General features: G+C 36.9%; 5 protein-coding genes across 8 annotated transcripts; 3 read left to right on the forward strand and 2 right to left on the reverse strand.

Moving 5' to 3' along the window:
- The first annotated feature begins 3,498 nt into the window (after nucleotides 1–3,498).
- On the forward strand, nucleotides 3,499–5,863 carry LOC111906477 (uncharacterized). The gene is made up of 7 exons (XM_023902235.3): nucleotides 3,499–3,874; nucleotides 4,375–4,460; nucleotides 4,563–4,709; nucleotides 4,791–4,899; nucleotides 4,976–5,099; nucleotides 5,177–5,447; nucleotides 5,563–5,863. Exons 1-7 carry the CDS (start codon nucleotides 3,751–3,753, stop codon nucleotides 5,668–5,670), a joined length of 969 nt encoding a protein of 322 aa, XP_023758003.1. The 5' UTR covers nucleotides 3,499–3,750; the 3' UTR covers nucleotides 5,671–5,863.
- Nucleotides 5,864–27,132: 21,269 nt separating this feature from the next.
- On the forward strand, nucleotides 27,133–28,482 carry LOC111906476 (short-chain dehydrogenase ptmH). Its single transcript, XM_023902234.3, has 3 exons — nucleotides 27,133–27,573; nucleotides 27,778–27,937; nucleotides 28,024–28,482. The coding sequence occupies exons 1-3, from the start codon at nucleotides 27,234–27,236 to the stop codon at nucleotides 28,361–28,363; spliced, it is 840 nt and encodes a 279-aa protein (XP_023758002.1). The 5' UTR covers nucleotides 27,133–27,233; the 3' UTR covers nucleotides 28,364–28,482.
- A 10,739-nt stretch (nucleotides 28,483–39,221) lies between these two features.
- LOC111906475 (short-chain dehydrogenase ptmH) lies at nucleotides 39,222–40,607 on the forward strand. Its single transcript, XM_023902233.3, has 3 exons — nucleotides 39,222–39,692; nucleotides 39,916–40,075; nucleotides 40,162–40,607. The coding sequence occupies exons 1-3, from the start codon at nucleotides 39,353–39,355 to the stop codon at nucleotides 40,496–40,498; spliced, it is 837 nt and encodes a 278-aa protein (XP_023758001.1). The 5' UTR covers nucleotides 39,222–39,352; the 3' UTR covers nucleotides 40,499–40,607.
- A 1,831-nt stretch (nucleotides 40,608–42,438) lies between these two features.
- On the reverse strand, nucleotides 42,439–45,902 carry LOC111906474 (formin-like protein 5). Its single transcript, XM_023902231.3, has 5 exons — nucleotides 45,421–45,902; nucleotides 43,918–45,185; nucleotides 43,644–43,820; nucleotides 43,394–43,545; nucleotides 42,439–43,315 (listed from the first exon to the last, which is right to left on the reverse strand). Exons 2-5 carry the CDS (start codon nucleotides 45,167–45,169, stop codon nucleotides 42,833–42,835), a joined length of 2,064 nt encoding a protein of 687 aa, XP_023757999.1. The 5' UTR covers nucleotides 45,170–45,185; nucleotides 45,421–45,902; the 3' UTR covers nucleotides 42,439–42,832.
- Nucleotides 45,903–50,973: 5,071 nt separating this feature from the next.
- Nucleotides 50,974–56,030, reverse strand: LOC111906473 (uncharacterized). 4 transcript variants are annotated; one of them, XM_042899218.2, is made up of 12 exons: nucleotides 55,762–56,030; nucleotides 55,626–55,654; nucleotides 55,460–55,512; nucleotides 55,053–55,118; nucleotides 54,931–54,971; nucleotides 54,707–54,843; nucleotides 54,436–54,526; nucleotides 53,822–53,893; nucleotides 53,377–53,492; nucleotides 53,128–53,232; nucleotides 52,060–52,124; nucleotides 50,974–51,333 (listed from the first exon to the last, which is right to left on the reverse strand). In XM_042899218.2, exons 1-12 carry the CDS (start codon nucleotides 55,836–55,838, stop codon nucleotides 51,244–51,246), a joined length of 942 nt encoding a protein of 313 aa, XP_042755152.1. In that variant the 5' UTR covers nucleotides 55,839–56,030; the 3' UTR covers nucleotides 50,974–51,243. The 4 variants fall into 4 exon arrangements, with proteins under 4 accessions (XP_042755152.1, XP_042755153.1, XP_042755151.1 ...); XM_042899219.2 differs by having other exon boundaries at nucleotides 50,974–51,325; nucleotides 55,762–56,028; XM_042899217.2 differs by having other exon boundaries at nucleotides 50,974–52,124.
- Between the last annotated feature and the right edge of the window lie 3,899 nt (nucleotides 56,031–59,929).

Here is a 59,929-nt window from a genome sequence, read left to right on the forward strand (position 1 = left end):
TAACTCCCATTATTCAGAGTCCCACAAAGCACGAAGCAAGCAACATTCAGACAAGGGTAACAATCTCAATCAACTCTATCTGCTTACAGGAACTGTACTAGCATACAATGCTAAGTTCATACTATCAGGCATAACCTAATCAGGCTATCCTACTTGTTGTCTACTCAATACTAGCATGCAATTCTCATACAGCTGAAACATATAAAGCAGACACATAAGGCATCACTCCTAGATCCTTAGTCCTATTCTAGCATGCTGTTCCACCAAAAGCTGATAAACATAACATAAACTTGTATGGGTACTTTGGGGAATACTTACTTGAGCTCGGTCGGTCGCGCACATCACACACTTCGTTCTTTCTCAAAACTCTTTTCTCAATTTTTAGAAAACATTTTCTTTTTGGAAAATCTTTTAATCCCTCGATTTGAGTTCAGACACCCCCGAAGGTGTGTCCGAATCCCTCAAACCAGGGCTCTGATACCAACTTGTAACATCCCAAAAAAATACTTGTTAAAAATTTCATTTTTAATTTAGATTAATACGTAGAAACATCATTACAAAACATTCATAACAATAACCCATGTCTGAAAACCGGTAATATCATAGTAATAATTCAGAGTACATCCCAGAAATCCATAGTGCGGAAAACAAGAGTGTGTGTGATATGCCGCTACCGTGCCGGCTCCTTTCCCCTAGCTGAAGAGGTACCTGAAACAACTAAAAAACGTAAGCACAAAGCTTAGTGAGTTCCCCCCCCCTCGTACCACATACCATACAAACACATAACATACATACTGTCAGGCTATTTCTGGGGTGCCTGACTACCCGGTACGGCCATTCTGGGGTGCCGACTACCCGTGCGGCCATTCTGGGGTGCCGTCTACCCGTGTCAAGCTATTCTGGGGTGCTGACTACCCGTCGGTCCTGACAACCGATCCTCGGGGACTCGCCGAGTTTTTTAGCCAACTCGTCGAGTCTAGGACCATCTTCATAGAACTCGCAGAGTTCCCCTTTGGGACTCGCCGAGTCCCTCGACCCATTTCCCATATGAGCCAAATCTGAGACATGCAACTCTTCAAAACCATAGATCTATGATCCTAGGGCATGCTTAACACGTAAAGTTGCAAACTTTACGTGCATGCATGGCCCTATAAGCTCAAAAGTGCAATTCCAAGCTCTTTAAGAGGTCATGCACTCCATGGGGGTCCTCAATCACTTCGACCACAACAACTTTATGCTTCTAACACGTCCATAAAGTCTATATTTGAAGTCCTTTCGGATTATTAAGCACAAACACATGGAGTTTGGTGTTTTAGGGCTTGAAAACCACCAAATTGGGACAAAATGGGATCTAATGAACTAAAGATCAAGGTAGAGACTTTACTACCTTAATGGAAGCTTCTCCCAAAGTAGATTTCGGATCTGCTCCCTCTCTTGCACTCTTCAAACTCTTCTTTTCTCCTTCTAAGCTCCAATGTGCCCCAAAAATCCTTCACAAGGCAACAAATCACTCAAACTTACAAATGGAGGTTAGGGTTTCGACAAGTAACACTCTAAGGATGATAGAGGCTGAGATGGGGCTATAAGGACATTTAAATAGGGTACAAACCCTAAGGATTCAGGTCTCCTCCTGATTGGCCTACTCGTCGAGTCCAGGCGTGGACTCGCCGAGTAGATCACTTAAAACCTGCACCCATCTCAACATCTACTCGGCGAGTTAGGGCTACAACTCGCCGAGTAGCTCTTCCAAAAAGAACCTTTAATCAAAACAAATACGTACCAGGAAATGGGCGTTACAGAAAATTTGTCACATGATTCACATATGCCCTTGTTGTTCTTTGTTCCTCTTTGCCTCTGCCATATTGAGGTATATATATGGCATAACGTTATATTGTATCTATTATTGAAATCACTAAGCGTCACCGCTTACCCTCTCAATGTTTAACAAATTGCAGGAGATAAGCATCCAGTATAGTTATATACTGGTAGAAGATTTTTGAATAGTTTGAACTATTGTATTGATAGAAGCTTATGAATAGTTTGAAACTATTGTATTTTGCACTCCCATATGTATAAAACTATAGAATCCTGGGAAGTTATGTAATATATAACACTTTAAAATAGTCGGTTTGTATCTAGTAGTTTGTAACCTCTTTATCAATGTAAAATATTACTTTTATGAATATGCAAGTAACATGTTTTGGAGTAACTATACTGTCAAGTATGAAAGTTTGGGTCTTTCAGAAATACGAAAGTTTGGGTCTTTCATATAGCCTTACGTCCTTTTGATCGTTGACCTTTATTTAGATCACATATAAATTTATGTCACACATTTTTAGTTATTCTAAAGGATTCTAGGTAGAGTTGGAAAATATGTCGAAATCTCTTACCCAAACTCGCTAATTTTGTATTGGGTTGTGGTGTTGTGTCAGGTTTTTCCCATTCTAATCCTAGGTCTAGTTACCATGGCTCCCTTATGTACACTTTACTTATGTGTAAGACCAATACCAATAATTTGTTTTGCGATATGTATGTCGAGCCTGATAACACCTTGTAATCGATGCATTCCTTATGATCTTTATTTCACACTATAAGGTAATTAATTTGGGTACATTGCCCCTCACTTTGGAAAGGTGATCACATATGTATCCCTCTTTTTAAAAAGAGTTTGAGACTACCAAATTGTACATAATAACAAACTCAAACAGGGAGTGTCCCTCTTCATTCCTAGTACCAAAATCAAAACCTCGAACACGCCACCATACTCGTCGATTTCTCTTCCTATATGACCATTAAAGTCCCCCCTAATGTCATTCGTTTATCCTATTACTACATCTCCTATATTGTATCTATGCTCCGGAGACATTTAGATTCCCACATCATTTCTCGCATTCTCAAGGCTCGAATACCACAACTTATGCCCATTACTCTCTCTAACTTACACCCCTTTCCACTCATTCTCTTGTATGCATGTAATATCTACATTTTGTTTCCCCATAGCCATTGTGAGTGAATGATCCTATGTTCATAGTACATACTCTAAGGCTGATATCATACACACCCCTACGCTGCCCCTTAAGAACCCTAGATATGCTAGTAGTTGGACACACTTTAAGAACCCTCACATCAACAATCTTATACGTAGAGTATTTAGAGTACATACTCTAAGTCTGGTGATGGTAATTGGTGAGGACTTAATTATTCAATTGGTGATCAGTAAGAACTTTATCTTCAATTGATGATTTGTGAGAATTTATTATTTTTAATTGTGATAATCCCTATTATTATTATTATTATTATTATTATTATTATTATTATTATTATTATTTTCAAATTTGTTAAGCCATTTTTAAATTGCTTTAAAAATTGTAATTTCAACAAGCTTGTATGAGTCATGTTTAAATTGTTATCAATATAGGTTTTTTATATTGTAATAATCCATATGAACCAATGGTAGGTTTTTGAGGCACCATGAGAACCAGGGCCAAGATTCTGTTGGTGTAACCCCAAAATTTTAGTTGACCAAGTATATTACTATTTGCAATACTTGGTGACCAATGTGTGCATCAATCAACAAAGAGTGCTCCATGATCCAAATTCATGGTTTGATGCCCCTATGCAGACACCCCCATTCATCTCCTTCATCACCACTGTTTTCTAGCGAAATCCAACAACAAAACTTGTTTCTTCTCAAATTCACGAGGGAGGAGCCCTGAGACTCTGCAAATTCATCTCCGTCTCTCGAACTCTATGGCTGATCGCGCCGATCCTTCTCCTTTGGTTGCACCTTCTCTGATCACTGAACCGACCGAGATCGACTTAGAAGCCGGTCCCGGGGAACAAATTCAGTGCCGAATTTGTCTCGAAACCGATGGTAGGTCGTATTTGATTTCTTGCTTATAATTCATTTCTAGGTTTTGGTTAATTTGCGGGTTTTTGATAATTCTCAGTCTTCATCTGTTCTCTTTGCTTTCATAGCTCGAAAGAGGCAAAGTTATGCTTCAGATTGACGCAACCTCTACACACAATTTAGTTTTCTTTAGCAGTATCGGCCAATGAGACTAATTAAATTAGGCGATTCCTCTTTTACATTTCACTGTTACGATGTTAGGGTTCGCATTCGAAAGGCATTGTATTAGGCACTTGAAATGAATGAGATTATGTTGGATTTTAGCAACTTGGAAGGCTTCTTTACATATGTTGATTTACTCATCATCATTCTTCTTCAGATAAACATGATACGTTGTAATGATTTATACTTTCAACTTCATTTGTTATAGAGGGTTATTTAGAAACTTCGATCTCAAATTCTCAACTGCTTATGCGATTTGATAATCCTTTTGGTAATCTTTATCTTCCAATTTTTTGCATCAGGCAGAGATTTTATTGCACCCTGCAAGTGCAGAGGGACATCAAAGTACGTTCATCGGGAGTGCCTTGATCATTGGCGTGCTGTGAGGGTAAACTTTCCATCTTTGATCTCTTTTTCTGTAACTTTACTAAAACTGATTTCCAATTTTACTCCCACCTTTAAGCTTTAATCCATTTCCAATTTCCTGCAGGAAGGGTTTGCATTTGCTCATTGCACAACATGCAAGGCTCCATATCATTTAAGAGTCCACGTTCTTGCTGACAGAAAATGGAGAACCATGAAGTTCCGTTTCTTTGTTACCAGAGACATTTTGTTCATCTTTCTTTCTGTACAGCTTGTAAGTTCCATCTTTTTCTTTTTCTTTTTCCAAATTCTTTCTCACAACAAATATCATCCTACATATCCTTCTTTTTCACAGGTGATTTCTTTATTGGCATATCTGGTGTATCTAATCGATGGACACCATAAGTTTTGGCTTCGCCTTGCCTGGGGTTTCGATAGTGAAACCAGCTTCTACTACATATGTGGTAAACTTTCATAAACCCCCCTCAACTTTCAGAATATGACAACAACGTCCCATCTTATTCCTATTTTTTTCTTCAGGTGCGTTGTTATTTTTCGCACTACTTGGTCTATCGGGATGTTTTATAACATGTTATGATCGAAGAGTCCGTAATGATCTCGCTCAGCCTTGTAGAGAATTATGTCTTTGTTGCTGTCAACCAGGGTAAATAAATAATTTTTCAACTTTTTATTTATTTATTTATTTTTATTATTAATGGGTTTTTTTTTTTGTTGCAAAAGAGTTTGTGCAGATTGTCATCTACCTGGGACACTGTGTATGTGGACGGATTGTACAACGTGCTTTGAGAGTTGTGCAAGTGCAGCTGGAGAATGTGGTTGTTTAGGGGGTGCAGGTGAAGCTGGATTGCCGTTAATATTTATAATGGCGTTAGTGGTGCTTGGACTTTTTACTGTGATTGGAATATTCTACAGTGTGCTTGTGGCTACAATGGTGGGACAAAGGATTTGGCAAAGACATTATCATATTTTAGCTAAAAGAATGCTAACAAAGGTAAAATAAAAACATCTCTGACGTGTCTATTACTGAGTCTGGTAATAACAGTCTGACTCGATTAGATTCAGACTGTTTGATATCATACTGACTGGCCTTATACTATTTTGTATAGGAATATGTGGTGGAGGATGTGGACGGTGAAATAACAGGAAATGATTGGTCTCCGCCACCTTTGCCGCCAGAGCACATCCAACAGCTGAAGACTCTTGGCCTCCTTTGACTATGATGGGTTTTTGAATCTTGACTTGAGAATGACACAACATTTTATTGATTAAAACAAAGGAGTGGATTATGATTTGATTGAGTGAATGTAATGTAATGGTTTCATATTTGAATTCTTATTTTTCTTGCTAAATTTAGTGCAACATATATACAACTTGCAAGTTATAATGCATGAGATACATGTTCTTATATAGTTTGATGGTTTTTTATGTAGAGATTGTAGTGTTAGAGATATGAGTAGGGAATTATAAATTTGCATTTATAAAATTTTAATATGAAGCAACTTAAATATGTAAATTGTGAAGATTGGAATTTATAGTAGTAGCTTTTCAATTGGATCTGGCTGTTTAAATAAAACGTTGAGTTGCAGCTTGCAACTTGTAAACATAAGGATAAATAAATTTATTGTTTAACGAAAAAAACGTCAACGTTAACTTAAAGACTTGTTGTCCTGGAAAATAATATTTTCATTGATTATGTTTATTGATTCATCCCGTCTGTTGAGGTTTTTTGTATTCGAACAGTAAATGAAACTAAGGTGGTGTTTGGATTACTTATTTAAAAAAAAAAAAAAAAAAAAAAAAAAACCCTTATGTTTATGTTCTTTTTTTAATCTTTTTTTTATATAGATTTGGTTATTAGTTTATATGGTACAAAAATAGCGTTTAATAAATAGTCTTAAGATTAGATTATGTGGTATCTGAATTTCAAAGCTAAGGCTAGTATGTGTTATTATTACTAGAACCCTCAACCAAAGGCTAACACCTTCCTAGCAACTCCTAATATAAGCCTTTTAGTTTGAAGGTTATATATTGGTTGGTCCTATAAAGTATTTTTTTTTAAATAGAAATTAATAACATTTTAAATTTTAAAATAGTAATAGACTAATAGTAAATATTCGAACAAAACTGGATTTTTATTTATTACTAACTAGTTTATAACCTATGGGAACCACGGGTTATAAAACTAATTAAACTTTCATAATAAAAATTTATAATTATTAATCAATTATTTTAAATAAATTATTAATTAAAAGATATATCAAATTTATAAATTTGAATTTTGAAATGAGTTACCAAATATATCTACATGACACATGACATAATATTAATAATAAATTATATTAGAGTGACACTTGATAAAAGAAAATTAGAACTATTCATTTATTAAAATAAGAATTTACATAACAATGTTTTAAGATTTTACTCTTTTTACTGATTATACATGCATAAATTGTCAATGTTTAGCAACCACTTGAAACATGATTGTATAACTTCATTATAAAAACATTTAATTATAAAAAAATGTTAAAAGAGTAAAACACACTCTATTTTCATATTTGTTTTATATCAACTTTTTTGTATCTATTCTTTTCTATCTTTTCAACCCACTACACAATAAAAACTCATCCTTCTCGATTCAACCCATTAAATTAAAAAGATACAAAACTACCTAGGATACAAATAAAATGGTCAATGGGTATCTAAAAAGTGTCTTATTAGCATCCTTCTTTATTTAGGCGTATCACACACTTGATTTGTATCTTCATCTAACTTTAGGGGAACGCGAAATATCCTTTTCATAGTCATATAAGTGTACATTTAGCCCATGATCGTATAAATGCTCCTTTACATTCCCGGCTCATACACAAAACCAAATTTTTTTGGCAGCATTTGTGACATTTGCCTAACTAATTTTTAGACATGCCTAACTGGCCCATCTTTTGAAGGGTATAATGGACCACTAAAACCAATCTAAGGAAAACAACAAAAAACAAACTCTTTCGTGACTTTTTTTTAAAAAAAAATTGAATATTGATTAATTTCATCACCGAATCATTTATTCGCTTTTACACGTTAAAATCGATGTCTTTTAGATCTATAACTTTAGAATAAACATGTGTTTGGATTTAGTTGTTTAGTTTTGTTGAATTCATTCTAAGGGAAGAAGGTATCATCAAAAAGTTTATGGGAGGTTCGGAAGGTACCTCCATACCTTCCTTGATGAGTTACCATTTGTGGGTACGGCTTCATTAACCTGATTCTTACATTTTCAACTCTTGCATAAATCATTTGTACATTATGCATAAATCATTTCTATCAAAATAATTTTGTATGTTTTTTTATTAGTTTCTAAATTAATTTGTATATTTTAAACTTATGTAAATGAGTTTTGTATGATTTTTATTAATTTGTGTTTATTTTAAGGGTTTAGGTTATTTTTGATCACTTAACTTTTGGTTTTGTGTTCATTTGGTCACTTAACTTTTTTTAAGTTTTAAAATGTCATCAAACTTTTGATTTTGTGCTCATTTAGTCACTTAACTTTTAGATTTGTGCTCATTTAGTCACCTAACTTTTAAAATTGTGTTCATTTAGTCATTAAACTTTTGAAAAAATTTAAAAATTTAGTGACTAAATGAGCACAATTTTAAAAGTTAGGCGACTAAATATGACCAAACCAAAAGTTAAGTGACTAAATGAACACAAAGCCAAAAGTTTGATGACCTTTTAAAACTTAAAAAGAGTTAAGTGACCAAATAAACACAAAACCAAAAGTTAAGTGACAAAAACAACCTAAATCTTTCGTTTAAAATAAAAAATTGATAAGGTTGTAAAGATAAAGTTATCATGGAAAGATAAAAGAGAGAGGAGAGAGAAAAACTAATATGAAGCTAATATGACAAAGGATTAAATGAGTTAGAAGGAAATATGAAAGTCTAATGATTTTTTGTAATTAATTTATTAAAAACAAACTAATGAGAAAAAAAATCTAGACAAATTCTTAACATTGTTCTAGAAAATAGACAAAGTTTGAGTAAATAACTTCAATAGCCAATAATTTCACAAGGGTTCAAGCCAAATTACGAAAAATATTCCAAAATCATAAAACGACCTTTTGAGGTATTTTCGCAGTACTTTTTGAGTTTTGAGGTCCCATATTTTTGTCCGTATAAAAACCCAAAATTTCATATTTTTATTTCATCTTTAAAAAATTCAAACATAAAATTCTTTCAAGACATGATCAAAAACATAAAATTCTTTCAAGACATGATCAAAAACTTGGATGTATACAAACATAGATTTAGGTTCAACATTCATATTTAAAAATATTGATTTAAGTTCATATGTTTTAACACGAATTTTGGTCAAAATACGACAATTTAGCAAAGAACTCTTGCCAAAATGTAAAATTTTCATTTCTACCAAAATATCACATTTTTGCAATGGGTTCAGTCAAAATGTCATATTTTCGCAGTAGTTTCTGCTCAACTTATCAAAATATCTTAAAATGACATTATTTTGTGATTTGTTGGTACTTTTCTTAATAGATGGAAACTCTTATAAAATTACTTAATTACCCGCTATTGAGGTTTTAGTTTTAAAAAAAATCTGGAATAAAATTCAATTTTTCGTCTAGATTTGTTTTTTTTGTATATATTATTTTAAATTTACATTTATTAATTAGAAAATAAGGAAATTGACATTGTTTTCACATAAGACTGCTTGGTACGGAGTTGTTAAGGGCTATTATTGCCGAGGTGGACAATGTATAACGTCGTTACCATGGACGAACACCGTCCCCACCAGGTGTTATGGTGAGGCGCGTTACGACGAGAACAGGTAGCAACGACTTTTCCGTTTGAACGGTCAAATGGCCGTTGTGGATCAGTCAAAAAATAAATAAAGAAATTATTTTTTTTACATATTTAATGTTCACATATAAATACACACATATATACACAATTTTTTACATACACCATTCTTATCTTTCTCTTATTTTATTTACAAAAATCAATCCCATTTGTAACCAAATTATGGAGCAAAACTCATACACCCCTCCACCAAACACGAACACACCTGCTTAGATGGGTTTCACACCATATGAAAGTTATATAAATCCTTTCAAAACTCAAAACTCACCACAAATACCATTTTAAGAAAACTATTTTAATCCCACCCCAACCCAATGCAATTTCCAACATCGTTGTAACATTCCAACTCTCAGGTATAATATTTATATATTTATTCATGAGTTGTTTGAGCAACTCGACGAGTTGGACGCCCCAACTCGTCAAGTACAGGCAGATTGACCACGTGGGTATTATGACCAACTCGACGAGTCGGAGAGACCAACTCGGCGAGTTGTCACTGTGTGAGGAAACCTTAAATCTTCGGGGTTGGGTCCTATTTAAAGGACCTTAAGCCCTCATTTCCGCCTCACCAGCCACCTTACTCCCCTGTGTGAAACCCTAATATTCTATAGTGAGCTAAGAGAGAAAGCGAGCTAATCTTTGGGCATTTTAGTGCACCTTTTGAAGAGAAGAGAGGGTATCAAGGCAAGGAACGACAAGAGGCTGTTGGATTTGGTGTTATTTCATCTATAGCTTCTATTGAAGGTAAAAAGTCTTCACCTTGCTCATTGTTGTGATTAGATCTCATTTTCATGGAGTTTTAGGGCTTATTCCATCTTTCCTTGAGGCTTTAAGTGTGTTGAGCATATCAAGTGATTGAGACTTCAGATCTGGACCTTGTGAGGTCCTTAGAGTCCAAAGGTCCCAACTTTATCCAGCTAATAGAAGAGCTTTCATTATTAAGACCCTTAATGGAAGTTGTTTGGCATTTCAAGCTCTAAGTGTCATGCATGGACGTAAAGCTTGCAACTTTACGTGATATATTAGCCTTGGAGGCTAGATCTAGAGTTTGGGATTGTAAATCTGCCTTAAAACGTCTAAATGAAAAAAGGATCTGGAGGGACTCGATGAGTCGGTTAGGGTTTTCCCCGATGAGTTTGGACATGAGTGACTCAGTGAGTTGATGAGACAACTTGACAAGTTGAGATGGGTTTTCGCGACTTTTCTGAAGGAACGAGGGGACTCGACGAGTCACATAGATGCACTCGACGAGTCTGGTCAACATGGACTGTTGACTCGAGTGTTGACTTCAGTTGACTTTAGGGTTTAGTCAAGACAGAGATTATGGAGGCGATGGAGAGGTAGAATGGTCTTTTAACCATTCCAAGAGTTAGAGAGAGAGAGAGAGAGAGAGAATAGCCTCTGATTTATTTAGAGTTATGATTGGAGTGTTAATTAGAGATAATTATCATATGTGTTAGGCTGAGGCTAGATCGGCAATTCATGTTCGAGGTTTATTTACTTTCTTACAAGGTGAGTCTTCTCACTATACTTACCTAGAGTGGTAATCTTTGTGTGACCGTATGGTCTTATGTGCTTATAGTGAGTATTGTGATATCCTACATTATCTCTTTGTGATTTATGTTGTGTATTATTCTGAGCTTACTGAGTTAGGACCGAAGGGTCCACCCGAGTTGTGGGACCGGAGGGTTCTACTAAGACACATTGACCGGAGGGTCTTATTTAAGTATGGCCACGAGAGGCTAATGAGATGTGTGTGGTATTTTGGGGAACTCACTAAGCTTCGTGCATACCGTGTTATGTGTTATGTGTTTCAGGTACTTCTCAGGATCACGAAAAGGCACCGGCTTGATTGTATACACGAGGCGGAGTTATGTTTTGAGGATCCTGGATTGTGTTTAAACAATTTATCAACATGTGTTTTTGATAAATTGTCATTTTGGAGATTTGTGAACTATGTTTATGAGAATTATGTGATTTTTAAAAATGAAAATTTTGTTTGAAAATTTACGGCTTTACAATCGTCCTACATGTAACAAAACTCAAACCTACAACAAAACATTTTCAATACCTTTGCTTCTATGCCACAAACAACCACACAGCCACTACCCACACAACTAACGCAAGATATTATTGCCAAAACACAACCGGGAGGTAGTCGGAGAGGTAGAGGAAAAGGGAAATGTAACACTTGATATGTCAGGTAAATTCTTTATCTATTTGTTTCTTTTTATTTTTGGTTTAAGGACCTCGTACGCTAAGAGTACATAAGGTAAGTTGGGCGTACACTGAAGGATGCTTGACACGAGATTAACCTCCCTCGTACGTTGGCAATACCTCTAGGTACGTTGGGCGTACGTGAGTCAGGACAACTCTAATTTTTAGGGTTTGCATTCTATTTAATCACCTTATGTCCCAAGGCTCTCTCCTTATCAGTCTCCATTGCCCCTTTTGAGCACTATCTCAAAACCCTAACCTATTTCTCAAGCGATTTGACCCTTGTGTGTGTTTTAGTGTGTGTGTGGTGCATCTTGAAGAAGAAGAAGCCTTGTAGAGGAGCATTGAACAATTTGGAACTTGTAGATCCAAGGTTTATTCACTTTTTCCAACTTATTGGAGGTATAAAGTCTTAATCTTGTTTATCCTATGTCTAGATCTAGAATTGGTTGAGATTTTAGCATACTTTGGTTCTATGAATGAATCCTTGTGAGTAAATGTTACTAAATAAGTTATGAGATGTTTCTTTTGATGTTTATAAGGTTCTTAGTCCATAAAGTTTGCATCTTGATGTTTGTAGATCAACCATGCATGAGTTAGTGATCATTTGATGGAAGTAGAATGCTAAATCTGGGGTCCGATTCTCCTTGGGCCATGCAAAGGTATCAAGTTGGTAACTTTATTGTTTAAGACATCCCACAAGAGCTAGATCTAAAAAATGTATGTTGGACTCAAAGCATTAAGTGCTTAATGAAGCCTTGGCTAGATGAAGCAATACGTCAGATGTACGTAAGTGGTACGTTGAGCGTCTTCACCAAGGACCATTTTTGAAGGCTTTAGGCCATTATTGGGCTTAGGCTTTGGGCCATTGTTGGGCCTTAGGAATTTTGGACTCGGGCCATGGATTGAGAGGCCTACTAGGAGGAGGGGAAATATGGTCTTGTACCCATTGGCATGAAAGAGGGTAATCTAGACCATTCATGGGTTATTACCCTGAGTATTAATTAAGGTTAATTGAAATTTTCAGTGTGAGGAGCCATAGCAACAACAGCCCTGGAGTGTGATTTGTCTCTCTTCCGACTAAGGTGACTTCCTTCACTGTACTCGTGGGTCGAAGGAATCAATGTTGACCCACTAGGTTATGTTGTACGATGATAGTTGTCTTCATGACAATTATTGTTATGCTTGTATGTGCTTTGTTATCTCTGTGACTCTTGCTTATATGATCGTACTGATACCGGCTGAAAGAAACCGGAAGGGGTGAAATAGACCCAATACCGGTTAAAAGAGGCCGAAGAGGGTAAAATAGATCTAGTACCGGTTAAAAGAGACCGAAGGGAGTGAAATAGACCCATTACCGGTTGAAAGAGACCGAAGGGGTGAAATAGACCCAGTTACGTTTTTTACTATTATGTATGTATGGTATGGGGTATTTTTAGGAAACTCACTAAGCGTTGTGCTTACAGTTTATGTTTATGGTTTTGGGTACTTCCAGCTTGAATGGGAAGGGCTCGACATGATCACACCGCATCCGCCCATGTTTCTCGCATTTTGTGATTTTGGGATTTTGTACCCTGATGATTATTTACTATGAAATACTCTTGGTTTATTTTATATGAATATTTGATGTTTTGGAATGGATTAAAAATGAAAGTTTTATCTGAAATTTTGGGATGTTACAAGTTGGTATCAGAGCCTTGGTTTGAGGGATTCGGGCACACTCTCAGGTGTGTCTAAACTTAAACTGAGGAATTGGTAACCTTTGGAAAGGAAATAAATTTTTTAAAAGAATTTTATAAAGAAATAAGGGGACGTGATGTGTGCAATTGGCTAGGCTCAAGAAAGTCTTCCCAAAATATCCATACATGTTATATGTTTCACACTATGATGTGAGAACTGCATGCTAGATTAGGGCTAAGGATCTGCTCAAGGTTGCATTATAGAATGCTAGGAGAGATGCCTTTATGTGCCTATTGTATGACCTTACAGGTCTACATGCTAGTATTGGATCAGTTATTTGATAGGATAGCATATTTAGGTTATGTTCTGATTCGGATTACTCAATGCTTAAATGTTGCTTGCTTTGTGCTTTTAGGAATTCTCATTAATACCAGCTAACTAGTAGACGAATATGCTTGGTTACATATTATTGAGATTGGATCATTTTAGAATGTTAGGTTTAATTCTATTGTGCAGCTCTTGTTTTAGTCCAACCGTTGTAGTGTGAGACCTTTCATTCGAAGAATTATCTAGTACCAATAATATGTAATTGTAATCATGTAGTAGTTATATGATATTAGAGGGAGTTCCTTCTACAACTGATAACGGAGAGTGATGAGGAAAGGAAACCTATGGAAAACCTAGGATATGTATTGGAGCATAGATCGCTCTATAGTATGATAGAAAGGAAGTGACTTGGAGGATTCGAGAAAGTCATTGGGGAGGATATAGATAGGTGTGGAAGGTAGTAGTGGATCGTACTACTAGAAGCACACGATTTATACCTAATACAAGGAAAGCCTTGATGAATTCGATAAACTTCGAGAGTGTGAACCTCTTTGTGTGTATATTGATTGTAATGTATTATGTTTCAGCATGGTGATGACACGTGGTGAGGCAGGAGGTTCAGGATCTGGATCTGGTTCAAGATCAGGCACCAGACCAATTGATGAGGGTTTGCGCGAGTTCATCGCGTCTGAGATTCTGAGAAGTATTTTTCATGCCACCCCGGTGATGTTTGGGTCGATCAAAGAGGGTATCATCGGGTTTATGGAGGATCGTCTCCGGATCTTTAGGGCCGATCTGGCTGCTAGTCAACACAGAGCCCACACTCTTTCCTTTAAGGATTTCAGGGGGATATGGGGTGCCGAAATTATTTAGGACGAAGGACCCCATTGCCACCAGACGATGGATAACAAATATTGAGTGTGCTCAGATGACTAACTTCTGCCCCCGAGGGCTCGAAGGTGGTTCGTTGTAGGCTGTCTGAGGGAGCGAGCTCGGCATTAATGGGAGGAGGTTGGCTATGCTCTAGGAGCCCCATCCATTGAGGCAATGACATTGTCGGATTTTGTGACCCGGTTCCAAGCGGAGTTTTCACCAGCTGTTGAGGTGCAACAACTGGCGAGGGAGTTTCTAGATATGCGACAGACAACTAAGACAGTGGAAAAGATCACTGCCAAGTTTCAAGAGAGAGCTTTATTGCTACCCAGTACGCTGCAGACGAGTAGATGAGGAAGACCCGGTACCATGACATGTTGAGATCAGATATTAGGGATTTTGTTAGTTTTTCCTCTTGTCCGACACTAGATGACTTGATATCTAGGGTCTGGGAACGGGAAATTGATTTGGAGCATATAGGGAAGAGGAAGGCAGATCACAGGTAGACGATTGGGGTTTCAACGAAGAAACGCAAGGGTTTCGATTCTATATCAAGGGGCCAGTAGGGTTGGGCCATTGTGGCAAGTGCGACAACATACATGACGGACTCTGCAGGGTGGGTGGTTCAAACTGCTATAAGTGTGACACGACAGGGCACTTTTGCAAGGATTATACCGCCACTACCACCACCTAGGTATCTGATCTAATTTGTTTCCATTGCAATCAGAAGGGCCATAAGAAGGCTAACTGCTCGAGTTTAGTAGCGGTAGGACCAATAGCAGCACCTGCTCTGGTGACTCTAAGGATCATTGATGGCTGCCAGGGTAAGGAGGAGGTGACATTTGTGAGGAGCAGAGCATATCAGCTGACAACTTAGGAGGACCATGCAGCACCTGATATAGTTACGGGCATGTATCTTCTCCTTATTTTTATTCATGTTATTTATCATGCTTTTATTTATGTGTTACTGTTTAGGTTCATTCCTTGTGAATGGTATTTCTACATTGATTTTGTTCGATTCGGGTGCTCCCCGATCCTTTGTATCTCTTGTGCTTAGCAAGAGGTTTGATGATGTTCCGGGGATCTGGATTATCAGTTAGAGGTGGAGATTGTTGACAACTGTCCGATACAAGTGGCAAGGGTTCATCAGGGATGTACTTTGGAGTTATTCATCGAGCAATATATGACTAATTTGGTTTATATTCCTCTGCATGAGAGCAAGGTCATTGTGGGGATGGATTGGTTGAGCCCCCAATGGGGGATGATTGACTATGGGCTTCAGTTGGTACGTGTTCGGACCCCAAGTGGGGGAGAGTTGGTGATACACAGTGAGGGTGTTCAACGTGGGCCAACTCTCTGTTCAGCAGCAAGGGCCAAGCGTTATCTTTAGCAAGGATGTTCAGGGTGTGTTTTCTATGTGATGGATACTTAGAAGAAGGATATGGTGATTGTGGATGATGTGTGGATTGTTCAGGAATACCCAAACGTTTTTTGGAGGATATTCTTGGAGTGCCTCCGGAGAGGCAGGTGGAGTTTCGGATTGACTTGGTTCTAGGTGCGCTATGATAGCCAAAGCACCTTACCGGTTAGCACCTCTAGAGATGTAAGAGTTTTCCATTAGCTACAGGAGATGTTGGGAAAAAGGTCCATTCATCCGAGTAGTTCACCACGCCGATCTTATTTGTGGAGAAGAAGGATAGGTCACATTGGATGTGTATTGACTACCGGGAGCTGAATAAGTTAATGGTGAAGAACCATTATCCACTCCCGAGGATCGACGATTTGTTTGATCAGCTTTCGGGCGCATCTTGATTCTCCAAGATTGACTTGCATTCAGATTATCATCAAATAAGGGTTAGAGAGGAGGATATGCAAAAGACGGCCTTCCAAACTCGTTATAATCATTACTAGTTCGTGGTGATACCCTTCGGGCACACCAATGCTCCAGCAGCGTTCATGGGTCTCATAAACCGCATATATAGGCATATGCTGGATTGGTCAGTGATTGTGTTTATTGATGACATCTTGGTCTATTCCAAGACTCAAGAATAACACGAGGATCATCTGAGATAGGTGTTGGAGACCTTGAAGAGGGAGAAGTTGTATGTAAAGTTCTCAAAGTGTGAGTTTTGGTTGTGTGAGGTGCAATTTCTAGGACACCTTGTCATCCAGAGCGACATCTTGGTCGATCCAGCCAAGTTTGGGGCAGTGATGAGGTGGGAGGTTTCGAGGTCTCCATCTGAGATTCATAGTTTCCTTGGGTTGGCAGGTTACTATCGGAGATTTATTCAGGATTTCTTCAAGATAGCGGTCCCTTTGACCTGGTTGACGAAGAAAATTGTCACCTTTTGTTGGAGGCCTGAGCAGCAGGCAACTTTTGACACTCTGAGATAGAGGCTATGTGAGGCATCGATTCTAACCCTGCCAGAGGGTGTTGAGGACTTTGTGGTATGCTGTGATGCGTCGATCATGGGTTTGGGTGTAGTCTTGATGCATCGGGGTCATGTGATTACATACGCTTCGAGGCAGTTGAAGCCTCATGAGGCGAACTATCCTACACATGATTTGGAGTTGGGGTGTGGTTTTCGCCCTTAAGATTTGGCGACATTATCTCTAAGGGGCCAGTTGTACAATTTACACGGATCATAAGAGTTTGAGGTACCTGATGGACCAGTTGAATATGAACATGAAGTTGCGTAGGTGGATGGATGTGGTGAAAGATTATGATTATGAGATCCTTTACCACCCGAGGAAGGACAATATAGTGGTCGATGCTCTCAGCCACAAGGCAGCTACCGCCCCGATTAGGGATATGTGTTTGAGGATGACTGTGATTACCCACTCTTAGAGCAGATTTGAGAGGCTCGGGTTGAGGCTAAGAAGGAGTAACATTGGAAGAATGAGCACATTATGGTCCAGGTGGATTCCGTTGACTATGATAGTCGGGGATTGTTGACATTTCATCGTAGAGTCTGGGTTATGTATTGTAGGGGTGTGTAGCAGATCTTGATAGAAGAAGCTCACAAATAAAGATATTCCATTCATCCGGGTGAAACAAACATGTACATAGATCTCCGATTTGACTATTGGTGGCCCTGCATGAAGCGGGATGTGGCCTGGTATGTGGAGAGGTGTAACGACCAAAAATTTCAACCAAATTAAAACATTTTATTTTATTCAAAAACCATTACGTTCATGCATCTTGTTTTCAAAATAGTTTAAACATCAGAGTATCCCCCATAACCATATCACATAAATCATAAAACATGAGGAGCGATACGATCAAGCCTTCGCCTTGTCACGATCTCCTTAAGCACCTGAAACAATAAACCACAATTGTAAGCCCGAAAGCTTAGTGAGTTCCCCCAAAGTACCCATACACACATAAACATATGCATACAGCAAAGAACAACATACGACGGGTCCAATCAACCTTCCGGTTGGAATACCCCTGGCTCTCAACCATTGGGTTGGAATGCCTACAATACACGAACCCAATCATCCTATCGGGATGGAATACTCTCGGCCCACAACCATCGGGTTTGAATGCCCAAACACATATATGTACAACAATAACTACTATGGGTCCAGTCATCTCATAAGATGGAATACCCTAGGCCCCTCAACCATCGGGTTGGAATGCCAACCTACTATGAGTCCAATCATCCTACCGGGATGGAATACTCCTGGCCCACAACCATCGGGTTGGAATGCCCCACTCCCTATACATACAGTAACTACTGCTACTACTATGGGTCCAATCATCTTGCAAGATGGAATACCCCAGGCCCACAACCATCGGGTTGGAATGCCAACATACTATGAGTCCAATCATCCTACCGGGATGGAATACTCCCGGCCCACAACCATCGGGTTGGAATGCCCCACACTAGCAAACATGCACACATAACAGGAAACCGCATAATACTCTACAAAACCAACATACTAGGGCCCTATCATCCTACCGGGATGGAATACCCTCTGCTACTGGTCAACATACATAACCCGCGGGTAACCTCCTACCAGTGTACATAAGGCAAGACCAACTACAGTTCTATACTCATAACTGCTACCCAACTACCAGGGTGCTGATCCAACAGAACTAGTCATCTCTTAACTATCCATTCCTCTAGGATACTAAGCTAACAAGGCATATCCTCATATCATTATCCTATATACCAGGATACTAGCAAGCATAACATCACACAACATAACAAGCTCTAAACAACAATTCAAAGGGCCGGCCTTGGTGCCTTAGACCCTTGAGTACAGTGAGGATAACTCACCTTGCAACTGCCAAAATCCTACAAATTTTTGACTGCTGACTCACTAGAAATCCCAACTATCACATGCAATTTAGCACATTAGAATCCAACATGACTTTCTAGGCCAAATGCCCACAACACCCATTAAGTCCATTATCCTCTTATTGGGCCAAGACTCAAAACCAAATCCTCATGTAAAGCCCAATATTGGCCCAATTTAATAAATTGGGCCCACCTTTCCAAACGGGCCTAGATCCAAGGTCCATAATAATTATTGGGTCCAATTTACTCCATCCATATTGTTCAGTCACGGCCCAAGCCCAGCTAGCCCAAATACTCAAGGCCCAAAAATTGAAAACCCAACAGAGGGTGTACGTTGGGCGTACTCCTCTGGTACGCGGGGAGTACGTTCGTCTGTACCAAAAATCCTTCCAAGTGCTTAATGGCTTAAGCACTTAAGCCCATATGCTAGATCCAGCGACCAGAAAGGCCTAGGACTCATAAAGTCTCAATCTGCCTGATGTCCCTCTTTAGCATACTCACCTCTGCGTGGATACAAACTGCCTGATGTCCCTCTTAAGCATACTCAGATATCGAGACATCTGAGCCTGCTCCGAAGAAAAATCCGGGCAAAACATCACCCTCTCAGTGAACATCATGGTGATCTCCATCACCGACTCTGAGCCCTGCTTCAGTTCCAGGAACTCCTGAGCCAACCTTTCTCTCTCAACCTGCAGAACATAACGAGTATTGAACATTTCCCGGAACTGATCCCACGAAACCGCAGCCTGCTGCGCATCAGAATAAGATCTTGTGGTCAACCTCCACCAATCCTTCGCCCCGATCCTCAAAAGGTTCAGAGCACACCTCACCCTCTGATCCGCAGGGGCATGAACACGTGAAGAAGCAACCCTCCACGTCTGACAACCATCTCATAGCAACGATCAGATCCTGAACTCCATCAAAAGTAGGGGGCTTCGTATTGTCGAAATCCCGATACTGAAAGTCCCGACTGGCTCCTCCCCCTGTCGTTGCCACAGCCGCTGCGGATGCAGCGGCCACTGTCTCTGCAAGAGCCGCATAGCGCTCATCAAAATACTCAACCATGGCGGTCTTGATCGACCCAAACAGTTCTGGCAACTCAACCTGGAACATAGCAGCAACCTCATCATGTAGGATGTCATGAATCCTAGCATCCAACTCATTCGTACTCATCTAACCAATAACATCGGGTGGTGCTGATCCATCCTGACCACCCTCTCCTGATCCCGATCCCGAACTGGGTCCTGACTCGAAACGTCTCGCATCCACCATACTGAAATGAACCATAAGAACCTCAGATACCTCGCATAACCGCCAAGAACTAACCTCTAACCAACAACCTAGGGGTTGTGACTTCCTTGACACACGTATGGTCCTGTGCTTTCAGTAGTACGGGCCCATACTACCTTCCACACCTACCCATATTTGTCTCAAGTATCACCACAATGCCCTAAGCACAAACATACATAGCAAGCACTCAATCCTCACCCCAAGAGGAATACTGAATATCTCATAACAAGAAAACCCTAGGCTAGCAGGTATCACAAATCAGGGAATTCTATCATGCAATTCCTAAAGATCCCTTGCCTAGTACTAGCATGCTGTTAAACGTATCTCAAAAACAAATAACTTGTATGGTATTTTGAGGTAACTTACTGGCTCCGGATGATCGTACCCTCTGCATCCTCCTCTACTTATTTTGAAAAACCTTTTGAAAACCATTTTTTGAAAACCTTGCCTTGATTTCAGACTGGATTCACACGAATGTTCCTCTAATTCACTCAAACCAAGACTCTGATACCAACTTGTAATGACCAAAATCTTCAACCAAATTAAAACATGAGGAGCGGTACGATCACGCCTTCGCCTTGCCTCGATCTCCTGAAGCACCTGAAACAATAAACCACAACTGTAAGCCCGAAAGCTTAGTGAGTTTCCCCAAAGTACCCACGCTCACATAAACATACGCATACAGCAAAGAACAACATACTACGGGTCCAATCAACCTTCCGGTTGGAATACCCCTGGCTCTCAACCATCAGGTTGGAATGCCTACAATACACGAGCCCAATCATCCTACCGGGATGGAATACTCTCGACCCACAACCATCGGGTTGGAATGCCCAAACACATATACGTACAACAATAACTATTATGTGTCCAGTCATCTCATAAGATAGAATACCCTAGGCCCCTCAACCATCGGGTTGGAATGCCAACCTACTATGAGTCCAATCATCCTACCGGGATGGAATACTCCTGGCCCACAACCATCGGGTTGGAATGCCCCACTCCCTATACATACAGTAACTACTGCTACTACTATGGGTCCAATCATCTTGCAAGATGGAATACCCCAGGCCCACAACCATCGGGTTGGAATGCCAACATACTATGAGTCCAATCATCCTACCGGGATGGAATACTCCTGGCCCACAACCATTGGGTTGGAATGCCCCACACTAGCAAACATGCACACATAACAGGAAACCACATAATACTCTACAAAACCAACATACTAGGGCCCTATCATCCTACCGGGATGGAATACCCTCTGCTACTGGTCAACATACATAACCCGCGGGTAACCTCCTACCAGCGTACATAAGGCAAGACCAACTACAGGTCTATACTCATAACTGCTACCCAACTACCAGGGTGCTGATCCAACAGAACTAGCCATCTCTTAACTATCCATTCCTCTAGGATACTAAGCTAACAAGGCATATCCTCATATCATTATCCTATATACCAGGATACTAGCAAGCATAACATCACACAACATAACAAGCTCTAAACAACAATTCAAAGGGCCGGCCTTGGTGCCTTAGACCCTTGAGTACAGTGAGGATAACTCACCTTGCAACTGCCAAAATCCTACAAATTTTTGACTGCTGACTCACTAGAAATCCCAACTATCACATGCAATTTAGCACATTAGAATGCAACATGACTTTCTAGGCCAAATGCCCACAACACCCATTAAGTCCATTATCCTCTTATTGGGCCAAGACTCAAAACCAAATCCTCATGTAAAGCCCAATATTGGCCCAATTTAATAAATTGGGCCCACCTTTCCAAACGGGCCTAGATCCAAGGTCCATAATAATTATTGGGTCCAATTTACTCCATCCATATTGTTCAGTCATGGCCCAAGCCCAGCTAGCCCAATTACTCAAGGCCCAAAAATTGAAAACCCAACAGAGGGCGTACGCTGGGCGTACTCCTCTGGTACGCGGGGAGTACGTTCGTCTGTACCAAAAATCCTTCCAAGTGCTTAATGGCTTAAACACTTAAGCCCATATGCTAGATCCAGCGACCAGAAAGGCCTAGGACTCATAAAGTCTCAATCTTTATCCTTTTGGACGTCCATAAAGCTCTTAAGTCAAGGTCTTAACCCATTAAGACCTTCCTACTTCTTACATGGGACAACCAAAGCCATTGGGACCTCATTTTTCTTACTCAAGACCTCTCCAATGGTCTGAAAGGACAGCTCAACTTAACCAAAACACATCATGCATCAAAATGGGGGGGTTTTGGGACAAACCATACATAGATCTACACAAAATAGATGTCAAGCAAGAAGCTTTATACCTTTAGGAGCTCTTGAACCACCAGAAAACTTCGGATCTACACGTTGGACTTCTTCCTCTACTCACTAGATGCAACACATTCTTCTCAAAACACTCCAAATTCACTTCAAAAGCTCACACACTCAAGAAGTTGGATAAGGTTTGGGGAAAACGACTCTAAACAGTGGAGGATAGGTTTTGGGAGGGTTATGAGCTCTTAAAGTTGTTTAAATAGCCTCCATACCTGAAATATTAGGGTTTCTAAATGATAGACGTACGTTGGGCGTATATCCAGTATGTTGGGCGTACGTCGAGGGACTCTACGTTCATTTACTCCATTACGTTGGGCGTACCCACGTGTGTCCTAAAGCATGCATGGCCTTTCTTTGACAAATTTTTCCATTAAGTGTCATAAGTGTCAATATCTTCAAAGTGTCATAACTCCTTTATTCTAAGTCCGTTTTCGACGAACTTTATATCCACGAAAAAGTGGCGAGAAGCCCTACGCTTCTAGCAACACACCCCGACCCGAAGCCTTCTCGAATAAAACCCATTGCCCATAAAAGACCGAAACACCCTTACTCTTGATCTCGGGGATCCATAAATAATTAATTACTTTTAGAACGGGGAGTTACAAGAGGTGCTTGACTTGCAAGAAAGTCAAGGTCGAGCACCACCGACCTCACGAAAAAAATGGAACTATTAGGTATTCTTGTTTGGAAATGGGAAGAGATCACGATGGACTTTTTTGCGAAGTTACCACAGATGATGCACATAATGGATTCGATTTGGGTTATCGTAGATCGATTGACCCAGAGCGAACATTTTATCCTGATGCAAGAGAGTACTATATGGAGAAGCTGACAGACATTTACATCTGGGAGGTTGTGGCACAACATGGGGTGTCAGTTTAGTTGTTTTATATAGGGATGTTCGGTTTACTTTCAGGTTTTGGAAGAGATTTCATAAGGATCTGGGTACTCATCTGCATTTCAGCATGACTTTCCACCCGCAGACTGATGGTCAGAGTAAGCAGACTTTTCAGACCTTGGAGGACATGCTTCGGGCATGTGTATTGGATTTTGGTGGGAGTTGGTATGCATATCTTCCTTTCGCAGAGTTTTCATATAACAATAGTTATTACACCAGTATTGATCGACCTCCTTTCGAGATGCTCTATGGGAGGAAGTGTAGGACTCCGATATGTTTGGGTGAGGTTGGCCAGCGGGTGATGGGGAGTACGAAAGTGGTACTCAAGACGACGGAACTGATTCAGTTGGTCTGCGGCATACTTCAAATATCCCATAGTTCATAAAAGAGCTATGCCGATAGGCGCTGGTCGAACTTAGAGTTCCAAGTTGGGGACATGGTGGTACTAAAGGTGTAACCTTGGAAAGGTGTCATCTGATTAAGGAAGCGGGGCAAGCTGGGCCCAAGATATATTGGTCCTTTCAGGGTTGCGTATCATTTGGATATGCCTGAGGAGCTTAGTCAAATTCACAACACATTTCATGTCTCCCAGCTGCAGCAATGTCTGGTCGACGATACCACGATGGTTCCATTGGGGGATATTTAGATGGACGAGCGCTTAAATTATATAGAGAAGCTTATGGTGATCCTCAATAGGAAGACGAAGACTCTCCGAATCAAGGTTGTGGAATTGGTAAAGGTGAAATGGTAGATTCGGAAAGGATCAAGATGAACATGGGAGCCTGAGGAGGATATGAGAGAGCATTACCTAAAGTTGTTTGCGGAGGCGGACTTCAAGGAAAAAGTTTGATTCAAGTGGGGGAGATTTGTAACGCCTGATATGTCAAGTAAATTCTTTATCTATTTATTTCTTTATATTTTTGGCTTGAGGACCTCATACGTTGGGCATACATAATGTACGTTGGGTGTACGTTGAAGGGTTCTTAAAATGAGATTAACCTCTTTGGTACGTTGGCCATACCTCTAGGTATGATGGGTGCACGTGAGTCAAGGGCAACCCTAATTTTTAGGGTTTGCACTCTATTTAATCACCTTATGTCCCAAGTCTCTCTCCTTATCAGCCTCCATTGCCCCTTTTGAGCACTATCTCGAAACCCTAACCCATTTCTCAAGAGATTTGACCCTTGTGTGTGTTTTAGTGTGTGTTGTGCATCTTGAAGAAGAAGAAGCCTTGTAGAGGAGCATTGAACAAGTTGGAGCTTATAGATCCCGGGTTTATTCACTCTTTCCAACTTATTGGAGGTATAAAGTCTTGATCTTGTTTATCCTATGTCTAGATCTAGAATTGGTTGAGATTTTAGCATACTTTGGTTCTATGAATGAATCCTCATGAGTAAATGTTACTCAATAAGTTATGAGATGTTTCTTTTGATATTTCTGAGGATCTTAGTCCATAAAGTTTGCATCTTGATGGTTGTAGATCAACCATTCATGAGTTAGTGATCATTTGATGGAAGTAGAATGCTAAATCTAGGGTCCGAGTCTCCTTGGGCAATGCAAATGTATCAAGTTGGTAACTTTATTGTTTAAGACATCCCACAAGAGTTAGATCTGAAAACGGACATTAGACTCAAAGCATTAAGTGCTTAATGAAGCCCTGGCTAGATGAAGTAGTACGTCGTGTGTACATAGGTGGTACGCTGAGCGTACTCATCAGGGATCATTTTGAAGGCTTTGGGCCATTATTGGGCCTTAGGCTTTAGGACATTGTTGGGCCTTAGGACTTTGAACTACGACCATAGATTGAAAGGCCCACTACGGGAAGGGGTAAAATGGTCTTTTACCCCTTGGCATGAAAGAGGGTAATCCGGACCATTCTTGGGTTATTACTCTGAGTATTGATTAAGGTTAATTGGAATGTTCAATGCGAGGATCCATAGTAGCACTATCCCGGGAGTGTGATTTGTCTATCTTCAGACTAAGGTGAGTTCCTTCATTGTAGTCGTGGGTCGAAGACACCAATTTCGGCCCACTAGGTTTTGTTGTAGGATGAAAGTTGTCTTCGTGACAATTATTGTTATGCATGTATGTGCTTGTTGTCTCTATGACTCTTGTTGATATGATTGTATGATAGTTATAGGGGTGAAATAGACCCGATACCGATTGAAGGAGACCGAAGGGGATGAAATAGACCCAATACCGGTTGAAAGAGACCGAAGGGGCATGAAATAGACCCAATACTAGTCGAAAGAGACCGAAGGGGGGTGAAATAGACCCATTACAGGTTGAAAGAGACCGAAGGGGGTTGAAATAGACCCAATTATGTTTTTGACTGTTATGTATGTATAATATGGGGTATTTGGAGGAAACTCACTAAGCGTTGTGCTTACAATTTATGCTTATGGTTTTATATACTTCCAGCTTGAAAGGGAAGGGTCCGACATGATCGCATTGCATCTACCCATGTTTCCGTATTTTATGATTTTGAGATTTTGTACTCTGGTGATTATTTACTATGACATACTCTTGGTTGATTTGATATGAATATTTGATGTTTTGGAATGGATTAAAAATGAAAGTTTTATCTAAAATTTTGGAATGTTACAGGAAAAATAAAGAGAAAGAATATGGGAAATTGTAAGAAAAGATCCAAAATGGATTAAAACGCCAACATCGTCGGAGGTACAATAAAAACCATATCACAACTCAAGTTTGTTTAACGTTCCGACGCATGAATTAACACATTGACACCGATGACGTCCCCGACGACATCAAAGAGATCTTCCCACCCCATGACGACCGATCGGATGCGACAAAGCGAAGGCGTTCAACGACATGCGGATGAAGCTGAAAGAAGGGCACAAGAGTTGGTGGAAATGAAAGAAAAGTTTGACACACACAATTTAATAGCAAAAGAAAGAGTTGGCGTACAACACCAACACTTAGAATTCCTTCGTCGTAGAGCAGAGGAAGATCAAATGACGAATGATTTGGCAATTATTCGCACTAGCTAGAAAAATATGACGCCACGAGATTTTGAAGGGCTTCAAAAGATGAAGTAGAAATCCAAAAAAATATTTGGACTACGACTATCGTACCGTTTTTATGTTTTTAAATTAGAACTATCGTATTTTTTGTGCTCAATGTTATTATTATTATGTTTTTGTGTAATGTTATTTTTTAGTTTTTAAATGTTATGTTTAATTTAGGATTTAGTTAAATAGGATGTCTTATTAATTTATTTATTTTTAATAAATATTGTAACATAAAATAAAAAACAATCGAAAAAATTGAAAAAAAAAATGAATCGAAAAAATAAAAAAGAAATGATGATATGAAAATTAGTGGGTGTTACAACATGTTGTCAAGGTTGTTAAAATCTTGATTTTTATGTCATGATCTTATGATTTTAAGATCGTATATGTGAAAAACGATCTCGATCACACTACAATCCCAATTTTACCTCTTTAGTTTTATTATACAACCAAGTATAAAAAAAAAATCATATATTAAACATGAAATCGAGTGTCACAAGTTCCATGAAGTCTTCTATAACATCACCATTTTATCAATTCATATCGAGTTCGGTAGAATATACCCATAATAATTTCTTTGTGATCTTATACATGATCAAAATGATCTCATTTCATCCCGAGTTAAGTAGATCACACCCATAGCTGATTTTCATGTTTATAGTTTGTAGCAACAAAAATATATTGATGATGCTTAAAAAGTTAAAGTTGATTACACATATTTTTTTTCAGCAAATTTGAATATTACGATCATTGATGTGCAAAACATAAAACGGTGTCAGGTAATATGTCAACGTTATATTGTCTATTTCTCGGTTGGCTTGTTATAAATATTTATCAACCTGGTTGCCTTATTGCGGGCCCCACCAAAACCGCTTATGCTTTCTAGCACATTTGAAGACTATATTTACCGAATTTAAAAATGTCGTCTGATCATATGGATCGAATTACAACTTGAGCAATTCTGAATGGAGACTTCTCACAAACAGGTAGTGCTCATTACAGGATGCTCCTCCGGCGGCATCGGAAACGCCCTGGCCCGCGCTTTCGCCGCCAGGAACTGTCTCGTTGTTGCGACGGCGCGTTCGCTTTCTTCCATGCCGGATTTGAACGATAAGAGTGATATGTTCTTTCTTCAGGAACTTGATGTGTTGAGGGATGAGAGTGTTGTAGAGGTTGTCTCGAATGTAATCGACAAGTTTGGGCGGATCGATGTTCTTGTCAATAATGCTGGAGTTCAGTGTATTGGTCCTCTTGCAGAAATCCCTCTTTCTTCTGCTCAACACACGTTTAACACCAATGTTTTCGGTATTATCTCATGCTCGTGTTTTATGAGCTTGATTCTATCATTTAGAAAATATCAGCGATATTCCTCATCTGTTGTTTCTATGATTCAATTGTTCTTAATTGCATCAACTCGAGATAAGTGTTCATTTCCAATAACTCGAGAGAACTGGAATCCTGTCCACAATAATTACTTCCTTCAACCATGAACAGTTAGCTTTTATGTAGGTACTTTAAGGTTGATTCAAGCCGTTGTTCCTCACATGGCATCTAGAAAGAAGGGAAAGATTATGAACATTGGAAGTATATCTGCTATGACCCCTGGACCATGGTCAGGAGTCTACAATGCATCCAAAGCTGCTATACATTCGCTAACTGATACATTACGGTTTGTCACTCTGTTCTGATTCCAATTCCATTCATTCCTGATTCAATTCCATTCCAATCCTTAATCGATGTAATTGAATGGAACAGGTTGGAATTGAATCCATTAGGGATCAATGTAACTAATGTTGTACCTGGAGCCATAAGATCAAACCTTGGGGAATCAGCAATAGCCAATTACAGTAAGATGCCGGAATGGAAACTATACAAGAAATACGAGGCTGCAATCAAGAAACGAGCTTATTTTTCACAAGGACCAAACGCAACTCCATCTCAAGAATTTGCAGAAAAGACAGTAGATGCAATCCTCAAACAAGACCCTCCTTCTTGGTTCTCTTATGGTCAGTACTCCATTATATCTGCCATTATATACCATTTGCCTATTTTTCTTAAAGATTTCATTTTAAAGAAGGCTATGAAATGTTGTTAGTTTTCCATTTCTGTAACTTGTTATGAGACGATGAGGGTATAAACTATAAGAAATTGTATTACACAATGTGACTATCAGTTTATGACATGTGCATATAACATATTTGAGTTGTGGTTAAACATTTTTCTTGAAGTCATATTTACATTATTGATGATAGATTAGATAAGGCTATGTGGTTCGTTGTCATGTTTGAGTTGTTGGGTTTGAGAGTTATATTATATTAAATTATGTTCATTTATTATATTATATTAAATTATGTTCACCTCATATTTTAATGACTAAATGTTTTGAAAATGTCTAAAGGTTTTTGATACTCTCAAACGTTTTGATTGAGAATAGTCATTAAACCAAGAGGTGTCAATATTCAATAAACATGGTGATCTCCAACAAGAACTAGTTTGATGAGTTGGTGACCTCAGGATAGAAGTTCATGATACATGACTTGTATCTCAACTTGAATATTCATTATTGTATATTATATATAATATATAATTCTTTAATAGTGTCTTAAAAAATTGTTATATTTTTATTTATATCTAAGGCGTCTAGACCCAATTAGGTATGCTCTCGATTGCAGCTTTAAAATTTACACATGGATTTAATCCCGAAGCAATCATAAAAATCGGTGGAAAGTTTTCAAAATATTTTACGTGTGTTAGCATCAATTGAGAAATAACATTAGATGTTGGAAAATAAATTTATGATAGCATAGACGTTTGTTGATAGAGTATTCCACTAACGGGGCAATATCGTCTTAGACAAAATGGGGAATTTTTTCTCTATGATATTTGGTTAATAATTCATGTTTTAACAAATGTTCAATCATTAGGTAAAGAGAGTTTCATCTCTAAAGAGAGTTTCATCTCGTAAGCATATTTTCAACCATTCTTACAGGTCTTACTCATTTCCTTTTTCAAAAACTTTTCCATCTTTGATGTTGAATAGGTCCGGTTCTAAAAATTGTCTCGTTTAATGTTTTAAAATTTGGGAGGTGGGATTCCTTTATTTAAACACTAGGTGTGAGACCCGTAAAAAAATATATTTTTTGTTAAGCATTTCTTGTTTAATAATTTACACAACTGAATTTGAAAAGAATATCAATTTGCCGTGAATGAACCAATTTTTGCAAGGTTTCTCCAAATTATTGTGAATTAAAAAGGATTGGGCAAAAATTATGTTTTTCAATTAGGAAGATTGATTTGAATTTAAATTGAATTTAATATATTAATTGACAAATTATGTGAGAATTTATGAAGACATTTATTTAAGTTTTCTTATTTTTTTTAATTATATTTTTAGATTAGATTTTTTTTATAATTTAATAATAAAGCCAAAAAAACCAACAATTTTGCCAAGTGGATTTAAATGAAATTGAAAAAATTAAAAAAAAAATGTTATGTGACATTGAATTAGATGATGACATGTGATAAAAAAAACATTTATTTATTAGGTAGGACAAATTTAAAACATGACAACAACAATGTATGTTATAAAACTTCTCATCACATATTGGATTCAAAACTCGTCTCATTCGATTAATAGTGTTACCATGATTACTAGCATTGTGTACCGTTATCAAAAATATTTTTATCATTTACTTTAAAAGTGTTTGTTAATATCATTAACGTATCGTATACATATATTTTGTTCATCCCCAGATGAAAGTTTTTCAAAAGAAAGAATTCATTTTTGCATAAAAGACCATGTTTTTAAATTGATTTAACGCATCGTGATACAAATAAATAGCTGAGTGGTATCATATGGAGTGGTCCAAACACACTAGTTAATGATCCTCTATTAATAATGAGATTCAATAGACATTCGATATTTATATTTTTTTTGGAAATATTTAGTAGGGTGTTGCAATGGATGTTTATAATTTAATTACAATTAATACAACACATTAACTATGTCAATCGACGACTCCTTGTTTCTATTGGATGCCTTTTTAAGATGACAAAAGCAATGGAACAGTAAGGCTATGAGGTATGAGTGCGGTAGCAACAAACAGTCGAAGTCTCTCTTACTCTCTCTCTCTCTCTCATTTATCTCTCTCTTCTTCCTTTCTTCTCCACCATAAATAGTCTATTTACCACACCCGAATCTCATATGAAGTTGAGGTGGAGTGTTTTTTCATGGTAGAACCATGACATCACACCCTCCAGCCTAAAACCTTCCCAGCAGGCCTTGCAAAGCCAAATTGAAAGTCATGTTGGATTTAGTCTTTTATAGTTTGAAAGACATGCAAAAGTAAATCAAATTGAAAACCACATTGGATTTGGTCTTTTACAGTTTGAAAGACTTACAAAAGTTTATTACTTTAATAGTATTATATTATTTTTATAGGAAGACTACTTTAAATATTTAATAATACTATGTATCCACAATACGACATTGAATATTCAATATTTGTTTCTACTAGTATATTTGATTTCAAACGTATGTTAGAAAGATCGTTTCATCAAATATATATAAATCAAATTTTTGTTAAATTATTTATTTAATTATTTATTGTAACTTTTTTAAAGTTAGCATTTGTTTTTTTGACTTCTTTTATAATGTCTATATACATTGTGTAGTGCATATATATGTTTAGTTAAATGTTTGTATCACTAAATAACTGCATTTTATGTTAATTTGATATTAAATAGTTATTAATTATTAATATTTAAGATAAATATTAAAATTTATAAATTAATTGTTGATTCGGTAGTAAAAATCATTTTTAAAAGATGAATGATATTGTATTGATACATAAATGATTGTAAAAGTTGATGTGATGTGTTTGAAAGACACATGACATTTTAATAGTGTGAATGGCCTATTAAAGTGTTTATATTTAAATTAGATATACGTTTTTTCTGCAACTTCAATTTTTTTTTTCATATTGGTAATACATTTCTTCTTTCTTTTGGTATTGAAAGATCTAGTATGTTCAAGAATTATATTAAAGTGATATTGCTAATTAGCATATATGATATTAATGAGTCACATGTGACATCCCCAAAATCACGGCCAGAAAAGACCGGTTTAATTTATGCTTTTAAAATAATTTCAGAGTAATCCTTTGATTAAAAGAATTGCGGAATTCGTTCCCAAAACAAAATATGATAAAATAAGATTTACCAAAGCATTTCTTAAAGAAATGTATTTTTCATTATATTATAATACTCGAGATGTCATATTCCGATAAACAGACCAAAAGTATAAACATTTCAATACAGACCTTACAACAGTTATTTATAACAACAGGTTTATAATCCAAAAATAACTTGACAAGTCATCCAACTTATGCTCTGGCACCACTACCTGTAATACAAAGAAACTGAGTGGGTCAGGCTTGGGAGCCTGGTGAGCATATAGGGTTTTCAACCCATAATAAATAATTATATTTAATTCCACCAACCAACAATAACCCAATTACCCATTTCCGTTATTCTCACTTTACATCCCTAAGACAACTAACATAAGGGACCTAGTCTAAGAATATTTCATCAGGGCGACAACACATGCTTCGGGGGTTCCTCAGCAATATAAGTCAAATAAGGCAACCATGAGGGGGATGGAGTACAGCGAATGAACACCCAAGTTCATTAACACCTACAGGTGGCGAACCTGCTAGCGTTTCACAGGACTGTCTAGAAAAGTCTGTGGTCGTCATCTAAACTCCGCTAGATGACTAAATCAAAAACATCGAGGCCTCTCATCTTTTTATCACAAGACAACTATCTACCCATGTTCTACCCAACATTTTAGTAGATAAAATATACATTTTTATACATAGTTTAAAACCTGTATAGTATGTTCATTCAAAACACATTCCAGATAAAAGACGAGACACATACACATAACACGTATTTCATAGAGAATAAATCATATCCATGAGATAGAAGAAAGTGAATATACATTCACACATATAACAACAAAATATACACATAACACGTATTTCGTATAAAATACTTCATAATTATGCGTTAGAAGAAAGTAACCACACACTCACTTGATCAGAAGATGATTAGACAGCACTACGGCTTGTAGAAGTAGTATTCTTCGATAGATCTGAAAGATCTTCACAAAAATCGGACTCCTCGCGGGCAGAGCTTCGGCTCGGGAATTGCACTTCTTGGGATCTTCGGGACTTGCTTCGGGATATTTCTTGCATGTAAATCGAGGTAAAACGAGAGAGAGAGGAGAGAAAATAGCAACCCTAAACGGCTGGCCCTTCAAATCTATTTATAGGGCAAATTTGGCCCTTGCCACGTCATGGCACCCTTTTTCCACGTTGTGGGCTTGGTCGTCACTGCATATGTCATCGCAAGGTGCGTCCGGGGGACTCTCGAAGGTGTCAGAAGACTTGCCACGTCGTGACACTGCGTGCCACGTCATGGTCTCTGACACAGCTTTGGGGTTCGCGCCCCGAACTTCAGAAATTCATAACTTTCGCATATGAACTCCGTTTTCGACGTTTTTTATATCGACGTGAAGGTGAGATTATGCTCTACAACTCTCGTTTAGACTCCATTGGCTAATTTTGAATGGATTTTTAATATATTATAAGTATATTACTTTTATAATATTTTTAGTAGGTCGGGACAGGAAAACTCTGTTCGAAATTCATAACTCCTTCATTTGAACTCCGTTTTCGTCTGTCTTTTTTATCGTTGGACTACTATCAATGAGATCTTTAATTCTCATTTAGAAATTTTTGGCTAAATATCACTCGATCTCTATTTCGAGTATTCGGGCTGCATACCGCTAAGTCGAAACTTCGGAAAATCATAACTTCTTCATACGAAGTCAGATTTGGGCGTTCTTTTCATGCACGCTCTCGGTTTAACTAGCCCTACGACTTTAGTTTAGATCACTAAGGCTAGATATCGCTCTATCTTAAATTCATATTTTACGTCATTCGGCGTCGTGCCGGTTCTGTCGCGAAACTTCGACAGGTCATAACTTCTTCGTTATAACTCGGATTTCGGCATTCCTTATATCTCCGGAATCCTTGTTTCGACCACTACAACTTTATGTAAAGATATCGGGCTTATCTCACACTTTAATTTTGACGCTTATTTTTATCATTTATTAATTATATCTTTATAATTAAGTATTAAGCACACAAATACACATAATTCACATAATACTCAAATATTTCATCATTAATACTTCAAAAAGAGTTACAAGGGTTAACCTAGACTATTATATCAACGAAAATGCCTAGCCTGGAAACACGGGCGTTACATTACAGTAACAAAAACATGATATAATGGATTATTTATTAGAAATTGATTTTAATAAATATTCAATAAACTCTTATGATTAAATTGGAAATTATTTATTTCTAGGAAATAATAATTTTCATTAGCAAGTAACATTACATAATTCAAATTGTATGAATTAATAATTCATGCACTACATTTTGGACTAGATAAATTATTTTGTTTTTTACCAAAAAGTTAAAGTTTATATTTTATAAACTTGGTTTATAAAAATATAAAACTTTTGTCTTGTTTTACCTTCTTATTTTTTAAATAATGAATGAAAAAGTAATGCATGCCATTTTGACTAGTTTATACAAAAAGAAAGGCATAGCTTGAAGCATGAGGAACACTTAGGCTTTAGGTACATGGGTTCTTAAAGTGTTAAGGACTTATGGTCTAAAGATGAGCTTTATGTAATGAGACTTTCATTCTTTTAGTCCTTAAGATGTAAAATCCGAAATCATGCATACTCTCTCCATTCTCTATAGTTTTTTGGGTTTAAACTTGAAAAATACTTGCTTTTATACTCTCTTGAAGTTCATACTTTGGTTATGAACTTCAAGCTTAATAGTTACGAGTTCTAGACTAGCATCTACATTAAGTCGAGTCATTATTGGTGTCTCTAAAGTTCATCATTCTTCATCAACTTCCAAGCCTCCCAAGAGGACCCAAAGAACTACAAATGTTTGTTATTTCTTCATCTTTTCTTTGGTTGGTGATGTTTTCTTTTCCAAACTTTGTAACATGATCATTGGTGGGTTATAATGTAACGACCCAAAATTCAAGACCAAAAATTTCTTTTAATAAAACATTACTTTAAGCAAAGACATTATTCCAAAACATAATCTGAGTATAAGTTTTCAAAACACATGTTCATTATCAGAGTAAACATTCCCAGGCTGTCTAATATATGGTGTGTGCCATGCGATCACCCCGAGCTCTTCCCTCCGCTACCAGAAGTACCTGAAACCAAAACTGAAAACCGTAAGCACGAAGCTTAGTGAGTTCCCCACCCTACCACATACCATACATAACCACATACTGCACATACTGGGCCACGCCTGCTATTATGGGCCTCGCCCCTACCTCGAGCCTCGCCCGCTACAACGGCCCCGCCGCTCCAGGCCCCGCCTGGCTTCGAGCCCCGCTCGGATACAGATCTGTTTCACTTAGGCCTCGCCTGTCACAGGGCCTCGCCCGCTAACATATAATAGCACATAATCATACTGCAAAACATAAGCTAAACATATACAATGGATCATGTCCTAAGGCCTCGCCTATCCTGGGCCTCGCCCTTGTCCTGCTACTGATGAGACATAGAACCCCGTCCATGCTCCTACTGATAGTGAGATACGGGCCCAACCCACACTCACTCCTTTCCTAACTTGGGCCTCGCCCCTGCTCTACTGCTAATGAGATGTGGAACACCATCCACACTCTGCTATTGGTGAGATACGGGACCTCGCCCACACTCACCTCCCTACCAAGCACATACATGTATCACACAGACAACAAGTATAAACTATCATATAAACCAATCCTTGGGCACCCGCCCGCTATCATTGGACCTCGTCCTAAATATCATACTAGCATACTGTGCATAGGGCTAACCCCCGGGTCTTCTACTCATAGCTACATGGGTCGGCATTGTGGCCTTAGACCCATTCACACAAAAGGGAAACTCACCTGCACTGGCTGAACTTGCTGATGATCCCACTAGCCGCTGCCCGGCAACTCTCTGAACTCCTGCTCCACCCGCTCCCTGAGCTACCAATAATATTGTAACACTGAGTCTAACCGACCCCCGAAAGACAACCAAGTCAACTCTGGTCAAAGTCAAAGTCCTGGTCAAAGTCAACCTTCCAGGTCAACCCTACTCGCCGAGTCACCCTATTGACTCGTCGAGTTCATATGTTCAGAGTCTTTCCATTCGTGACTCGACTCGCCGAGTCAGTCCATGACTCGCCAAGTCTACCGATCTCCGAGTCCTGACCTATCCAACTCACCGAGTCTCCACTCGACTCACTGATTCGAGTCTCAACTCGATGGGTTTGGGGTTTCGCGACCTGACTCGCCGAGTCCAAGACAGCCTTCAACAGACTCACCGAGTTGTTCTTCCAACTCGTCGAGTTCCTGCCCAACTTCATCTGACTCGACGAGCTGTTCATCCCACTCGTCGAGTTCCTCCAAATCTTCATGCTACTCTCCGAGTCCACTCAAAGGACTCGTCGAGTCCATTCAGATCTCCATACATGCAGAGGACTTTTGAGTCATGCACGGACTCCAAACTGTAGATCTACCCTTCCCAAGCCTATTCCTCATGTAAAGTTGCAAACTTTACGTGTAGAGAAGGAGATCTAGGCAAAATACACCATAAACTAGGGTTTAAGGCAAAGAGGCTCCATAATCAACTCAAGGGCTGCTACTTTATGCTTCTCAAGACCATAATATGCTTAGATCTGAAGTAGCAACTTTAGATCTGGCTTCTAACTCAAAATAATAACATTATGGCTAAAAAGCCCCAACAACCACACATAGATCTAGGTGCAAAAAGGGTCCAGGAACTAGTTTATTACCTCCAAATGCTCAGAATGAACTCACAATCCCAGATCTATAGTCCTTTCTTGCTCCTCCAAGTTCCTTCTTCCTTCTCCAAGCTTTAATGCACCTTCCAAGGCAACAAATGGCTCAAATAGAGGATATGGCGGCTAGGGTTTAATGTTCTGGGTGAAAGAGGCAGTAAAGGAACCCTAAGGGAGAGAATGAGACGCTTAAATAGGCTCCAAGTCCCGAATTTAGGGTTTTCTCCGCACAGACCAGACTCGCCGAGTCCCTTTGCCCGACTCGCCGAGTCGGTCACTTACTCCTCGACCCGGATCCCGCTTGGACTCGCCGAGTCTCCCTTTGAAATTAGGGTTTTCCTTCCTTTCTTGGCCTTCCCGACTTTGGGTGTTAAATATAAACTTGTTTTATGTTATTCAAATCATCAAGTCTTCCGTCGTTAAATATTATGTTTTTGAAACTAGTTTTTGAATAAAAACTCAACAATTGGTATCAGAGTCACCTTGCAAGTTCGGTTAGATTTTTTGATTTTTGAAAATCTTAGTTTTTGGAGAATATGGATAACTTGGTTTTGTATAAAAACAAGTTCATACATATTTTCTATGACAACTTTATAATTATTATTTTATGTGACAAAAATTTTCATGCATCTTTTGTCATTTAAAGTTGTCTTAGAGAAACAAAGATTGTTTAATGTGCATGTTGATATGTATGATGTGCATAAACTAGCCAATGACCATTGTGTTTGTTGTGTTGGTTGTTTTATAAATATGGTTGTAATAATTTATTTATTCATATGGTATGTAATAAATTAAATAGATTAGTTTTCTAAGTTTATTTTTGTAAGTAACAGATTAGTTGTTAAAATAATTTTTTTGTACAAAAATGTAACAAGAAATGAAGTTAGAGTCATTTTTTTAAGACCAAAGTGCAATTTTCGCAAGTATAAGGTGTTTAGGATTTTCATTGACAATTTTCAAACTGTCGCTAAATGTTGTTGGCAGACTTCTCAAAGGGCTATTGAGCATTTGCGACATTTTCTGCAGCACTTTCTAAAAGTGTTGCATATTGCTGAAATATTGCTTTAAAGAAGTTTTTCCAATCTTTTGCAAGCAAAGAATGTTTTCTCAAGTGTGAGCTTCTACAACAACCACGGGCGTATCCACCATATGGTTAGGTAGGTCCTAGGACCTACCTAAGTTTTTAATTTCATTTACAATGTATATAGTAGAAAAATTAGGAACTACCTTAGAAAAAATAAAGGACCTACCTTGAGTTTGTTTTTTTTTTTTTTTAAATCTTAAAAAACCATTTTAAAAAGAAAAAATATATATAAGTTATTAGGGGCAATTTGTTGTTTTAAATTATGAGATTGAGAACAAAAAGTTAACCACTCTTCATCGGCACTCTCAAAATATTAATAAATAAATAAGTTGTTCTAATAAAATAGAAGCCCACATGCCAAAGACTCTCACTCTCCGTTCACCGCTTTATTAATGGACATAATCAACTAGTTTTTCGTTAAACTGTACGTCTTTTTCAGTTATATTTTAATTGGTTTTTTAAAATTTTTAATCGGTGGCACAAGGTACATGAGCTGATTTTCAGTTCTTGTAAGGTACATGAGCCGACCCGACACGACCCCAAAAGTGTTGTTGATTTTTTTATTGGTCTCACTTAATTTAGGAACCACGTGATTTTTTGTTCTAGATTCGCCACTGACAACAACATTACAAGAAAATTTTTGGTCCCTTAAAATGTCCTTTTAGGAATGGACTTGGCATTTTTTTGGCTCACGAAAAATGTCACTAGTTGGTTATGTTTATGCACATATAATTTTATGTATGTTTGTGTTATTTATTTTATGCAATTATTATGTGTGGTTGATAAATTAGTTTTTCACATGCTAAAATAATTTTAGACAAAATAAACATCACATGGAGTTTGGTTTTCAAAATTTATAATGTGGACATAAGATGTAACAAGTTATTGGTTTAAAATATAATCCGGTTTTATAAAACGTTAATAACATCAAATTTTGAAATACTCAAATATAAGTTTTAAAATGGTGATTTTTATAACGTATCAGATGAGGCGCATATCAAACCATAGGAACCATTCCACAACAAAGACCTAAGGGTTGTGACTTCCACAACAAATCTATTTAAAATAGTATTATAAAATTGGTGTTTAGTTGTTTATATAACTATAAGGTCATTAAGTAACTATGATGGTAGTTTTTGAAAATTCAATTACTATAAATAAGAGCTTTGGGCTCTCATATTTCTTGCACCATTCTCTTGATTCAATAGTATTTCTCTTCTTATCCCTCAAGCATTTCGGTCCCTCGTGATTCGACTTCTCTTTCTGTAGTTTTAATATAGTAAGGTGAGCGCTGAAGTGTTACACGAATCTTTCTTAGAAAGATTCAGCGACGAACTTCTGCGCTTGCAGAGCCCGACTCCTAACTAAAATCCCCTTGTAAATAAGTTATGTTTACCCTATGTTAATATAGTTTATATTAAAAATTAGTATTGTTATTATAAACTTATAATAAATATTTGGGCTATTATTATGACTTATATAAGTGTTGTTATAATATCTTTTTAACTACTCGCGGTACGAAGAATCTGGTTTAAATATTTATTAAATTATATACATACTAAAAATTATTAAAATATACCTCCTTCTTTGATTGGTCAGGTTTTTTTTTTATTATTTATCTTTTGTTTTTTTAATATTTATTAAATTATATACATATTAAAAATTATTAAAAAATATATCAAAATTCATGATTTTTAATTTCTTACAAAATGAGTATAGTGTTTTCATAAAATATATTTTTTTTAAAAATAAAAAATAATAAAATATAATGAAAGATGATCTTTTTTGTCTTTTGACGAAGAAAAAAAAAGAGTAAGGAAAACACTCACACGACACTAAAAAAAAAAATGGTTTCCATTCCACCAACAAGTTAGAGACTGCATTTATTAGGGATGTGGCACATCTTTATACTTAAGAAGCTGATGTATCACAACAAATATTTATGTATCAACCAGGGAGCCTACAATGTTGCCGTATTGCGGGTCCCACCAAAACAGCTTTTCTACTATATTTACTAAATGTCGTCTGGATCATATCGATCGAATTACAACTTTAGCAATTCTGAATGGAGACTTTTCACAAACAGGTGGTGCTCATTACAGGATGCTCCTCCGGCGGCATCGGAAACGCCCTGGCCCGCGCTTTCGCTGCCAGGAACTGTCTCGTTGTTGCGACGGCGCGTTCGCTTTCTTCCATGCCGGATTTGAACGATAAGAGTGATATGTTCTTTCTTCAGGAACTTGATGTGTTGAGGGATGAGAGTGTTGTAGAGGTTGTCTCGAATGTAATCGATAAGTTTGGGAGGATCGATGTTCTTGTCAATAATGCTGGAGTTCAGTGTATTGGTCCTCTTGCAGAAATTCCTCTTTCTTCCGCTCAACATACGTTCAACACCAATGTTTTCGGTATTATCTCTTACTCGTGTTTTATGAGCTTGATTCGATCATTTATAAAATATCAGTGATATTCCTCATCTGTTGTTTCTATGATTCAATTGTTCTTGATTCCATCAACTCGAGATAATTTTCATTTCCAAAAACTACAAAAAATTGAAGGATGTAAGCGAATAACTCGATTTATCACTAAAGAATTACTTCCTTCATCCATGAACAATAAGCTTTTATGTAGGTACTTTGAGGTTGATTCAAGAAGTTGTTCCTCACATGGCATCTAGAAAGAAGGGAAAGATTGTGAACATTGGAAGTGTATCTGCTATGACCCCTGGACCATGGTCAGGTGTCTACAATGCATCTAAAGCTGCTATACATTCGCTAACTGATACATTACGGTTTGTCACTCTGTTCTGATTCCAATTCCATTCATTCCTGATTCAATTGCATTCCAGTCCTTAATCGATGTAATTGAATGGAACAGGTTGGAATTGAAGCCATTGGGGATCAATGTAACTAATGTTGTACCTGGAGCCATAAGATCAAACCTTGGGGATTCAGCAATATCCAATTACAGTAAGATGCCGGAATTGAAACTGTACAAGAAATACGAGGCTGCAATCAAGAAACGAGCTTATTTTTCACAAGGACCAAATGCGACTCCATCTCAAGAGTTTGCAGAAAAAACAGTAGATGCAATCCTCAAACAAGACCCTCCTTCTTGGTTCTCTTATGGTCAATATTCCACTATATCTGCCATTATATACCATTTGCCTATTTTTCTTAAAGATTTCCTTTTAAAGAAGGCTATGAATTGTTAGTAACTTTTTATAAGATGATGAGTGTATAAAATATAAACTATAAGAACTTGTCATAAAAAATGTGCATTAATCTAATGTGGAGATTATTTTGTGTTTTCTTTTCATATAACATGTTTGAGTTGTGGTTAAATGTTTTTCTATAATTCGTATTTACATTATGGATGATATAGATAAGGATATGTTGTTGGTCTTCATTTTGAGTTGTTAGGAATAGGGAGTGACATTGATGAGAGTTAAATCATGTAATGAATATATTAGTTTTATTCCATTTTGAAGGTTATGATATAAATGCGAGGCTCTAAATTGCAACTTGCATAGCTGCATGTAGGGTAGAAGACTATGCATTAATGCAAGTCCTCGTTATATTGGTATTATAGCCCTTTTCAACATCGGTATTAGTATATGAAGACATTGACACTGACCTTCCTTCCATTTTCATATTCTAAAATCTCGTTTTGTAGATAGTTTAAGCCTTCTTCAAGTCAAGATCCGTGTTGTTTTGTTCTCTCTCCTTTGAATCATAATAGTCATTCAGATCACTGATTTGTCTAAAGATGTTGATACTCTCAAAACATTTTAATTGAGAATAGTGATTAAACCATGAGTTGTTGATATTAAATAAACGTGATGATTTTGAACAAGAACTAGTTTGATGAGTTGGTGATCTCAAGATAGAAATTCTTTATTCATGACTTGTATCTCGACTTGAGTATTCATTATCATATATTATATATAATTCATTAAAAGTGTCTTCAAAATTTGTTATATCTTTGTTTTTATATCTGTTGTCTAGACTCAAAAGTTGACCGGTATTAGTTACATTCTTGATTACACCTTTAAAATTTACACGTGGATTTAATCCTAAAGCAATTATAAAAATCGGGGGAAAGTTTTCAAAATATTTTACGTTTGTTGGCATCATTGGAGAAAAACATTAAATGTTGGAAAATAAACTTGTGATAACATAAACCTTTGTTGATATAGCACTCCTAAAGTCCTATGTAACGACAATGTCGTCTAAGGCTGTGTTTGGCGCGCCACAGTTAACTGATAAGCTAGCTTATTTTTCGAGTTTTTTTATGTTGTCGTGTTTGGTAAGTCAAAATGCAGCTTATTAGCTAGCTTATTAACTCTTATGAAAGGCTACTTAGACTAGCTTTTTAGGAAAAATCAGTTCCTTTGCAAAAACTTTTCCATCTTTTATCTAGAATATGTCTGTTTCTAAAAATGGTCTCCTTTGGTGTTCTAAAATTTGTTAGTTGGGTTCCATTATTGAAACACCCTTGTGGACTGTAATTTGAAAAGATGACAGACAACAACATACATGATAAAATTTCTCATCACATATTGTCGTTTCATCCGATTAATAATGTTACCATGATTACTAGCATTGTGGTGCTTTATCAAAAGTATTTTGTCATTTACTTTAAAAGTGGTTGTTAATCTGTTAAAATAATTTAGTCACGACACACGGATGTGCTTTATTTTATACATTACAAAAAGTAATTATTTTTATCTACTTAAATGAAAAAGGTTTTAGTATTTTGTTTTGACAACCCTTCTGGTAAACAAATTAAATTTGTCTTCAAAACCTATTTTGGATGGTGTATTTTCTTCATACACAGAGTGAGACTCGTATCAATAATCTATTGGTTCAAGCCGGACTTAAAGTAGTAAAGGAGACTCTTGAACTATCGGGTGAAACGTTAAGAGTTATTTTTACAGAAAAATCACGTATAAACATAATATAGGTCTAGAATACTTTTGTGAAGATGTTTGTGCTCATGCTTTAGTTCCAAATTTGGACATACCAAGTAGATGGAATTCGACATATTATGGGAAAGATCAGATTCATCATCAAGTATCATAATGAAAATGAAGCAAACAAGCATAAACCAACACAGCTAGTCGGCCTAAAAAAAGTAAAAACACAAGCAAAGTAACAGAATTTGGTCTAACGCCCAAAGTAAGTATCGATTGATCCATATGACATGACAAGAAACAATCTGTGTAGATCAAAATGGGCTGCTCACTCAAAGTCACAGAAACAAAACAAACACCAAAACAAAAAAAAAAGTCCATTGACCGGTCAACCAACCAACCAACCAACGAATCAGCAGCTCCTCCTGGCCCACCATTGCATTGCTGGACTGGAACAGTTCCTTCCTAAACGCAAAAGCAAGTAACACCTGCAGACCTGCAAACATGTGGATTATATGATGATACTCTACTACTCTACCATTATCATCTTACATTGTTGTTTTCATTCTTCTAAAATAAGCTATATATCCAATCCATCATATCCAAACACATTCAGAAGGAGCTTCATTCCTCCTACTCCTTTAAGCCTGCTTTCCCCTTCATCTTTGCCGCCACTTGTTCATCCGAAAGTGGTAGGTAGTAGATACGAGGGGTGGCTCTTGTCTTCCTAAACAGATCATCCAATGTAACAATTGGAGGATCAACTGGTGGTGGAGGAAGGGCGGCAACCTCCCTTACTGGTGGCGGAGGTGGTGGAGGAAGCTGCTGTGGTTGTTTCTGAACATGTAGTCGAGGGGAGGGATATTGCGGCTGCATGGCGGCTAGAGCTGGTGGAGGAGGAAGCTGCTGCTGCTGTTGTTTCTGAACGTGTAGTCGAGGAGAGGGCTGCGGTGGTTGCATGGTGGTGGCTGGAGGTGGTGGTGGTGGTGGGTCGACCCGATTCTTAACCTCTTGTGGATCCACAAAATCAGCCATTAACAGGCGTCCACCATTCACTGGCCACTGTAGGTTGCATACAGCATTTCGAGTTTCTATTGCTTCTTCTGCAGATGCATACTACACCCCCAAAAAAAAAAAACAAATCTTTAGATAATATTTTTATTTGACAAATAATCAAACATTTTATTTACTTACTGTAACATAACAATGGGTTTTGATATGATCCATCCAGAAACTGACAACTGTCCCTGTTTTCCCAAGAAGTTCTTGCACAGCTTTTAAAGTAAAAGGACGCAAAAAATTATCAATTCGAAGAGAATTAGTTGGAGTCTTTGATGAAGGTGGAACTGCATTCAAAACAAACAAAAAGATTTCAATATCAAAGTATATATATTTTTAATCCCAAATTACAAAGAATAAACAAAGCTGATAAGTAATAACATACCAATACGTTCTTTGGGTAATTCTTGATCAATTTTAGACTCAGATCTTGAAAATACACGTTTAACTGGAGTCTGAATTGTATCTTTAGGAGAAGTAACAGCAGAATGATTATTAGTTAACTGTTGTTCAGTATTCCACCTACGTTGCCTCTTTACTACTTCACTGTTTTCTGCTAATACTGTAATCAAAGAAATTTATTAAATTCATGACCATTTTCTTTTTTGACTTGATGCAAAAAGAACAACTTAATTGCTAATGGAAGAAGAATAACTTACTCTGTGGTTTTCTTTTTGTGGATGTTATATCTTCAACAGGAGCAGAATTCTTGTCATCTACAACCATAACATCAACAGAATCATCTTCCTTTACTTCAATTTTCCCACTGATATCTCCCACTTCATTAGGAGTAAACTTTGAGTCAATCTGTTTGCTTTCTTGAACATCTTCCTCCATTGAATCATCACCAGAACTTCTGTCCAAATTCAACTTCTCTGAAGAGCCAACATCCCCACTATCACTTTTCTTGCAAATATCAACACTTTCATCAGTGATTTTGTCCTTAAGTGGTTCATCAACTTCTTCAACTGATACAACAACATTGGTTGACATTTTCACCTCTTTAAGTTCAATAACTTGCTCTGACTTGACATCAGCAGCAATTACATTATCATTATCAATGTCATCTGGTTCTGATTTGCTATCATCTAAGACCATTTCAGGCTTAACATCTACCTCTGATTTCACATCATCAGCAATTACATTATCCTTTAGTTCATTCTTTTCAGAATTGGAGATAGTAGTATCAACAGAAATAGAATCAGAGATTACTTGGCTGACCTCAGTTACCTGGTTGCTGACCTCAGCTTGTTCTTCTTTAGGTGATTGAGATTCAGCCTTTGAATCCCCATTGTTTCCAACCACCTGTGACTCTTTCACATTAAACCCTTCATCTACAGTGCCCTCAGAGACCAAAACAGTGGTTTTGGTGGTGGTTGTTACTGAAATCTCTTCAACTACCTGAAAAGATTCCACTTGTGTAGACACAATGCCACCTTCTGTAACCATTTTTTCAGCTAAAACATCATCAGCCTGAACCATATCCATTTCCATCTGAACACTTGTATTACCATCTTTTTCCTTATCTAATCCCACATTATCTTTCTCTAAACCCTCGTTACCATCTTTTTCCTTATTCAACTCCTTAACATCTTTCCCTAAGTCCTCATTCTTGCCCATGGTGTTATCCAAGGCATCAGTGGTATCCTCTGTAACAACTGGGACAGCTGTTGCATCATCAGAGTGGGACTCATTGTTTAGGTCGTCCTCAAGGTTTCTCTTAGCATCATCTATTTCAGAACGAACTGCTTCATCCAACCTTTTAACCAGGTCTTCCTTCAATCCCTTTGTCATTAGTTTCCGTTTCTTAAGTTCCTCTTTTAATTCAGTTACTTTCCATTGATCAAGGGGTCGATTTTCAAGGACAACATATGGTGAAGACACCGTTTTAGTATCAGACTTTTCTCCCATTTTTCCACACCTGAACCTTAAGATCAAACAAAGAAACAAAAATCATATTGCAGAATGTAATTTCAACATACGAGCATGAAATGATATAGATAACTTCCTTCATAAACTAGAACAAGCCAATTTCTACATATAACCCCCATTCCTGGAAGGATAAACGATACGAATTCCCATCCGAAAACTTGTCGACGTAAATTAAACGAATAATATAAATTCAAGAAATAAATCGAGAGAGCGTGAAGTAGAGAACTTACAATGGTGGTCGACCAGACGAATCCTCGGAAGAATAACACTGATTTAGTAGGTCCCACACTTAATCGGTAGGTGCAAAAACTGAAACCCTAGCACACAAAAACAACGATCAGGAAAATCTAGAACACCTAGAAAACCATCAAGAAATTAGCAACAGTAAAGAGGGAAAAAATCATGGATTAGGGCACGAATCGCGTTTCTGTTTCAAGTGCCTGTAAACAAAGAAATTGTTTTGGAAAAATAAAATAGATTGAAAAACTTTGAAAACAAAAACAGGATTTTTGCTATGGAATTAGGAGAAATGGTGTGCATAAGAAGCAGCTCTAAAATGGCGTTTGTTCGTTCTCCTAATGGAACGGAGAAGAATAGGGTAAGACGGAAGTAGTCGTCTATCTCTATCTATTTTATTTTTTAGGGTTTTTGCGTCTACGTTTTGTGCGAAACGCGATGAGACTATTGGCACGGAATGCAAAGCACTCCGGTCACTCCAAACCCAAACCTATTTTATTTCTAAAAATATTTTATTTTTCTTAATTTTATCAACAAATTGAGTGACCACAAAAACAACCATTCAAATTTTTGGATATGGAGAAATAATTTTGTTTTTTGTCTTCACTTTTATCAAAATGACTACTGTACTCAATCAAAATGGATGTAATTTGGATTTATTTCCAACTAAATTTATGTCATATTAAGTATTTTTATGCTAAAAAAAATACATTTGGATTCAAATTTTGGAAAAAAAAAATTATAAAAAATAAGTAACCTATAGAATTGTGTCCCATTTTCAAAAAAATGTTTGATGCAAATGAGAAAAAAAAAAAACATTATATATCATTTGGAATTGTGGTCATTTTCGTAAATCTTGAAAAGTTAAGTCATTTTTATATATCTCATAAAATATGTATTCATTTTTGAAAATATCCCGATAAAAAATAATAAATCACATAATAATAAGATCACTGTAAGTACATGAGGTTAGAAAAAACATTATAAATCGTCCCTATGGTTTCTCAAAATTTGAAGTTTAATCCTTGTGGTTTAAAAACATCATAGATGGTTCATGTGCTTTCAAAACTTTTGACGATTGGTCCTTATTGCTAACTCCGTTAAGTTTTGTCCGTTAACTGAAGAGCATTTTCGTCATTTCACTACCACAGGGACCATTTATGATGTTTTCACTTATTATTTTTTTTAAAGAAAAAAATGAAATAATATGCAAAAGGGGTCTCTCTCTCTCTCTCTCTCTCTCTCTCTCTCTCTCTCTCTCTCTCTCTCTCTCTCTCTCTCTCTCTCTCTCTCTCTCTCTCTCTCTCTCTCTCTCTCTCTCTCTCTCTCTCTCTCTCTCTCTCTCTCTCTCTCTCTCTCTCTCTCTCTCTCTCTCTCAGTTATATTCAAGCAAGTTCATCACGGTTCAACTTGTCCAAATCCTAATCTGGTATTCATAGGATTCATTATATTTAAATCCACATAGCTAGAAATCATCAAGATCACCAAATACGATAAGTGGTGAAGCAAAAATGTTAAAGAAAATGGAATCAAACTCTAATTTCAATATCCAGCTCTAATTCATATCTAATTTCATATCTCACTCTCTCAAAAAACACATACACAAACTTAACATCTCTTTGTCTACCATGTTCCTCTTCATCTAATCATCATCTTCATTATGGTGAAGTTGTGGAACAAGAAACAACCAGCTTGGGGCGTGAACAAATTGATGTCATTGGGGCATTTCCACAAACAGTTGGTGTGCAACTTAAGAAGATCACCATGAAATCTTTGTTTTATTTCTAACTGAAATCCAAATTGGAACTGAACTCAATACACACAGATGTATAATCAAAGAAAATGAAAATATACACATAAAGCTAATAATCTAAAAACAGATGGCACCACATAGCAATTAATCTTAGGTGCGGGACGATATATAGGAACCTGGAATTGAAACCGATTTTTGTTTAGCGTTCTTGATAGGGCTCAATCCACGTGTTCTTAACAGAAGGAAAGAGAGATACTTGCAAGTAAAACAGGTGCCGGTGTAATCGAGTTCTTGATTTCTCGTTTATCACTAAACCGCCACCGTCATTGTTTTCTACGCCTTCAGATTTCCGTCGATGGTTTCCGGCGATTGAGTAGACTTTCGACTATGGGTGGTTTAATGCGGAAGGATGAAGATAAGCATCTAGGATGGTGGTGTTGGCAGAAGTAAGTGGTAGTCACCGGTATGGTGGTGGGGTTAGGGCAATGGAACCAATTAAAAAATAGATCAACATCACCATATGATGTGCAATAAGTATTTAAAATTGCTAAAATCGGAGGATCCATGAACCAAAATTGTTTCCAGGTGATCTCTTGGTTGCATCATCCTTTTATGTGGATGTGAACAAGGATTGAACGCCTCCATATGCACCAGTAGGTATGGTTTATTTAGAATAAAACCCAGAGAGAGAGAGAGAGAGAAAGGAGAGAGAGAGAGAGAGAGAGAGAGAGGTGGGACCCTTTTTGCATATTAGTTCATTTTTTTAAATTAAGTGAAAACATCATAAATGGTCCCTGTGGTAGTGAAATGACGAAAATACCCTTCAGTTAACGGGCATAACTTAACGGGGTTAGCAATAAGAACCAATCGTTAAAAGTTTTGAAAGCACAGGGACCATGTATGATGTTTTTAAACCATAGGGACTAAACTTCAGATTTTGAGAAACCAGAGGGACCATTTATGATGTTTTTTCTTATATTTATATTTAAGTTCAAATTCAAGTTTATAAAAACCGAATTTTAGAAAATGCTAACAAGTTTTATTGAATTATTCACTGAGGCTGTTTAATAGTTAGATATAGTTAATCATAAATATTTTTAATTTATTTTAATTTTCAAACCAAAGTTAGTTTTCTAGACTCAAACTCGAAGCTACTTAATAATGATCATCAAATTATTGAATTTAGTTCAAATTTACCAAAAGGTCATTGACGTCAATTTTAGGTTCCATCGACTCTTTTGTGACCCTAAGGATGCATTTGGTTGGCAGGAAAGAAATGGAATTCGAGGGAAAATGATTCCAATTTTCTTTGAATTCATGCGTTTGGTTGGACTTAGAAGAGAGAAAAGGATTCCTAAATGAAATAAACTTTCCACCATATAGAGGAAAGTGAATTCCTTCCAAAGTTGGATGGAAAACATTCATTATAATCAAGGAAAGTGACAGATTACAAAAATATTCATTATACTTATCAGAAAACCCACCACCACTATCATTGACCACCACCACCACCGTTGCCGCCACAACCATCGTCGTCGTTGCCAACACCGCCACCGCCACCAACCATCACTACCACCGCCATAACCACCACCCACCATCATCGCCGCCGCCACCACTACCATCGTCGTCATTACCACCGTTGTTACCGTCACCAGCTGCCATTGCCACCATCACCACCACTTCCGCCACCACAATCAATGCTGTCACCACCGTCGCCGCCACCATCGCCGCCACCATCACCGCCACCCGCCACCGTCGTTGCCACCACCGTCGAAATTTTAATGTTTTTATAATTTTCATAATGAATCTTTACATATAAGTTAGAAAACAATGTAAAATTAAGTAAAACAAGCAAAAAGGGTAATTCTGTCATTTTACATGAATTCCAATTTCATTTCATGCGAACCAAACAGAAATTTCAGATTCCATTTCATGTGGACCAAACAGAATCTACAATTAATTCTAATTTCATTTCCTGCCAACCAAACAGCATATGGAATTTGATTCAAATTCCTGACAGATTCATTTTCCAATTTTAATTCAATTTCTTTCAGCAACATTCTGCGAACAAAAACAACACCTAAGATAAGTCATGTTTATTCCTTTTTTTGGAACCGTTGATATTTGACAAAATTGCAAGAATGGCCCCTGTGGTATGTCAAAACTAGCAAGTATGGTCCAAAAGCGTTTGGGCATGCAAAGATGGTCCAATAGTTTGGTTTTGTTGCAATTTTGGTCCAATTTGATTTGAACTTTTTTGTATTGACGATTTTACCCTTTATTATTTTATTTTTCATTTTTGTTTTATTAGAACAATTAAAAAACTATTAAAAATAAAACAAAAATAAAATACCTCTCTCTCTCTCAATTGGTTTCAAATTGTTCCTCTCACATCGTTCTTTACTTCTCCTTCGTCTACAATGGCTTAAGCTTTCCAGATTTCTTCCCCTTCACCAACGTCCTTCCACCGCCACCAGAGAAGACAACTTACCACCATCGGAGAAGACAACTTATTGCCTAGCAATCAGTTGTGGGGGTGATTTCGGTTTCCAGAGGCGAAGACGACGATGGTGGTGGTGGATTCCGGTTTCCGGTAACATTTGTAGTTCACCATGTACAGGATCGACAGGGTACGAGGTTGAGTTGCAGCGGATCTGTTCGTCGTGTCTCCTTCACCCTCAACCATCGTCTTTTTTGAGTAGTAGTGGTTGTTCGTATATGTTTCGCACCATGTGCAAACCCACCAAAGATCCAACATTTGTTCATGACTGCACAAACCTTGTATCTCTCTTGCAAAAATTGATTCCAACATCATCTCTGTGATACACTGCCATCATCCTAATCTCCAATCGGTAATATGATTTTTTTGGATTTGATGTAGGGTTTTTCTGGTTTTTTCCATTTGAAATCGGGTCTTTTGGGTTTTATGAAGGTTTTTTATAACCAAGGTTTTGATTTCTTTTCCTGATACAAGTTGTTATTGAGGCCTAAAATCAAGTCTTTTATTTGGGAATTGATACAGTTTCATAAAAAAATGGTTTGGGTTTCTTTTTCCAGTTTGATCATTATTTTTCTTGGTATTAAGTGATGGTTGGAATCTAAATTTCGTTCAATCTATTTTTATTTTCAAGGTTTGATTCAAGTTTGATTTTGGTTTGCTTTTAATTTCAAGTTTAAGGTTTCCTTTTGATTTAGTGTCATTAGATTTGGTATCCGTGATTATTAGCGGTGTTGTTGGCCGACGGTCGGAGTTTGTTTTGAGAGTGGTGATGTTGGACTGCAGATTAAAGGGGAATGATGTTGGATGGTGGCCAACAAGAGAGAGAGAGAGAGAGAGTATTTTATTTTTGTTTTATTTTTAATAGTTTTTTAATTATTGTAATTAAAAAAATGAAAAATAAAATAATAAAGGGTCAAATCGTCAATACAAAAAAGTTCAAATCAAATTGGACCATACTTGCAATAAAAACAAACTATTGGACCATCTTTGCAAGCCAAAACGCTTTTGGACCCAACTTGCTAGGTTTGACATACCACATGAACCATTCTTACATTTTTGTCTTGATATTTATAGAATCAGCAAGAAGCTAATGAGCGAAAACAGTTACATATTTAGAGCCAATAAAGGGTTTTGTTAACATTAATTTTATGTTTTCTATGAGCGAACCAACTAAATGAAAAATAGACAATCTTGTCTAAAAAAATAATAAAAAGAATTTTTTTGAAAGTACGGAAAATGAAAAACGACCCTTTTGCGGCATTTCCAAATGACCCAAATGGTAGTAGATAAAACTGAAGCCGAAACCAATCCAACAACTTTCCAAAAAGCAGTATTCCAACCATTTCTAATTAAGTTTTTAAGACAATAATGAATAAGAATACAAATTTTCATGTAAACTAAAAGTTGATTACTCTTTGATCAAGTATCACTTGTTTTAATGCTTCCCGTCGTTCGCTACAGACCATCGTCCTCTCAGTGTAGCCATGATGACTAGCCCAACAAGCATTAAAGTCATTTAGGACTCTCTACCGCCACTTTTGAATAAGCGTCGGCCCAGCATCATCAAGGCCACCGTTTGACCAATTTTTCTTTTTCTTTTTCTTTCATGATTTTCGCCTCCTTAGAAAAACCAAGCTCTAATGCTCTAAAAAACTAACCATAGTATTAGGGATTCTAAATATCAACATAAAAGGAATACATAATATATCTTACACATACTTCAATAAATTTAAATGACCAACAAAAGAAAGCATTTTTTACTTTCCATTTTAATAGTTTTTCTTAATTATTCAATCCCCAATTTCCAACCATCGATATGAGCCATGTTAGCCCCGACCCAACCAGGAGACCTAAATAGGAAAAACCGAACATAGACGAACCACAACTCATATTTGCAGCCATGTTTGTTATGTCGTCCACTTCAACCCTAACTCCATAAATATTAGATTTTTTGGAGATTGATTTTCAACCTCAAAGATAAGAAAAAATATCTCAAAATTCAAACCAAGTTTTAAACATTTTTGTCCTCCTATTCTCCCGTAAACAATGCATCATCTACAAGAAAAATATATGGTTTTTTAAACCCATAACACCAATAACTGCAATTTTATAAATCAATAAATAAAACAACTGTGTCACTGCATTTTTTATAGCTACATGTAAACCCTTCATAGTAGTGGTGAACAACATAAGAGATAAAGGGTCACCTGTAAGCCCCTTTGTAACTAAAACTCCTTATAGCAGGATTCTCATTGACCAAAACAGAACATCTAATCATAGAAAGATATGCCAAATAAAACAACTATATGACACTACATTTTTCATAGTTACATGTAAACCATTCATAGCAATGGTGAACAGGATAGGAGATAGACTCACCTTGTAAGCCCCTTTGTAACTAAAACTCCTTAGTAGCAGAATTCTCATTAACCAAAATAGAACATCTAGTCATAAAAAGACAGATCAAATAAAACAACTATGTGTCAGTGCATTTTTCATTGCTACATGTAAACCATTCGTAGCAATGGCGAACAAGATAGGAGATAGATGGTCACCCTATAAGTCCCTTTGTAACTAAAACTCCTTAGTAATAGGATTCTCATTAACAAGAACATAACATCTAGTCATAGACAGACACAATCTATCTGATCTGTAACGAACCAAAACCCATAAAAGTCATCAGCCTCTCAATTAACTCCAACGAAAATAATCATAAACTTTCTCAAAATCAACTTTGTAAACCATAAGTTTTTTATACCACATGACAATCCTATTCACCATAAGAGGATCATCAAGAATTTGTTTGCCTTTAATGGCGTACTAATGTTACCGACAACATGAGACACCTGATTAACTAAAATCTTTGTAGTTGGTTCCATAATAGACGACAGGTTACATCCACTAGGAATGTAGCTATAATCATGGAAATTTGCAACAAACGCAATAATAATCACTTTTTCTATAAATACCCAATATCTTTACCAAAAAAAAAAAAAAAAAAAAAAAAAAAAAAAAAACAAACGTGAACCCATATTCGGTACCGTCCAGGTTCTTTTTCACCACCACACGACCAAACTACTTCCTTAATATCAACTCGCCAGACCTATATTTTGAAGGACGTTTATAAGAAAAAGCTATTAAACGTTACAAAATATATTGACATCATTATAATCAAATTCTTTGACGATTTAACTCATAAAACAATAACGAAAATACGACATGATAAAGTTATAAACACTTTAAAGAAAGTCGAGTGGAATCTTCAAGCAAAGTTCATTGATCAATCAAAACTTGCATACTTAAGAGTAAAGACTACAAACTAACCTAGTAAAACTAGTAATTGTTCTATTCATGTATGAAAAGATTCAAAACAAAAGCTAAGACAAGCTATCTATCAATTTTTTGGTAATCTTAAGAGACAAATCTACCATGATTAACACTACTCACTTTCAGTATCACTTTCATCCAAAGTCATATGGTTCACATTTCGTTCAAGAGGTGGAAGTCCATCATCCGATCCTTCATCTTCACTATGGACTTCATCACCTACCACTGTAAACAAAACAAACAGTGAGTGTCAGTGTCAGTGACAATGAATAAGGCTTTGATTGTGTGTTAATGAGTAAGAACGGGGAAAAAAAGTATATGAATTTTGATTTTTAAAAGAGGAAAAGAAGAAAAGTTTATGAAAAATACCTTCTTCCTTTGGCACAGCCTTGGGAATTTTTGAACTTTGCTCAGATAGCCATGAATTTTGCACATTAATAATCTCAGCACTATTCTCACATTTGGAATATGCCTTCAAAAGTTCCCTAAATTGCACAATTTTCACCATATGAAATACATGTATTCATAAGGTATCTGCAAATTCCATGTGTTTTTGGTTCGTGGATTCCGTCGGAATTGGAATTCAAGATTCCATTCAAATGACGTGTTTGGTTGCCAAATGGACGGAATTGAATTCCTTCAAATTCCATGTTTTATAGATTTCACCATTCCTAGGAAGGGTTGGAATGAATCCAAAATTCCATTCTTTCTTTCTCTTTTATTTAAAGACAAAAATACCCTCATTTTATATATATTGGAAAAAATATAATAATAATAATAATAATAATAATAATACAGAAGGTGGTTAAAATACCTGTTGAGGGACAAGAAAGAATGACCCCACTTGAACTTGCTTAGCAACAACTCCCCATTTTCTACCTCACCACTATTAGAGACATGCATTAAAAAAAATGAAATTATAAACAAATATGTTAATGAATTGGTTTCATAAATTAGATGATTATAACATATTTATTCCAATAGCTTAACAACAAATCCATCAAATTTTAACTACAAATTATAACAATGAAGAAGATGATTAATGGCTATTCATGTTGTAAAACATGTGTTTTCGCATAATCTTGACATGTTTTCCTCCATTTTACATTCAAAAAGTGTAATCAGTTTGATTTCCACTCTCTTATAGCATTAAAACCTTATTAACCCATACTTGACTTCCTAATTCTCTCTTCAATTCCCTTGTTTTTCTTGAAAAATTTCAGGTGTTTTAAAGACTGAAACTTTTGAGTACATGTAACCATAGATTTATCTTAGGTATATATAAAATTTTGAAGGGTAGTTACTTACCAAATATTTAAACCTGTATATGACTGTTTCTCTATCTATAAGATATCAGTAAAAGTTGAGCTCATGATTAATTACTAAAATGGACACCATAGAAAGTTACAAAGGGATAAAGGTAGTTACCATATAATTAAACCTGCAGATAAAGCCTCAACACAAGATAGCTCACAGGGTCGACCATAATTTACTGGATTTGCAGCCACCAACCATGGTACTGCATTTCAATTTGCAACCAATCTATCAATTTAGAACAAAGATAGCAACAATATTGAGTTTTCATAGCTTGAAAAATCATTGGAGATTTAAAAGGATTACTCAAATAAAAGTGTATATGAAAGTAAATGTCAAGTAATGATATCTTATGAGGAGTAAGGAGATTGTTTGAAGATCTTACATAAACGAGGAGCAGCACATTTTAGCTTTGTAAAAGGGACATCATCCAATCGTGCCCAAGAACAATCCACAACTGCTAAACCTTTCCTTTTTATCAGCTCTGAATCTTCCCTTGAGATGCACTGTTGTCCAACAGGACTATCACAAACAAAAATCCATTAAGATAATTGAATAATACACACAAAAACACTACATTTATATGTTTTTGACTAAATGTTCGCATACCTTAATGCAATGCCTCCAAAACCATTTCCTACTCGCAACTCCTACATAAAATTGTTCAATCATCAAATGGAAGTAATATAGGAAATCTAACAGTGTAAACACACACACACACACAGACTTACTTTCAACAGGCCAAATCTAGCTAATTTGCGCCCTGTACACCTTTTAACATCACATTGACCAAAATCCTGAAGCAATAAAACTAAGTCATCAGAAACATTACATATAATTCATTTACAGAAAGAAAACTATAAAACAAAAAGAGTAAAGTTTTTGGAAAGGTGTACAAAGTATCTATAGTACTTGTTGTGAAGTTTGATGTGGTAAACAATGTTCTTAGTAGACCAACTTTCATATTAGTTTTAAGTTTAACATATATTTGTTTAACAAGTAAAGTAGAATTTTTTGTTTTTGGGAGGATGGATAATTCCTGAATTTTGCAACAAGCACAAAATCAAATATTGATTCTCATAGATAAACCTAAAAGACTAAGAAGGAGGACTAATTCCAATCAGGTACATGAACGTACCCACATGGCTAGCTGAATTTTGGATACCACCATACTTGTCTCATCTTCAGTTTCTGCAACATTAGTGAATACGTATCAAACTCTATTGAGCACAAAAAACTCTCTTCTATATAAAGAATCATACTCAAAAGGGTTTGTAAGAAATTATTGGTGCTAAAAGATATACCTGGATCAGCAGGGAGAGATTCGTCTTCACTAAACAAAAGGTATGATTAAAAACAAGGGCAAAATTGTGAGATACACAATGAATTTGAAAAGAAAAAAAAAATACATATAAAGCTGGTAATCAGGAGTGAAATTACCGATTTAGTTGATTTGTCCGGCTAGATTGACCTTGTGCGTGATGATTTTTGAACTTCCTAGACTTATTATGACCCATTTCGATAACAACCGATAGACCGTTGTGTAGACTGCTGCCTTGTTCTGTTCTTAGGTCGCGCTACTCTTGCACCTTGTTCCCTGGTGGCCCAGTCTCTAGTGGGGAGAAAGGGAGGAATCACAGGAAAGAGGAGTCAATCGTGTTCCTGAGGTTTTTGTTTGGAATGATTTGAAGAAAAAAAAAATACTCCGTAATAAATAAAATAAAATAAAATAAAAAATCTAATCATACTAAATTAGCTGTTAATAGGTTGATCCGGGTTGGGTTCGGGTTCTAACCTATTTATTAATTTGTTTGAATAATTTAACCCGGTCCAACCTTTTTATTTAAATGGGTGGATATTTCTAATTCAACCCAACCTTTTAGATAAATGGATTGTCATTGGGTTGACCCGTTTATGTAATTCTCAACCAACCTATTAAATAAATTGGTTAAACCGGGGTTAACCCATTTAAAATAAAAACGTAAATAAAATAACTAAAGATTATACGTCTTAAATTAGTTCCAAACTTAAATAAACTTTCAAAATATAATAAAAGCACAATCCTAATTCACAAAATACAAAGAAATTATTCAAATAACATTAAAGATATGTAAATTCTAAGTGATTTGGAATTATTCAAAGGACCGTCAAAAGAGCTATGTTGACAAAAAGCGAAGACCGATGACTTTTGAAATTGGAGATTCGGTTTTGCTTAAAGTCTCGCCGTGGAAGGGACTTATAAGATTTGGTAAAAGGGGAAAATTAAGTCCAAGGTTTATTGGACTGTTTAAAGTTCTTCAGAGGATTGGGAACCAAGCTTACAAGCTCGAACTACCAGAAGAACTGAATGAAATTCATAACACTTTCCATGTGTGTTATTTGAGGAAGTTCACGAGAGAAGTTCCCGACATGATTCCACTTTCGGAGTTGAGAATCGATGAGAACAAAATGTTGATTGAAGAACCAGAGGCAATCGTTGACCGAAAGACAAAGAAGTTGCGACGCAAGATGGTCGAGTTAGTGCTTGTCCGATGGAAACACACGAATGGGCCAAATCTCACCTGGAAGACGGAGAGTGACATGATGGGTCGCTATCCGCATTTGTTTGTTAATGTGTGATTCCGGGGACGGAATCATTCTAAGGTGGAGAGAATTGTAACATCTGTGTTTCTGGGCTTGTCATTAATGTTGATATAATAGTCTATGTTAACATTTGTAACCCGTTTTGAATAGAAGTGTATTATTTGAGTATTATGTGTTATGTGCTTAATTGTGTGTCTTAATTTAATTAAGAATAAAAATAAGCGTCAAAATGAAATGTTAGATAAAGCCGATATCTATGGATAATGTTGTAGTAGTTGAAACGAGGTTACCGAATATATAAAGAATGCTGAAATCCGAGTTATAACGAAGACGTTATGACCTGTCGAAGTTTCGCGACAGAACCGGCAACGCTGAATGACGTAAAAAGTGAAATTTACGTTAGTGCAATATTTAGCCTTAGTGATCTAATCGACTGTTGTAGAGTTCCTTAAACCGAGAGTGTGCATGAAAGGAACGCTCAAATCTGACTTCGTATGAGGAAGTTATGATTATTCGAAGTTTCGACTTAGCGGTATGCAGCCCGAATACTCGAAATAGAGATCGAGTGATATTTAGCCAAAAATTTCTAAATGAGAATTGAAGATATCATTGATAGTAGTCCAACGATAAAAAGACAGATGAAAACGGAGTTCAGGTGAAGGAGTTATGAATTTCGAACAGAGTTTTCCTGTCCCGGCCTACTAAAAATAATATATAAGTAATATACTTCTAATATATTAAAAATCAAGTCTAAATTAGCCAATGGAGTCTAAACGAGAGTTGTAGAGCATAATCTCACCTTCGCGTCGATATAAAGAACGTCGAAAACGGAGTTCGTATGCAAAAATCATGAATTTCTGAAGTTCGGGGCGCAAAACCCCAAAACTGTCAGATACCACGACGTGGCAAGTCTTCTGACACCTCCGGGAGTCCCCCAGATGCAACTTGCGATGACGTATGTAGTGACGACCAAGCCCACGACGTGGAAAAAGGGTCCCACGACGTGGCAAGGGCCAAATTTGCCCTATAAATAGATTTGAAGGGCCAACCGTTTTGGGTTGCTCATTCTCTCATCTCTCTCCCATATTACCTCGATTTACGTGCAAAGAAGTACCCCCGAAGCCCCGGTATCAACACCGAGACCCGAAGCAAGTCCTGAATCCCGAAGATCCCGAGAAGAAAAGAATTTCCGAGCCGAAGCTCTGCCCGCGAGAAACCCGGTGTGTGAAGTGATCCCGATTTCACCGAAGAATACTACTTCTACAAGCCGTAGTGCTGTCCGATCATCTTCTGATCAAGTGAGTGTGTAGTTACTTTCTTCTAACGCATAATTATAAAGTATTTTATACGAAATACGTGTTATGTGTATAATTTGTGGTTATGTGTGTGAATGTATATTCATTTTCTTCTATATCATAGATCTGATTTATTCTCTATGAAGTACGTGTTATGTGGGTGTGTCTCATCTGTTATGTGGAATATGTATTGAATGAGAATGCTATACAGGTTTTAAACTATGTATAAATATATATATATATATATATATATATATATATATATATATATATATATATTTTGATCTACTAATATGTTGGGTAGAACATGGGTAGATAGTTGGTGTGTAATAAACAGATGAGAGGCCTTGATGTTGTTGTTGTTGATCTAGTTATTCAGCGAAGTATGGATAACGACCACAGACTCTTTCTAGACAGTCCTGTGGAACGCTAGCAGGTTCATAACTTGTAGGTGTTGTGAACGATGTGTTCACCGGTGTACTCTATCCCCCTCATGGTTGCCTTTAGGATATCTATTGTTGAGGAAACCCCTTAGCAGTAATGTCCGTCCCGATGAAAATCCTAGATTAGGTCCCTTGAGATAGATATTGTTTTAGGGACGTAAAGTGAGGATAACGGGAATGGGTAATCGGGTTATTGTTGGTTGGTGAAATTAAATATAATTATTTATTGTGGGTTGAAAACCCTATATGCTCACCAGGCTCCCAAGCCTGACCCACTCAGTTTTATTTGTATTACAGGAAGTGGCGCAAGGGCATAAGATGGATGAGTCATCGAATTGTTTTGTTTACAAGTCTGTATATGTATATATTTGTTGAATGACTTGTAATGTTATCGTTTATGCTTTATGGTCTGTATCGGAACATGACATCCCGAGTTTTGATTATATAATGAAAATGCATCTCTTGATGAAATGCTTTGATAAATATTATTCTATCATTTTTTTTTGGAACAAATTCCGCAACCCTTTTAAATTAAAAGGATTTACTCTGAAATTATTTTAAAAAGAATAAATGAAATCGGTCTTTTCTGACCGTGATTTTGGGGATGTCACGTATATACATGTACAGGCTCATAAACAAAACAACTTGATGATTCATCCATCTTATGCCATCGCGCCACTACCTGTAATACAAATAAGACTGAGTGGGTCAAGCTTGGGAGCCTGGTGAGCATATAGGGTTTTCAACCCACAATAAATAATTATATTTAATTTCACCAACCAACAATAACCCGATTACCCATTCCCGTCATCCTCACTTTACGTCCCTAAAACAACAACTATCACAAGGGACCTAATCTAGGATTTTCATCGGGACGGACATTACTGCAAAGGCATTTCTTCAACAGTAGATGTCCTAAAGGCAACCATGAGGGGGATAGAGTACACCGATGAACATTAAGCCCACAACACCTACAGGTTATGAACCTGCCAGCGTTCCACAGGACAGTCTAGAAAGAGTTTGTGGTCGTCATCCATACTCCGCTAGATGACTAGATCAACTACAACATCGATGTCTCTCATCATTTTATTTCATCACACAACCACTATGTACCCATGTTCTACCCAACAGCTTTGTAGATAAGAATATATATATATATATATATATATATATATATATATATATATATATATATATATATATACAACATAAAACATGTATAAAACATTCAACCGATACTCATTTCAAATAACACGTAACATATAAACACATAGCAAGTATTTTATG

Source organism: Lactuca sativa, chromosome 2 (assembly GCF_002870075.4).
Source record: "Lactuca sativa cultivar Salinas chromosome 2, Lsat_Salinas_v11, whole genome shotgun sequence".
NCBI lineage: Eukaryota > Viridiplantae > Streptophyta > Magnoliopsida > Asterales > Asteraceae > Lactuca > Lactuca sativa.

Excerpts from the sequence above, each read along its gene's own strand:
- LOC111906475 (XM_023902233.3), top strand. The coding sequence starts at position 39,353 with ATGGAGACTTTTCACAAACAGGTGGTGCTCATTACAGGATGCTCCTCC. Across the intron at positions 39,693-39,915 it reads GTTCAACACCAATGTTTTCG|GTACTTTGAGGTTGATTCAA; the intron begins GTATTATCTCTT and ends GCTTTTATGTAG. Across the intron at positions 40,076-40,161 it reads TCGCTAACTGATACATTACG|GTTGGAATTGAAGCCATTGG; the intron begins GTTTGTCACTCT and ends TGAATGGAACAG.
- LOC111906473 (XM_042899217.2), bottom strand. The coding sequence starts at position 55,838 with ATGGGTCATAATAAGTCTAGGAAGTTCAAAAATCATCACGCACAAGGT. Across the intron at positions 55,513-55,625 it reads ATCTCTCCCTGCTGATCCAG|AAACTGAAGATGAGACAAGT; the intron begins GTATATCTTTTA and ends CTAATGTTGCAG. Across the intron at positions 53,233-53,376 it reads GGCTGTGCCAAAGGAAGAAG|TGGTAGGTGATGAAGTCCAT; the intron begins GTATTTTTCATA and ends TTTTGTTTACAG.
- LOC111906476 (XM_023902234.3), top strand. The coding sequence starts at position 27,234 with ATGGAGACTTCTCACAAACAGGTAGTGCTCATTACAGGATGCTCCTCC. Across the intron at positions 27,574-27,777 it reads GTTTAACACCAATGTTTTCG|GTACTTTAAGGTTGATTCAA; the intron begins GTATTATCTCAT and ends GCTTTTATGTAG. Across the intron at positions 27,938-28,023 it reads TCGCTAACTGATACATTACG|GTTGGAATTGAATCCATTAG; the intron begins GTTTGTCACTCT and ends TGAATGGAACAG.
- LOC111906477 (XM_023902235.3), top strand. The coding sequence starts at position 3,751 with ATGGCTGATCGCGCCGATCCTTCTCCTTTGGTTGCACCTTCTCTGATC. Across the intron at positions 5,100-5,176 it reads CTTTGTTGCTGTCAACCAGG|AGTTTGTGCAGATTGTCATC; the intron begins GTAAATAAATAA and ends TTGTTGCAAAAG. Across the intron at positions 5,448-5,562 it reads CTAAAAGAATGCTAACAAAG|GAATATGTGGTGGAGGATGT; the intron begins GTAAAATAAAAA and ends TATTTTGTATAG.
- LOC111906474 (XM_023902231.3), bottom strand. The coding sequence starts at position 45,169 with ATGGGAGAAAAGTCTGATACTAAAACGGTGTCTTCACCATATGTTGTC. Across the intron at positions 43,821-43,917 it reads CACAAAAAGAAAACCACAGA|TATTAGCAGAAAACAGTGAA; the intron begins GTAAGTTATTCT and ends CTTTGATTACAG. Across the intron at positions 43,316-43,393 it reads AAACCCATTGTTATGTTACA|TATGCATCTGCAGAAGAAGC; the intron begins GTAAGTAAATAA and ends TTGGGGGTGTAG.